Here is a 72089-nt window from a genome sequence, read left to right as displayed (position 1 = left end):
GTATGAGCACTCAGACTCCCCTTTTCTTGAGAAAATGGGAAGGGTTGTACAAACTCCCTGAGTTCTTTGAAATAAGGGCCTGCCCAGAATCATAGTCACCTAAAATCCCATTGTGTTGTAATAAGTGGTAAAAAAAATGGATGATAAACCAAGGTCCAGTTTGGTTGCAAGGATAAATTGAAACTAGGAAAAGAGGGAAGGGCTACTGGTATTGCAAAAATTGTCTGAAGGAGAGAAGGGTGATGGATGAGTTCAACTCTCTCAGTGCCTTAAGTCAGGACCCTTTGGAAGTCTCCCTAATTGCATCTTCTTATTTTTTTTTTTTTTTTTTTTTTTTTTGCAGTACGCGGGCATCTCACTGTTGTGGCCTCTCCCATCACGGAGCACAGGCTCCGGGCGCGCAGGCTCAATGGCCACGGCTCACGGGCCCAGCCGCTCCACAGCATGTGGGATCCTCCCGGACCAGAGCACGAACCCGTGTCCCCTGCATCGGCAGGCGGACTCTCAACCACTGCGCCATCAGGGAAGCCCGCTAATCGCACCTTCTAAGGAAGGGAGCATTGAAGATACAAAAAGAGCAATTTACTTGCAAATATGCCTTATTTTAACCGTGGGAATAGCTACACAGAAACTGGCCCAACATTTGTGGGTGTTTACCTGTTATGAAAGATGTTGAGATGCAGAAATTCTAATTTCAGAAGATCTGGCATCCTGTCAGGGTTAGAGCAAATAAGGATGGGACACCCAATATCCACAGGTGAGAGGAAAACACTGCTTATCTATTAAGACTGGCTTTAACTGCTTACAGCAAACAAATAACATTGGCTTAAGTAAGACAGAAATCTCTTTCTTTCTCATCCTGTAAAAGAACCACTCTAGGGCTGGTATAGCAATTGCATGGTTTTAGGGACTCAGGCTCTGCCATCCTTGGCACATGGTTTCCACTTCATGGCTCAGGATGGCTGCTTGAGATCCACCCAAAAAGGAGGAAGGGAAGGGGAAGGAGGTAAAGAAGCTGCTCTACCTCAGCTGGGTACACATCAGCTGTTTTTTTGGCAAGTTTGCCAGAAACTGCCTTCCGTTCATATTACATGGACACAATTAGTCCAACTGACCATCTATCACTGCAAAGGAGCTTGGGAAATATGCTATTTACAGCACTCATGGCCCCGGGAAAAACTGGAGTTCTGTTACAAGCAAAAAGGGAACAGATACTGAGGTAAGAACCCAACAGGGTCTGCCACAACCTGAACGATGTCAGTGCTGAGATTCAGATTTGAGAGGCTGCCATAATTAAGTGGAAAGCCTAGAATTCAGGAGACCTGGATCCTGTTCTCACACCTACCCAAGTGCCCAGTAGTGACTTAGTAATCTCGTCTGTAAAATAGATATTTCATGGCTAAAAAGTAAATATTGTGACACATGATATTATAAGCATATAAGAGAACCCCTTGTTTAAAGTATCTCCTCTCCAATAGAGATATTAAAAAATAATAAATAAATAAATAATATGTTGAAAAAAATAAAAAGATTTAAAAAATAAAAATAAATAAAGTATCTCCTGAATTAATTACCTGATCTAAAGCACATAGAATGGTCAAAGAGAATAGAATGGTCAAAACTTTGAGTTGAAAGGGACATTCAAGGATATCTAATTCAACCTCCCTCCCAATACAGGAATCTCTGCCACAGCAACCCTGACAGATGGTCCCCTGTCTTGTGCTTGAGCACCCCTAGAGCGTGTTATTCTGCAGTAGCATTGATAGACAGCTCTGGTTGTCAGATAGTTTATCTGGATGGTGATCCAAAAACTGCCTCCCTCGAACCCCCATCTCCTGAAACAACAGAGAAAAAATCCATTGTCTCCTCTTCATGGCAGTGCTTCAGCTATTGGAAAACAGCTCTTCTGTCATCGCTTAGTCTTCTACCCTTCAAGCCAAACATTTCTGATTGTTGCAACTGTTTCTTAAGTAACTGGGTGCCCATCCCTCTCACCATCTGAATATCTTTCTCTACGTTAGTGTTTCTCGAACTCTGTTGACTATGACCCACAGAAAGAAGTCTATTTTACATATCATCAGTACACATATACCTGCATGTAAATGAAACAGAAGTTTCATAAAACAATACGTAGCCTTATTAACAGATGCGAACTTGTATATTTTCCAGTTCAACTCTATTCTATTCAATATATTTGTGTTCTATTTTATTTTGTAAAGGCAGGTTGCTCTCCACTCAATGGATTTCATACTCACTCATAAGTGACAACCCATAGTTTGAAAATCACTACTTCAGATGCACTCTGGCTTATAAATATTCTTGGAGGGTAGTGCCTTGATGCTGCAGGCTGATTGGAGCAAGCAAAAGGGGCATTTACTTCCTGAGTCCAGAACTTAGTGTCTTTATTTTAAGGAAACCTAAATGCATTGAATTTGAAAATAACACCATCACACCATTGGCTGAACATTTGAGTCAGTTATAACTGACCTTCTCCATGTGAACAGCTATCTGAACCTGCTTTACCCCACCCTCTCCTTGTGCAACTGACTTTTTTAAACCTAGATACAGAGCTTTAATTTAATCCTGTTAAATTTCTCTTTTTTCAGTTTCAACTTTTTTCAATGTTTCAAAAACTTTGGGGATCATTTTTGTCACCAATCTTTCCAACTTTATAGCATATATGTATTTTATAAGTATATTTTCCATAGAATAATAAAATTTTGTATGGTTTAGTGCTTAAAAGATGACTGTTGACCTAAAGTCTCTGACCCTATTATAGCCATTTATAAACAAATGGTTGAAAAAGAAGCAGGAAAGATAGAGATCTATGGTACTGGATAAGAAAATAAAAGTTCTGAGAGGTAGGATTTGAAATTATTTTTATTATTTTGTATAGGTTTTCTACTTAAACTCAAATTAGATAATGTTTACCCATCGTGTGGCAAGAGAATGCTAGCATGCTTCAACTTCATGGGCACTCAGTTTGTGAAGATCAAACATGTATGGCCTACACTGCTAAGACCTGGGAATTCCACCCAGAAACTCTGGAGAGATGGAGATCCCCTGATGTGATGCATCTCTTCCGGCTAGAAGGTAAAGTAGGGCAAGTGGACATGATTTTCATTTGTTTATTTATTCATCTATTTATTCTAGAGATATCTGTTGTGTCAAACACTGAGAGGCAAAAGCAGGGGGCCCTAAATTAGGCTCTAGGGTTATGGGGATGGAGGAAATGCAAAGCAGGGAGCCCTGAGCATCTCCTCCCCTGAACTACTCAGTCATTAAGTCTCAGTGAGCTCAAGAAATAAGGACTTTCCTAAGAGCTGGTAAGAGTTAGCTAGACAAAGAGACAGCCATGTACCAGAAGGCTCAGAGGTGAAAGAAACATGGATACTTAATGAACAGCAAAGGACAAGGACATTACTAAAGTTCTTCAAGAAGGACGTGGCTTTGAACACACTGATTAAAAGGTATTTACTTGCCACATGTGCAGGCTAAGGCTGTGATGAGGAAACCAGAGGAGGTGGCCTCCATCTACGTACCATGAAGGACACCCGTGTGTCTGCTTAGGGTTCTCAAGAGTTTAGGGGTAGCTCGAGGACACTTAATGTCTTGGCTACCTGTGGGTTCTAAGTCCTTATTGGATCAATAGAAGCTGAAAGTTGTTGGCCAGAGTGGAAGAAGGAATGGAGAAGAGGAGATGAACTTAGCAAGAAAGGGAATCATTTTCATTTGATCTTCACTACAAATTCCAGACTCAGACCAACAGAAAGTATTGTTTCCCCCTTGATTTTTCTCTTTTCTTTTTTTTTTTTTTTTTTTTTTTTGCGGTACGCGGGCCTCTCACTGTTGCGGCCTCTCCCGTTGTGGAGCACAGGCTCCGGACGCGCAGGCCCAGCGGCTGTGGCTCACGGGTCCAGCCGCTCCGCGGCATGCGGGGTCCTCCTGGACTGGGGCACGAACCCGTGTCCCCTGCATCGGCAGGCGGACTCTCAACCACCGCACCACCAGGGAAGCCCCTTCTTTTCTTTTTTTAAACTGTCAGGTTTTTTGTTTTTTGCTTTTTGTCTTTTTGGTTTTTTTCCCTAATGAGTAACTGTATTCTACATGGTCCAAAAACTGAAAAGGTTCAAAAAAGACGGGTGATCAAATTTCCTTCCCTCTTTACACCCTGCCACCCAATTTCTCTTCCCAGAGAAAAACAAGGTCTTTTTCATATTTCCAAAAATAGTCTCTGCACATGCAAGCGATATGTATGCATGTATAACCCCAAAGCTTTAGCCAAATGGCAGCATGATACACACACAGACAATAGATAATATTTTATGTTTTTTTTTTACAGAACTGACCAACCCAGAAGGGGAAAACATTTTTTCAGTGAAAGAGAGGGGACCAGTCTTCAAGAAATAAGAAAACGTGAATATCAAGAAGACAGTAAATAATTTTTTAAATATATGTATCTATTTTCCCCCAGTTTCACCATTTATATATCTCAATTTCTCATGAAGAAACAAGAATTCGTAGGAAAAAAATATAAAGGGAAATATTGTTGGTTCTTCTTCAAGATGTTTACTAAAATCCTTGAGTTATAAAAAAAAAAAGCTTGCAATCTTTTTCTGTCAAATATAAGAAACATGATAAAAGGAACGCTGAGTAAAGTAATACTTTGTACTTAAAATATTATGCAAGCTTGAGAATTCAGAAAGCTACACATGACTCTGTATGCACCTTCAGAAATATTAACAATCTGTACTGACAAACGGGGCCATCTAATTTTCTCTTTTGTACTTCCAGATTGATGCAGAAACTAGGGAAGGAATGTTCAGGCTGAAATGAATAAAAGGAACATTATAAACGAGTAACAGGATAATTAAAGCATGAGGCCTTCCACATCTCGAGATAATGGTAATGTCAAGTGTAGTTTTAGCTAATTAATTGGTTAAGAACAATTTGCCTCAGTGACTATCTTACATTTGAATACGGAACACTTTTTGCTTTGCTAGAAACTGAGAAGAGAATTTTCTTGGAGCTTGTAAAACAAATAGATTTTGGCCACCAAAAGTGTAATTACAAGTCAGAAAACACAATTTGAATTAGTGAAGGGGAAAATTACAGAGACAATTTTCCCCTTCACACTAACTTGAGGGATCACACACCTTATTCATCAGATCTGATAACTTTTGGAAGCTTCTAAATATCAAACCCACACTCAAAGTGGGAGAACTTGTCAATCGGATAACATTCCAAAGAAAGTGTCTGCAGACTCAGAAGGTAATTCCATAGGAGGAATTCCAGAAACATTGTGAGCTAAGTCAGCAGCATCTAAAGAAATGTGTGGTGATATTATGTCATTGTCTCCCAAGTTACCTTGAGGGAGACTTGCTAATTTTAGATGCTTAAGTTCTGAGAGATTTGCTAAATCAGCATCCTTACTTCATAGTTAAAACGGTACAGACTTTCTGCAGAGGAAATCCAATCTTCCAGGCTTAGAGAATGAGGCCAAGAAGCAAATTCAAGAACTATCTTGCAACTTGAAATTGAATTTCAAATTAGTTAATTTTCTAATCGAATCATATTTATGTATAAAAATCGCACATAAGAAACAGGACAGGAAGAAATTTACCAGAACCTTAAGACAGATCAGCTTCAAGGGGATTTTATCCTCTATTCCTTTAAAATTTACTTCTTGCATTTTACACAATGATTATGTAATACTTTAGTAATCAAGATCAAAGGGGAAAGTTTGCAACTGAAAAAAAATATCTTTCTATCTGCACCCGTACTCCTTTTCCCCTGTGTGGTGGGATAGCCTTCTAAACATTTTTGAGCTTGTCCAAGTTCCACTTTATTGTTCTCTGTGGCGATTTCCTCGGTAGACTAGAGAAGAAATTGAGGAATAAAAAAATACAAATCACTTTTTGTAACAGATTTCCCTCCACCTCTACTACAAAGCAATCTAAATACTACATCTTTACTCTCAACCTTTTTATGGTCACAGAGAACCCAGATGTTCTCTTTCGTTTCCCCTAAAGGGGAAATGGTAAATCACCTCCCCTCCCCCTTTCCCTCTCCCACAGATAATTTGGCCTCCTTCTTTCATATGCTGTGTATTTAAAGCTCTAAATGGTCCCCTGCCTTTTACCCGGGGAAATAATTTCTGCATTTTTAAACCAATCCTGCCAGTCAGTCAGGATAAACAGTCTTTTTAGAAGCTGGCCCCAGATTCTTCCCTCTGTCTCCCTTGGGGCATCTTCAAGACAGTGGCAGGGAGGGAAGTGGGGGCCACGGTAACTCGGAGGAGCTGCAGCTCTCTGGCATCAGAGCCCTCTGGCTTCCGGACACTTGAAGAGGAGGAAGATGACTTCTTGGCCAGGTAAAAGGGCATCTGTGTTTAATCAGGAGACATCCCAACCTTCTCCAGAGGTCCGCTGTGGAAGAGAAGAGGTTGCCTGGATTGCCTCCTCCTTCTCCAAATCCAGGAGACTCAGTGCCAGGATGTGACCTTGAGAAGTCTCTGTTCCAGTTCCTGGGGAGGGAGTTAAACTGGATGGTCCCCAACGCCTCAAAAAGCCTGGGATTCCAATTCCAGTTTATCCTAGTAGACTTCAGGGTATATGAGGACACATGGGAGAACCTTCTCTCTGGCCTCATTAATGAAGAACGTTGTGCTTTTCCAGGGCTGGTTTGTTTTTTTATCTGGGAATTCTGACTCTTGTAATAGTTCCTGCTTCTTGCTAGGAGGCTTAGCAGTGAATCTGTAGCCTCCCTGAAGCAAATATCTAGGGCTTTAAGGCTCGTATTTTGTGCACTAATTTCACTCTAGTTCCCAACTTCCTTTACTGCCTTTATTTTCCTTTTTGGGGACTTCCCTGGTGGCGCAGTTGTTAAGAATCCTCCTGACAATGCAGGGGACACGGGTTCAATCCCTGCTCCAGGAAGATCCCACATGCCGTGGAGCAACTAAGCCCATGCGCCACAGCTACTGAGCCTGCAGCCACAACTACTGAGCCCATGCGCTGCAACTACTGAAGCCCGCATGCCTAGAGCCCGTGCTCTGCAACAAGAGAAGCCACCACAATGAGAAGCCCACACACCGCAAAGAAGAGTAGCCCCCGCTCGCCGCAACTGGAGAAAGCCCACATGAAACAACGAAGACCCAATGCAGTCAAAAATAAATTTTTTAAAAATTTAAAAATATATTTATTTTCCTTTTTGTCATTTTTCTTACTCGTTTTTATACTACTGTTCTTACCTGTTTTATCGTGTTATAGTATGTGTCCCTTTCAAAGCTTCTTAACATCTTTTTTGGAACAAAGTAGAATATAAATAAAGTTAAATCAATTTTGAAAATATAGATGTTAGGGGGTATTCACTTTTCTCCTTATCTCTGTCTTCTCATCAATTTCTCCCTAAATCCAAAAGTAGATCTCAACTCCATCATTCTGATTATGCAAATATCTTAAGCTACAAAAAGTTGGTATTATTAAATTATAAATTTCTAGCCAGCAGGGATCAGGTCTGATGAGGGATAATGCAGCTGTGCTAGGAGGAAAGAGTTTGAGCTGGTGTTTTGTTTCCAGCTCTGCCATGTACCAGGTGTCTGACCTTGGGCAGGGCCTTTCTCTCTGGATCTCAATTTCCTTGTTTATAAAATGAAGGGGTTGGATCAGGTCACCTTTAAAATCCCTTCCAGCTCTGAAATTCATTGACTCTCTGACCCATTGTGGGTGCTTAATAAATAACAAGCATACTTCCAGAGAAGAATGACTTGCATTTGGACACATCAGTCAACACATATTTACTTAGCATTCACCCGGAATGTGGCTGCCTTGAGGGGCAAATCAGAGACAGCCCCCTGGGGGTCCCACGGAAGCCCAGAACTAAAGGAGAGACCTAGGCACTCGTTTTTCCCCACTGCTTAAGGGTTCCAAGTTTTTACCAGATCACTAAAAGCTGAAACTCCTTGCCAACATAAAGAACCAAAGGCACAGGGGTCAAGCAGCGTTCGTGAGAGGAGAGTTCATCTGCTTTCAGAGAGAGAAAATTTTGTGGTCCTTTAGCGTAGAGGGCTATAGAGAAAAATTTTTAAATTAAGTAAGGTCTATGTTTCATTTTAATACTCTATAAGTCAAAAGTAACCTGTTTGAAAATAGGAAAGATATTATGTGTAATTTAGTTTTGCCACAAAATTATTGTGCTTGATATATTTTCTCTTTAAAATAAATGCTTGTTAATTATAAATATGCTGATTGACTTTTGTTCTGAACTGTTTGCACTTGTTAACACACACGGAACTCTAAGCTGCTGATAGCATCTTTTAGGGTTTGCCAGTTTGTGAGGGATGGAGTCAAGTTAAGGATAAGCTGGGCTTTCCTGGTGGCACAGTGGTTAAAAATCCGCCTGCCAATGCAGAGGACGCGGGTTCGATCCCTGCTCCAGGAAGATCCCACATGCCACGGAGCAACAAAGCCCATGCGCCACAACTACTGAGCCTGCGCTCTAAAGCCCACGAGCCATAATTACTGAGCCCGCACGCCTAGAGCCCGTGCTCCACAACAAGAGAAGCCACTGCAATGAGAAGCCCACACACCACAAGGAAGAGTAGCCCCTGCTCGCCGCAACTAGAGAAAGCCTGCGCTCAGCAAGAAGACCCAACACAGCCAAAAAATAAATAAAACATAAATAAATTTATTTTAAAAAAAGGATATACTATCAACACTATAAAACACACTTGTGAGTGCATTAAGTGTCCCGTAATTATAAGAAGTACCCACCCATTTTCAGAAAAAGGCAGAGAAAGAAAGGAGGAAAAAACCTTGCCGAACACATTTTTGCCCCACACAAGTAACTATCTCATATTCCTTATTTCTCTAAACTGTTCCAGGAAGAGTCCTAACACCTACTGCTTCATTTTAATCATCTCAGAGGATTTCTCTTGGGACATACGTCTTTACTTTTCTAATGGCCAAGTTGTCGCATTCTTCCTCCTAATTATCTACCGAGGCAGATTCCTGTTTTACAGGGTAGTAGACTTGAGTGGTGTCCCGCATCCCAAGGAAGGAAGGATGTGGTTTGCAGAATCCCAGACCAAACATCTGGACAAAACACCTAAAAACCTTTTCCTGTCCTGCTCCACTGAAAACTATATCCGCAACATCAGTGGACAAGCGTGCTTTGTAATTCCAACAAACTCGGGAGCATGATAATGGATGCTCAGGCCTTCTGATCCAAGAGCTTTGCAACGTTCTGACTACTTCCTGCCTCTCACTAAGCATTTCGATTTGTTTCCTCCCATCCTCCCAGGTGGAAATGAACTTGAAGTCTTTTTTTTAAAAAATTGTATTTGTCAAGGTGATTGCCGGAGGGGTAGCTCGTAAAGGGGCCTTTGGCTTGAGACAAGGCCTCTGACACAGTAAAAAAGGCTGGAGGCACTTCCATGCTTTGACGCTCCAGGTCTACTTCTCTTTTAATGGAGACAATTGAAAATAGGGGGAAATTGGGGGTATTTTTTTAAATGCTTAGTTTTAACGAGGTAAAACTTGCACACACACACAAATGCAATGCAATAATAATATAATGAATAATAATAAGTAATAATAAAAAACAGTGAAGTTAAATAAGCCTAGTTAATTGTGGAATTTACTAAATATTAACTCATACTGGTCTAGCGTGTTGTCTGCCTCAAGTCAAAGTTGTATAAAGATCCTTATGTTTCAATCCCCTTAGGCATTTCTGTGACTACGTTTAACTTCATCTGAAGATAAAAGGGAAGCTCTTAAACATACCCTTGAGGCTCCAGCCCCAGGCTCCCCTCCTCCCGTCTTTGGGTTGTGGCCTGAAACTGGCTTTAAAGTCTTCAAGGCCACCTGCAGACAACATCCTCATCAGGTACGGTGATCCCTAGAGCTAAGGAACTGAAAAGCGGTCGCTCATCCCTGTTTTCTTAAATAGCCTCTTTATTTTTTAGAAAACCCGAAGGACAGAACCACACCTTTTCTATCAGTTTCCTAGGGTTTTCAATGACATTGTTTTATGTTATGCATGCTTTTCTTTTGAACACAGCAACTTTCCTATGAATAGCTTTTTATATTGCTTATTCCTTTCTTGGATCTCCTGGAGCTCTGGAGAGCGCCCAACTCGATGATGTCACGAGGAGGCAAGTTTGGGCCACGAAAAGAGCATCTTGTTGTAGTCTGCAACTCACTCTCTTTCCCGCTCTCCCCTACAGCGCCCCTGTTTCCTGCAGAGTCAGCCAACCAGAGTCACCTGTCCCTGCCTTTTGTGGGGCCTCCCACATTGATAACTGATATCTGTGAACTTTACCTTTGCTCTTCTCTTCTCCATGAAACAAGCTAACCCAAACCTCGTTGGAGTGTTGGTCTCATAAAAGCCGTGACCCCTCTATCCATTCATATGTAAGTATTTTGAAAGACAACACTCCACTAATTGCTACTTAAGCGGATTCCCTTCCCCATCATACTCTGACTCTAAGAGACCTTTCTCAGAGCCTGCCTACAGGACAAACCACCACCCTGATCTTAATAATTAAAGCACTTCCTGCCAGGATGAATTTTCTGTTGTAGACTGTGTTCCAGAAAATATAGATTGGTCTAGTCATTACCCCTCCCCCACTCCCTGGATCAGCAATGATGCCTGGAATGTTTTTTATTTGATAACTTCTAATGTTTGATTTCTTGAGGCTAATGATTAGTTGCTCCTTGCAATGGTGCTTTACAAACAAAAACAAACCAGCAGCAGTGGAAGATCTTGATCAAGTACACACGGAAGAGATAAAACAAGATGTAGGGTATCACTCATTGTAAGTCTCTTTTGATCACATTTTTAAATTTTATTTTGTTGAAGATACAGCTAAAAAGCTTTACGAGAATACCTCATCTTTTTTTTTTTTTCTTTGCGGCACGCGGGCCTCTCACCGTTGTGGCCTTTCCCGCTGCGGAGCGCAGGCTTCGGTAGCGCAGGCTCAGCGGCCATGGCTCATGGTCCCAGTCGCTCCGCGGCACGTGGGATCCTCTCGGACCGGGGCACGAACCCGTGTCTCCTGCATCGGCAGGCGGACTCTCAACCACTGCGCCACCAGGGAAGCCTGACTTAATACAATTTCACGTTTGCTAACTGCTGGTTTTCCACTGTTAACTTTCATGAGAGAGGACTTGCTTTGACCCTACCCAGAACCCTGTACAAGCCCACATTCACTGTGCTTCCTGATCTCTCTGTCACGTTAAAGGCTTGTCCATGAGCTGCTCCTTTTCAAACTTCACCCTTCCGATATTAAGGATGGTGAAGACGAGTTAGGATAGTTATACTAGCGGGTGGAGATATAAACTCTTACCAGACTCTCAGGGAGAGCTCCAATTGGTCAAAAATAGAAATAAATTAGCATACCCTGCCTTGGGTTTGCTTCTGGACACTTCCCTGCTTCCCTGCTCCCTACTCCTGCCAGTTCTCTGAGCCTCATCAGAGTTAGTTTCTCCCACCATGGCTTTCGATTTGTCTACCAATTCATTCTCTTTTACCTTTCTCTCTTGTTTCTTCCTTGTTTCCTTTCATTGCCTTTTCTTGTCTCCTTTTCTGACACTGGCATTCTTTCTTGACTTCTAATTTCTCATGTCTTCCATGAAAGGAATAACCTTCATCGTTGCTGACCAAGTCTGTCTATTTTTTGTTCTCTGTGGGCTTATGCTGAAGCTCTGTTCAAAACTGCCAATGTACACTGGGCCCTGATAAAACCATAGAAAGTGGAGAACCCACCCCAAAGATAAATAGTCACTTCCTTCTTGGAAGGGCCATTCGTAGTCCAACCAATACTTCTTTCATCAAAAGCTGCGAAAGGCAAACTATTTCCATACCAAATGAGCTCCATGAAACTGGCCCCTCCCGTATTCAATCAACAAATATTCCTTGAGCCTCACAGGGTCAGGCTGTGTGAAAGGTAAGGACTCAAGACTCCAAGACTGGCTTGATTTCTGCCTTTGAGAAGTCACTGGAGTAAACAAATAATAAAAGACCCACCAATGCCATCCCTTCTACCATCACCCCGCCCTCTTCCCTGCGTTGTTATTTTTCTCCATATCACTTATCGCCATCTGACATGCCCTATATTTTACCATTTTTTACCATCAGTTTCCCCCTGACTAGAATGTAAGCTCCGTGAGGGAGGGATGTTGTGTCGGGATGCGTGGCTGAATCCCTAGTACCCGAACATTGCCCAGCATGTGAAGGACTCAAACATATAAGCTGAATGAATGAAACACAACATTATGTGTGCAATATCAGAAATGTGGACGAAGAGCTGCGGAATTACAGGGATCCCCATGGAACTAAGGGTCTGTGTGTGTGTGTGTGTGTGTGTGTGTCTGTGTGTGTGTGTGCATAAAAGTCAGATTCAAAGAGAAATTTGATGCTTTTGGAATGATGTAGGTAAAATACCAAAGCCTTCAGAAGAGGCTTGGTCATCTGGTGCTGGGTTGGAGAGCTACAAAGGAGGGGGAAATGTGACATATTCCACCCTTAAAACTTATTGAAGTGTTTGTTGCTTTGTCGAGTTGTATTGGAAATGCTTATATTTCATTTGGAAGGAGAGGGAACGGGGAGCATTCTCAGTGCCTCCTTAGAACACAAAAAGGAACGCTAGGTCACAGCGGTCAGGCAGGCAGCAGGGGCTTAAGAGCTCAGGTGTGGGAAGTCCTCATTTCTTTCCTGTCTCTGCTGTGTGCCCTTGAGCATGTTACCTGACCTCTCTGAGCCCCACTTCCTCAAAATATGTAATAACACCTTATACATGTTACCTTGTAGAGGTGTCCCAAGGATTAAGTGAGAAAATGGATATAGGGTGTTTAACATGGCACCTGCCTGTTAAGCCCACAATAAAAAGGTAGCTCTTCTTGTAGTAAGGTCACAGCAGAAAAAAACAGAGCTCTACCCTCGCGCATCCATACTGCTGAGGAGAAGGGACGCCGCATCGCTAAGTGTGTATACGTAGTTTCAAGTAAGGCCTAACCAATTTTCCCCAGCTCTTTATTTTTACATAAAGTGACACCAAACGCAACATAAATTAGGTGCCAATAAAAACTGACACCCCCTCCTATTCCCAACCTTTCCCAAACCTGGTAGAAAAGAGGTTTCTCTCCCGCTACTGAGGAGCAGTGGTGACGTTCTTCCACTCAGACTATGGTTTCCTGGGTGACTAAGTCATTATCCTTCTCCTGCCTCCTCCCCACACTCACCCCTTTCTCACCCCCATTACTTCTGCTGAAAAAAGCTTTTAGAAGACAATTTTACAAGCTGCTCTAGCCATCGATTTAAAACAGTTTTTTCTTTCCTGAATGCAATATATTTTCTAAAATATTGAAGAAAACACCTTTTTTCTAAGGCAGAGGAAGGCAATAAAAAGGTACACAATGAAAGAGAAAAAAGGAAAGCCTAGGAAACAGGAAACCCAGTGGGATCCACTGGGCCTGGCTGGACTTCCTGGGGGGTGAGTTTCTGGGAGTTGAGTGGCTTTGTCTGTGTGGGGATTAACTTCTGAAAAAAATGGGATCTGCTTGGCCAACTATGGCACTGGATAAAATTTTGGACCCATAAGGTAAACCTGAAGACTCTAGATTCTTTGTGACTGTTTCATCTGAGTCAATGTTATCACATATAAAACTGAACTCCTTATTGCCGTTTTTAATAAGAATTATGTATGTGCCTTGCTACTTGGGTTTGGGAATTTTTACACATGGTGGACACAGCCATAATCAACCCAGATCGAGGTATAGGACATTTCCAATTTTCCAGAAAGTCTCCTCTTGCCCCTCCCAAGTCAAAACACCCCACCCCACAGCAGGAAGCCCTTGTTCTGACCTCTGTCACCATCAATTAGTTTGCCTATCCTTGAACTTCATATAAATGGAATCATATAGTAGATACTCATCTGTCTGTCTGCTTTCACTCAACATCATGTCTGTGAGATTCATGCAAGTTGGTGCATATAGCAGTAGTTTGTTCCTTTTCATTGCTGTGTAGGACTCCATTGTGTGACTACATCACAATTTATCTCTTCTCAGTTGTTGGCATTTGGGTTGTTTCCAGTTTGGGACTACTACGGATAAAGATGCTGTCAACATTTGTCTACATGTCTTGGGCGGACTTAAGCACTCATTTCTCTTGGGTGTTAGGAGTGGGATTTCTGGCTGATAAACGAGTCAAACATTCAGCTTTCAGTAGATCCTGCTGAACAAGTTTTCAAAGTGTCTGTCCTATTTTATACTCACATCACGACTCTACACTACTTCCTGCCTTAATGGAATAAGGAGTAACTGTTATGAAACAAAATATTCTTTGGTTGCTCTACATTCTCAGCCTCATGTGCAAATCAAGGTTCCACCAGTTACTATTAATAACAGTTTTTACCTGTTATTCCCTCTGCCTGGAACACTCTGCCACTGGGTATTCCCTGGCAGCTCCTCCTTATATTCAGGTCCTAGCCCAGAGGATGCCTCCCCAGCAAGGTCTTCCCTGACTGCCCCATCCAACTGAGTGCCTCTGCCTCCCTAGCTAGTCATCGTCATTTCACCCCCTGCTTCATGTCCTTTCCGGCACTTATCCTGTTTGTTCATCAGTTTAATTATTGTCTATCTATCTCCTCTCACTGGGAACAAAAGCTCGGTGAGGGCTGGGTGTTGTCTGTCACAGAGTTCAGTACAACCAACACAACCTGTACAACCAATGAAATATTGCAGAAGTGACCATGTGTGACACCCAAGATTAGGGAATAAATCATATGGCATCTGCCGTGCTTTCTCTTGGATCACCTGCTGTGAGGGAAGCCATATTGTGAGGACATTCAAGCAGCCTGGAAAGGCCTGTGTCTTCTGCCAACAGTCTGCATCATGTGAGAGAAGAACCTTGGAGTCAGTGCTTCCAGCCCCAGTCAGGCCTTCAGATGACTACGTCTTGGTTGATCCCATCATGAGTGACCTTGAGCCAGAGCCACCCAGATAAACCACTTCCAAATTCCTGACCCACAGAAACTGTGAACGTGGCATGGACTTATATATACTACCAAATGTAAAATAGATACATTTTACATTTGGGGAGCAGTAAATGGGAAGTGGGAAGCAGCCGCATAGCACTGGGAGATCAGCTCGGTGCTTTGTGACCACCTAGAGGGGTGAGATAGGGAGGGTGGGAGGGAGACGCAAGAAGGCGGGGATATGGGTATATATGTGTACATACAGCTGATTCACTTCGTTATAAAGCAGAAACTAACACACCATTGTAAGGCAATTCTACTCCAATAAAGATGTTAAAAAAATAATAAAATACAATAAAAAGTCACAGAACGGTTGTAAAAAAAAAAAAGAAACTGTGACCACATTCACCTCATTGTGGTTTTAAGCTACTAAGTTTTGAAGTAATTTGAACACAGTAATATTTAACAAATACCAGCACTCAGCAAGTATTTGTTGAACAAATGAGTGAATTAGAGTAAAAGCAACAGAAAACATGGCCTCACACCATCTACTTTGACCTGGTCAGAATGCATGTGCCACAGGCCTCTCCACTCTCCTTAAGTTTTAGCTTAAGCTTATGATCCTAGAGCAGGGTTTCTCAACCTTGGCACTCTTGTTATTTGGAGCTAGAAAAGTTTTTGTTTGAGGGGCAATCCTGTTCATTGCTGTAGGATGTTTAGCAGAATCCCTAGTCTCTACCCACTAGATGCCAGTGGAAACTCCTCCCTCCAACGCAACTGTCACAACTAAAAATGTCTCCAGACATGGCCAAATGTGCCCTAGGGTGCAAAATCATCCCTACTTAAGAACCGTTGCTCTGAAATAGTCATTGAAGAGAGGTTAGAAGTACAATACTGGTTGGGTTCAGGGCAGGTACAAAATTTTACAGTGTTTTTTTAAGATATGTGACTTACAAGAATCCAATCAACACATAACATATTTTTTCCAAAAAAAATAAATAAATAAATAAGAGCTTAGTTAAGCCAAGTACATCTATACATAAAACAATTCTTTCTTATAAGTAAATGGCCCAATTAATACATATTGTGGCTAGGTGTGAAAAAAAAGACAACACCATGACCAAGTCAAGTTCAACCTCTGGCTTTAAATAAAATATTGGAAAGATGATTTGTCCCATAAATCTCCCTTTGGAAGAGGAACAGAAGTTACTCTTTTTTCTTTCTTTCTTTCTTTCTTTTTTTTTTAAGTATAGTAGATTTTCAATGTTGTATTTATTAGTTTCAGGTGTACAGTAAAGTGATTCAGTTATATATATACATTTTTTCAGATCCTTTTCCCTTATAGGTTATTACAAAATATTGAGTGTAGTTCCTAAAAGTTACTCTTAAAGTAGAGCAGTACAGGAAACCAGCCTTCCTCAAATCCACCTGTTTACTTCCTGTTCCCTCTAGCCTGGAAGCCTTCTCAAGAGAGCCATGCAGCTTGCCCCTTACTCCCTCCAGGTATCTGCTTAAATATCTCCTTATCAAGAAGGCCTTCCAAGACCAATCTTTACCGATAGCACCCCCGGCATCCCCGCAATCTTCTACTCATCCTGTATAGCAATTATCACCATCAGATAGACTGTATATTCTGTTTGTCTTCAGCGTTGGTCTCTGCATTGCTAAAATGTCATTTCCAGAAGGGCAGGGACGTTGTTGATACTCTGCTGTATCCTTACACCTGCAAGTAGTGCCTCACACCAGGTAGGTGCTCAATAAATGTTTGTGGAATGAGTGAATGACTGATGTGGTGGCTCAAAGGCCAAGGAGGGCTCAAAGTGCTCCCCTGGGATGGGACGGGGTGGACAGGGGAATGCTCACGCATATCGTACTTTTTGCATCTTGAGTCGTGTGAAAATAATAGCTACTTAAAACAATTAAAAAGTGAAAGAAAAACGTGGTCAGTTCCCCTCTTTCACCAAATGGGGCAAATCAAGTCTGCTCCACCATCTCAATATTACTTTACATGTGTGTCATATGCAAAAGGTTTGTTCACCATGTCTCATTCACCCTCAGCGCAAAACTGGCTGTGTTTTTGTTGTTATTTTCACAACATAAAATGATGGATTGTTTTGGATCCTCATTCCTCATTTGAGAGCCTCTTGGCCTCTTTTAAGTCAAGTTTCAGTGTTTCTTCAGTTCTTTCAAGTATTTTCAGCCATAGAAAAGAAAAGAAAAGAAAAAGCCAATCTATCACCATGTGTCCCCTACAATATTGAAGAACAATTATTTCAAGCATATTATAGCTACTTAACTTGATAGCTACTTTCTGAGAAAAGAGAAGTGTAAATTCAAGTTTTGTAAATCAATGAGTTTAAATGCATCGTGGAGACATTCTAAGATGATCCTGTGGTGAATAGTTTTATTGAAAAAAATGAAAAAGAACCTGCAAAACATGAAGAACAGAAGAAAGAAAAAAATTCTGATATTGAACCCAAACCGGGTGATTTGTACCCATTTTTCATTTTGGTCCCATGTTGGTTATTCAAGTGTTGAGTACGTCTTTTGTGTTTTCCTTTACACTGTCTCCTCTCTAGGTAAAAAGTCAACAGTACTTTCCACCGTTCCCAGGGGGAAATATCGGCATCACTGGGATGGGTGCGGGATCTTGAGAGACTTTTGCAAACTCCACAGCACGTCTAGCAGTGGAATCTGACATACCTCAGGTTAGGGGAAGGGAGCCGCCATTGCAGGTTAGGTTCTTCGGGAGGTAGATGCTGAGAAAGAGTGAGGGGCACAGAGGTCTACTGGGAGGTAAGACCTATAAAAGGAGATGGGGAGCAAGCAGAACTGGGCAGGCAGAGTGGTCCGAAGGCCATCAGACTGGACAAAGTCTGCCAGCCCCACAAGGAGCTCAGTCACAGGGACTGCCTGGTAGAGAAGTCTTGTGTTGAGGGGACGTGGCTAGGCTAGCACCGCCCTTTTACTCAGCCCTTGGCTGGGGATCCCCCCAGAAGACTGTGACCTTGACTTGAAGAGCTGAAGCAGATCCTGAGGGAGCTGACGGCTGTAGGCTGTTGGACAATCACACACCCTGTGGCTGGGCAGCCAGTCATTTCTTGAAGGGGGCTCTGAGCAACACATGTCTGTCCGCCCCAGGAGGGAAGGAATGGGAGAATCTGACAGACATTTTGCAGAAGTCTTGGCAACTCTTGGTGCTTGGTCATATCTATAGGAAGAGGTTAAAGAGAACCCTGACAGGGCTTCCCTGGTGGCGTAGTGGTTGGGAGTCCGCCTGCCGATGCTAAGGACACGGGGTCGTGCCCAGGTCCAGGAAGATCCCACATGCCGCGGAGTGGCTGGGCCCGTGGGCCATGGCCGCGGAGCCTGCGCGTCTGGAGCCTGTGCTCCGCAATGGGAGAGGTCACAGCAGTGAGAGGCCTGCGTACCGCAAAAAAAAAAAAAAGAGAGAACCCTGACAATTAGGATAGCACTGCCATCAGTAGACATAGTTTGGACGGGATGTAACCTCTTCCCACGAGACCCACAGCTGCCTTTTATTGAAAGTAGCCCAATTATTTTCTGCCTAAGTTGCCATGGCCTGTGCCCCCTGTGTTGAGTGACCAGCCATGCTCCTTAGCTGCAACTTATAGGGCTCACCAGGGGATTGATCCGAGGCCCAAGAAGGCCACATGCAGGATGGGGGTGGCTTGATGTGAAACGGTCCCATTTTGAATGAGGACAAACTAACTCAACACTCTTGTTAGTTTCGAGGAGCAGTTGAAGCAGGTGCTCAGGCTGCATCCTAAGGGACACTGAGTGTTGTTCCCACTCTCACCTGCTGCACTGAGCTGACCAGAGAGCCGTGGACATCCACCCTGCTGTTGCCTGAAGAGGCAATATGTCCTTTGCTACCCAGTATCCTTGCAGGAAACTCCTGTCATCACAGGTGATCTGGGGATGCCATTTCCTTAGAGACTGTCCTTTGAATTTCAAAATGACAATGCTGACGGGTATTTTTTCTTCGTAAAAAGTGGGTGAAAATATGAGATTTGACCCTGAGACTCTAAGAACTGTCCTTTAGTTTTTGGTTTCGGCAACCTTCATAAACATTGAGCACATCCAACTTACCTCCTCACCTCCCATGGTGGTGTTTCCCAGAGCAGGAGCTGTCATGTCTCTAAATTTTGAATGTCAGGCTAATCTGCCTGCCGCATTCTTTACTTGCTGCAGGTGATACAAAGAACTAACTCTCAACAGTTCACAATCTAATTAGCAGGACCCTATCTCAAGCAGACCTTATTTAAAGTTGTTCTGTATAAATAAAATGGTTTACAGTACTATCTGTGGACTTCCCTGGTGGCTCAGTGGTTAAGAATCTGCCTGCCAATGCAGGGGACACGGGTTCGATCCCTGCTCCAGGAAGATCCCACACACCATGGAGCAACTAAGCCCATGCATCACAACTACTGAGCCTGTGCTCTAGAGCCCGCGAGCCACGACTACTGACCCCACACGCCACAACTACTGAAGCCCGTGCTCCTAGAGCCCGTGCTCCAGAACAAGAGAAGCCACCGCAATGAGAAGCCCAGGCACCACAACGAAGAGTAGTGCCCGCTCCCCGCAACTAGAGAAAGCCTGCACTCAGCAACGAAGACCCAATGCAGCCAAAAAAAAATTTTTTTAATTAAAAATGAATACTACCTGTTAATACCAAATCTCTGTAACCTCCCAGTATGAAAAGCCTTAAAAGCTTTCAAACCAGAATTGAGCTACACACACACACACCTGCGCACACACACACACACCTGCGCGCGCACACACACACGTACAATTTAGAAGCAGGGGAGGGTTCTGTTTCTATAATTCTCTGCCTCTACTACAGGTTTGGAATTCTTCGACCTTCAGGTCATAGAATAAGGATCATCTCTTCCCAGGCAGAAGCCAGATTAAATGGAAAAGGGGAACTACTAAGAGGTATTGCAGGGAATTTTGTTTTTAAAACAGTGATCAAAATTGTAGTTTGAAAATTAAAATTTTAAAGCGCTTAAAGGTGAAAGAGAAAATAAGAAAAAGTTACAAGGGTACTACTCAAATTCATACATTTCCTTTCAATATGGTAATTACAAATCAGAGTTATACCAACAAATACAATATTCATTCTCTACACTAGTCCTTGGGAATTTTTGGATATTTTTAACTGAATGGAATAATGTGTTGGAAGAAGTCAGCTTCTAGATCTCAGAGCCTGTCAGGGAGAAAACTCAGAAATGCTAAACAGATAACATATTTTTCAAGTTTATATGTGCTACAATTCCAATAACTTAGATGAATAATATCTGCAGTGATATCTGCAAACATAGCTGAGGGGCTTAAGGTAAGGTGAGGTACAGATTAGGTAAAGCTTAGAATGCAAATAAAAATAAAGATGGGAGGCAAGAGATCGCAGTGGCTAAAATACCAGCGTCAGAATCTGGCTTTGGTTTGAATTCAAGCTCTGCCCCTCGACTAACTGAAGAATCCTGAGCAAGTTACTTCCCCTTTGTGGGTCTCTATTTGCTGTAAAATAAGAATAAGGAGATGATCCAAGATGTCAGTCCCCAGGGCTGTTCACGTGGATGAATGTTCTCCGGTATGCCTGAACCGGTGTCTATGTCCCTGGGGTGAGTCGCAAGCCCATCACCAACACCGCCCCTCAGCAGAGATTTTGCAGTTGCGCCTGTCATCTTTCACATCAGACAACAAGTGGATTACCTGACAGCAAATGGAAAACCAGACTATTAAAATTTTCCTGGTATCAAAGCATCCTGCTCTGGTCATTTCTTCAGGTCACCATTCTCTTGTGAGGGCTCCCGTGTCCATGTAAATATTCAATAAAATTTGTATGATTTTCTCCTGTTAAAAAAAAAAAAAGAATAAGGAAATCTACCTCATGTTAGTTTTGTGAGAATTCATGTATAAAGTACTGAGCACACAATTTGGCACGTAGTAGGTGTCCAATTAATGAAAATGATCTATAATAAAAAGTAACCTAAAGTGAAAACCTTATCACAATGATCACTTCTAATTTTTAAGTGATTAACCTGAGTTGTAGACTAGGAAGACTGAAATATGAGAATAAGAGCTATTATTTATTGAACCTCTACTATTCGCCCTGCATCGTGGCGGACACTATTTACATATCACTAATTTTCACATTATATGTGATATTTTTTTCTCTATTTATAGCTGAAGAAACTGAGGATCAGAAAGTCAGAGAGGTTGCAAGTGACTCTATAACCTAATCTCTATTCACGCTGCCATATTGCCTCTAAGAGTTGTGATGCCATCAAATTAATCTGTAAATAAAATTAATTTATTTTAAACAATGTAACCAATTGCTGACTTCCATATCATTCCTGTCAGATGTGCTTAATGGACTCTGGCCTTGAATCTACTACGGGTCTTCAATCTACTGGATTGAAACGAAAAGCAAAATGGAAGATTTTACTACCCTCCATCCATCTCTAGTGCCACTATCCTACTGGATCGTGGCACTTACTGTCATTCCTAGGAGAGGCATGCCACGAGACACATCTTCTACAACACAGAGAGACTTCTCAAAGTCAGAGAAAGGAATGATTACCTTTGAGAAGGGTCAGAAAAATCGCTAAGAAGTTATTTGCTAAAATGCTAACATGCTGGCTTGAAGAAGTTAAGTTCTTCACATTTGGTTAGCAATATGACCACCAAAGTATCCTGTTCACTTTAATTCAATGAAGGATGAGCAGTAATCACTATGTTTTTTTAGTTATTCTGCTGTATATCTTTCTTTAAACAACTTAGTACTATACATGGAAATCCAAATACACACACTAAATAAATTAGGAAAGTTGTCCTCTTTCTCTCTCTCTCTCTTTTTTTCTAATGAAGAGCGACTTTTGTTTTCCTAAAAACCTAATACCCTTTGAAGCTGGGAAGAAGCACTTCAGAATTCCTTTAAAGGTAAGCTCCCTCAAATACTTATTTGGTGTTTTTTAAACATGTACCTAATAAGTCAAAAAAATTAAAAATATAGAAAATATGCTATACAAATGGCAAGTAAGCACATGAAAAAATGCTCAGCATCATTAGTCATTAGGGAAATGCATTTTAAAACCACAATGAGATAGCCCTACACACTCACTAGAGTGGCTGTAATTAAAGAGACTGACAACACTAAGTGTTTCCAAGGATATAGAACAACTGAAACTTTCATACATTTCTTGTGAAAATAGTACAGCCACTTTAGAAAGCAGTTTGGCGGTGTTTTATAAAATTACACATACACCTACCATATGACCCTTCAATTCCACTCCTAGATATTTACCCAAGAGAAATGAAAGCAGATGTCCACACAAAAATGGGTATGTCAGTGTTCACAGCAGCTTTCTTCATAATAGCCAAAAACAAAAAAACCACCAGATGTCCAGCAATGGGTGAACAGATGAGGAGACCATGGTCTATTCCTACAATGGAATACTATTCAGTAATAACAAGGAACGAACTAAATAGATCCACAAAAATTTGCCCAGCTGATTTTCGGCAAAGTTGCAAAAGCAATTCAATGGAGGGAGGATACCTTTCTTAAAAAAAAAAAAAAAAAAATGGTGCTAGAGCAATTGGACATCTATAGGCAAAAAAGAAAATTGAATCTCAAACTAGAGTCATAGAATCCACAACAAGTATACGAAATAGGTAACAATTTTAGGACTATTTATGCCACTATTAGCTAGGATTACTTTTTTTTAAAATATAAATAAATTTATTTATTTAGGCTGTGTTAGTTTTGTGAGAATTCATATATAAAGCACTGAGCACACAATTTGGCACCTATTAGGTATCCAATTAATTTGTTGCTGTGCATCGGCTTTCTCTAGTTGTGGCGAGCAGGGGCTACTCTTTGTTGTGGTGCACGGGCTTCTCATTGCGGTGGCTTCTCTTGTTGTGGAGCATGGGCTCTAGGCGTGCGGGCTTCAGTACTTGTGGCACGCGGGCTCAGTAGTTGTGGCTCGTGGGCTCTAGAGCACAAGCTCAGTAGTTGTGACTCACAGGCTTAGTTGCTCCACGGCATGTGGGATCTTCCCAGACCAGAGCTCAAACCCGTGACCCCTGCATTGGCAGGCGGATTCTTAACCACTGCACCACCAGGGAAGTCCCTAGGATTACTTTTTTTTTTTTTTTAATTTATTTTTTTGTACAGCAGATTCTTATTAGTTACCCATTTTATACATATTAGTGTATATATGTCAATCCCAATCTTTTGACTACAAATGATAGACACTCTGAACTAGCAGGGGCTTAATCTCATTAACAAAAACAACAAAAATGCAGGTTAGGGGTAGTACAGCAGTTCCGAGAAGTTCTGAGAGCCCCACGCTCCTTCTGCTTGTCTGCTCCACTTTTCTTGGTATTCTGCCTCAGTCCAGGTTGGCTTACCTAGCGCTCACTATGTCCACACTCTGGCCAGCAGGAAGGGGAAGGGACAAAGCAGTGAGCATCCTTTCCCTTTCTGGATACTTCCCAGAAGTCTCACATCAAACATCTCTTTACATGTCTTGGCCATTACAAGGCCCACCTAGTTGGGTGGGTGGTAAGAAATGTGGTCTTTTTTCCAGGGAACATTGTGCCCAGCAGAATATCAGAAATTCTACTACTGTTTCTAGAAGAAAGCAAGAAGATGTATTGGAGAAAACTTGCAGACTCTTCCACAGGCCACATTTACATTTGTTTCTTCAATGGTTCTCAAGCCTCTCTCTTCTTGAAAAGTATGAACAAAAAATATGACTTTTCTATAAACATATAAAATACCCAACACTCTAGGGAGGGTGGGAGGGAGGGAGACGCAAGAGGGAGGAGATATGGGAACATATATATATATGTATGACTGATTTACTTTGTTATAAAGGAGAAACTAACACACCATTGTAAAGCAATTATACTCCAATAAAAATGTTAAAAAAAAAATAACCAAACACTGGAAATGGCCCAGATGTCCTTCAACAGATGAGCGGTCAAACAAACTCTGGTACACCCATACCATGGAATACTACTCAGCAATGAAAAGGAATGAACTATTGATACTTGTAACAGCTTGGATGCATCTCAAGGGGATTATCTCAAGATTATGCTAGGTGAAAAAAAAGCTAATTCCCAACAACTTCATACTATATGATTCCATTTATGTAACACTTTGAAATGACAAAATTTTAGTAATGGAGAACAGATTAGCGGTTGTCAGGGGTGAAAAAGGAGGTGGGGATACAGGAGAGAAATGGTTGTAGTTATAAAAGGGCAACAGGATCCCTCCTGTGATGGAACTGTTCTGTAACTTAACTTTAGGGGTAGACAGAGGAAACCATGTATGTGGTAAATGGTATAGAATTAACACACACACACACAAATGAGTACAAGTAAAGCTGGAAAACCTGAATAAGATCTGCAGATTGTATCAGTGTCAATATGGTAGTCAATATATTATACTATAGTTTTATAAGATGTTATCATTGGGGGAACTGGATAAAGGGTGCAAGGGATCTCTCTGTATTATTTCTTAAAACTGTATGTGAATCTAATATTATCTCAATAAAAATTTCAATTAAAAAAACACCCAACACTCATTAATTGGCTCATCATCCATTCAATAAACATGCTTTCTTTTTTCAAGAAACTGTGCTAGATGCTAAATCATTAAGATAAAAACACACTCAAGGGGAAAAATATCCCTCATTATTAGTAGCAAAAAAACAAAACAAAGCGAAACAAAAAAACCAAAACCCTTACTATTGATCTGTAGTTTCTTTAAGAATACCTGGTTGTTGTTGTTGTTGTTGTTGTTTTAATGTTTATTTATTTATTTTCTTATTAGTCATCCATTTTATACACATCAGTGTATACATGTCAAACCCAATCTCCCAATTCATCTCACCACCACCCCCACCCACCACCACTTTCCCCCTGTAGTGTCCATACGTTTGTTCTCTACATCTGTGTCTCAATTTCTGTCCTGCAAACCGGTTCATCTGTACCATTTTTCTAGGTTCCACATATATGCGTTAATATACGATATTTGTTTTTCTCTTTCTGACTTACTTCACTCAGTCTCTAGATGCATCCACATCTCTACAAATGATCCAATTTCGTTCCTTTTTATGGCTGAGTAATAGTCCATTGTATATATGTGCCACATCTTCTTTATCCATTCATCTGTCGATGGGCATTTAGGTTGCTTCCATGACCTGGCTATTGTAAATAGCGCTGCAGTGAACATTGAGGTGCATGACTCTTTTTGAATTATGGTTTTCTCAGGGTATATGCCCAGTAGTGGGATTGCTGGGTCATATGGTAGTTCTATTTTTAGTTTTATACGGAACCTCCATATTGTTCTCCAGAGTGGCTGTATCAATTACATTCCCACCAACAGTGCAAGAGAGTTCCCTTTTCTCCACACCCTTTCCAGCATTTGTTGTTTGTAGATTTTCTGATGATGCCTATTCCAACTGGTGTGAGGTGATACCTCACTGTAGTTTTGATTTGTATTTCTCTAATAATTAGTGATGTTGAGCAGGTTTTCATGTGCTTCTTGACCATCTGTATGTCTTCTATGGAGAAATGTCTATTTAGGTCTTCTGCCCATTTGTGGATTGGGTTGTTTGTTTTTTTAATATTGAGCTGCATGAGCTATCTATATATCTTGGAGATTAATCCTTTGTCTGATGATTCATTTGCAAATATTTTCTCCCATTCTGAGGGCTGTCTTTTCGTCTTGTTTATGGTTTCCTTTGCTGTACAAAAGCTTTTAAGTTTCATTCGGTCCCATTTGTTTATTTTTGTTTTTATTTCCATTACTCTAGGAGGTGGATCAAAAAATATCTTGCTGTGATTTATGTCAAAGAGTGTTCTTCCTATGTTTTCCTCTAAGAGTTTTATAGTGCCCAGTCTTACATTTAGGTCTCTAATCCATTTTGAGTTTATTTTTGTGTATGGTGTTAGGGAGTGTTCTAATTTCCTTCTTTTACATGTAGCTATCCAGTTTTCCCAGCACCACTTATTGAAGAGACTGTCTTTTCTCCATTGCATATCCTTGCCTCCTTTGTCATAGATTAATTGACCATAGGTGTGTGGGTTTATATCTGGGCTTTCTATCCTGTTCCATTGATCTATGTTTCTGCTTTTGTGCCAGTACCATATTGTTTTGATTACTGTAGCTTTGTAGAATAGTCTGAAGTTAAAAAAAAAGTTCTATAAAATTGATCTAACCAAAAAGGGATTAAATTTTGGCTTTTAAAGAATATTAGGTTTTTTTGTTATAATACAATCCTTTGTTTATTTGTATATTTTTCAAAAATAGACTTGAAGGTGATATTTTAATTCTAATAGCCATTTTTAAGTTTATGTTTTGAGTCTTTCCCCTGAATAAAGTAAATATTTTTAAAATGACAGGGTCCTTTTTATGTTCAGTATTTATATGTAACTGGATTATCCAGGACTTGTTTCTCTTCTCCTTTGATTCCCCTACCTCATTTCATCACTAACCAAATCTCTCCTGGGGTCCTCTGCAGAGAAATGGACATAAAGTAAATTTACTCAGTTTTTCTTAATAAAGAAATACTTCCTAGTATTTCTGCGTTTAAATAAATACTGAGAATGTTTTTATCAGTGAATTTCATTTATTCATGTTATTATTCATATGTAGCAATATCAGTAGTCTCCAAAATGCTATTCTCTTTTAAAAATCCATTTATTTATTCATTATTCCTCCATTCAACCAGTCTTTATCAATTGCCTACAAAGAGGTGGCTAATATATTTGTCTTTCCCACCAAAATATGACTCTATTGTGGTCCAGAAGTTTCCATCTTTCCACTCTCAGCACCTGTTACATGTGGTATTTAAGTAGCTATTCAATAAACATCTGTTCAGAATGAAAGAATAAATGTGGTCTTTCCAGAACCCAGATCCGTTGATGTTGTTCTGTTTTCCTAAAGACAATGAAGACAATCCATGATGATGTTGAATGTTTCACTGACATTCCAGAATCCCCTGGTTCTGATATTATTTACTTGCCCTTCCAAAAAGGCCCTTGAGATGTTTGAGCAAAGGAGAACATTAGGGTACCATAAGGAAGGCCTGTCCTAGAATGCACTCTCCATTCTCCGTCTCTCTGCAGCAGATGTCGGCGCTTTTCCTGCATTTATATTTCCCTCTATTCTCAGTCAAGTACAACTCTCGCTTCTCCCTGACCTCTGACTCTCAACTTACTCTAATAAAACAATCAAGTCTTCTTTGTCGGCAGCTCAGGTTTGATTGTTCTTTCTAAAGCTTGACCTTTGTACTGTTTCTAATCCCTACCTTCTCATATATGTAGCCGTTGCCTAGCAGATACGCTTTGATTTATTTATGCCACTTGCATGCATAAGCTATTGCTAGCTGCAAAGCTGTGATAGGAAAGTCACAAAAGGAAGGTGACCTCATCTTATAAATTGCTTAGATAGATCTTTTGGCCAATGGTGGTTTAGAGAAAGAGTTCAACACATGTGCCCTTTCCTTCTACTGGTCCCTTACCAATTTAAATGTTCCTGCAGTTGTTACTTATTCAGTTTTTAATTGACCAAGCCTGAAGCCTGCTGAGTATACTAACCTGCTGAAAAATCAATGTTTAACAAATAAATGAGGCGTTAACTGTATGAAAGTTAGTCATGTCAAAAACACACATCTTGACTGCCCAAAATAACCATCTCATGTCCTATAGAGTGGGTTTGGTTTAAATTTCCTATCTAGTCGCTGAAATATTGAAATATTTCAGGGATTCCTGAGGATTTCATGGTTAAGAAAGTGTGTGAACTCCTCCTAAACATAATTTCAAGTTGAAAGCAATTGCCCCGGAGGAAAGAGCAGGGAAACTAGAATACAGAAATTCTGCTCTTAGGTCCAGAAAAATTTTATATCAGGTCCTGGGAAAACTGCCAGAAATTCACCTCGCCCTTGATGCCTTTTCCAGATGCCTAAAGGGGGGAATTTTTATTTTAAGTCTTCTGATATATATGCATTCTTATTGTATTTTCAACCCTTAATGAATTCCACATGTTCCCTTTGCTTATTCTTGGGTACTCAGGACTGAAATATAGGCCAGAAGGGGACAAATTTTTCCTCTGACCTTTCCACTCCATGATTGCTTTTGAATTGTAAATGATGCACTTTTGAAACTGTGAGTTCCCAGCTGCTTTCATCTTGCTCAAACCATTATCAAATGGTGGCAATCTCCAAAAGATGATCAGACATGGTGGTACCTGCACCTTTTTTCATTTTGCTTTGTACATATGAGTACCTCTCATATGAAATGATTCCTGAATTCAGAAGACATTTCTGGTAAATATCATAAGCCAGCACCTTCATTTCTGCACCACTAATCTCAATGGTAAGTTCCAAAAGTTATTTTAATGTTTAACACCAAATTAACGTTTTTACCTTTGCTTACAAAATACAAAAATATAATATATTAAAAAATATAATTGTTCAAGAGGATGAGAAGACAAACCACAGACTGGGAGAAAATATTTGCAAATGACTGATAAAGGACTGTTATCCAAAATATACAAAGAACTCTTAAAACTCAACAATGAGAAGACAACTGGATTAAAAAATTGACCAAAGACCTTAACAGGCACCTCATCAGAGAAGATATACAGGTGGCAAATAAGCATATGGAAAGATGCTCCACATCATATGTCATTGGGGAAATGCAAATTCAAAGAACAATGAGATAACACTACCCACCTACTAAAATGGCCAAAATCTAGAACACTGACAGCATCAAATGCTGATAAGGATGTAGAGCAACAGGAACTATCATTCATTGCTGGCAGGAATGCAAAATGGTATAGTCGCTTGGAAGACAGTTTAGTGGTTTCTTACAAAACTTAACATACTTTGACCATAAAATCCAGCAATGGCACTCCTTGGTGTTTACTCAAAGGAGGTGAAAACTAATGTCTGCACAAAAACCTGCACATGAATGTTTATAGCAGCTTTATTCATAATTATCCAAACCTGGAAGCAACAAAGATGTCCTTTGGTAGGTGAATGGGTGTATCAGAGTTTTGTGGTATATCCAGACAATTAAATATTATTCAGCCCTGAAAAAGAAAAGAAAAGAAAATCCAGGGAACTTCCCTGGTGGGCCAGTGGTTAAGACTCCATGCTTCCATTGCAGTGGGCGAGGGTTCAATCCCTGGTCAGGGAACTAAGATCCCACATGCCGTGGGGCATGGCCAAAAAAAAAAAAGAAAAGAAAATCCATGGAGGAAAGCCATGAAAAGACATGGAGGAATCTTAAATGTATATCGCTAAGTGAAAGAAGCCAATGTGAAAAGGTGCTACTGTATAATTCCAACTATATGACATTCTGGGAAAGGGAAAACTATGGAGACAGTAAAATGATCAGTGGTTACTGCGGGTTGCGGGGAGAGATGAATAGATGGAGCAGAGAATTTTTAGGTGAAACTACAGTTTTTAGTGAAACTACCCCATATGACACTTTAATGATGGATATATATCATCACACATTTGCCCAAACCCATCGAATGGACAACACCCAGAGTGAACCCAAAGGTAAACCTGAAACTTTGGGTGATAATGATTTGTAAATGTATTTTAACAAAATACCACTCAATTTTAACAAATCAATTTTATCAGTTTTAACAAATATCCCACTCTGGTGGGAGATGTCAAAAATAGGGGAAGCTATGCATAAGGGGGTGCTGGGGCTATATGAAAATGTCTGTACCTTCCTCTCAATTTTGCTGTGAACCTAATATAAAGTCTACTGGATGGCTTCCCTGGCGGCGCAGTGGTTGAGAGTCCGCCTGCCGATGCAGGGGACACGGGTTCGTGCCCCGGTCTGGGAAGATCCCACATGCCACGAAGCGGCTGGGCCCGTGAGCCATGGCCGCTGAGCCTGTGCGTCCGGAGCCTGTGCTCGGCAACGGGAGAGGCCACAACAGTGAGAGGCCCGCGTACCGCAAAAAAAAAAAAAAAAAAAAAATTCTACTGGAGACTGCAACAGGAGACTTAAATGTTAAGATGTTAAAATGGTGCCAAGCTACAATCTTTGCTACAATGGTTCCCATTTTGCCATTAAAATATCATGAAAAAGTTTTTGAAAAATAAGAGTCAGCCATTTGCAAAGGGCATTTCCACTGACTACAGTGCAGAGGAAACTAAACCAAGAAACTTTGTCATGAATACTTTATCCTCTGAGAAAGAAGAGCAAAATGGGTACAAAGAAGTTAAGCCTTCACACTGTTATTCAGTCAGAATCTCCAAATCCCAGGAGAAGGCACAGTAGAATTACAGAGGACGAGGGAGGCAGGGGTGGCTGGTTACAGAATGTGATGGATAGACCCCTGGCATAAGGGGCTGCAGATAAAGCATCGTGCGGAAGCATGCTGACAGCCTTCAGCATTTATGATTGTAGTTTTTCCATTTATCACAGCTGATTAAAGAAGAACCCCAGATAGCCTCTGATTCTTGTCAACATAAATTCTCCTCCTTGCAGACAACTGAACAATGGGTCAGGGGAAGATCCTGCCGTGGCAGTTGCTCAACAGGTGATAAATGTAAATGTGTGCAGGATTCCAGCATTTGGGTAGGTGAGTGTGTTCCTGCACTCTCCCTACCACTTTAGATCTGTTTTCAAGACTACGGTCAAGAGAAGCAGAGGAAATTTCATCTGCCAGTTGGCCAACTCCGAGACTGGAAGGAACTTCCCTTATTGACATGCAATAGGAAAACAATCACCACTCCATCATAGGATCGAAAAAAACTCTGTAGCACAAGGAAACAGAGTGCTATCTGAAGACTCCAAAGAAGAGTATACAACTGAAGATGATTTACTATAGGAAAAGAAAACTTTAGAAAATGTCTCTTTGTGTACTCAATAGGATGTGGGGAGATATGGTATCTATCAGTCACTGGTAAGGTAAAAAATGTAAGGAAGCTAAAAATTTCACTGTGGAATTAAAAATGCCATTGGAGGCAAAAAAGCAAAATTGACTCTGCTGATGGGCAAATCAGTCATGTATAGGATGAATATGAGTTTTTCGGGGAAACTTCCTCACTTCTCCATGGACAGTGCTCACAGCTCTGATTTCTCAAAACACACAATCTGCTTACCTTTACAGGCCCTTACTTCACTGTGCTTCACTGTAATTGCATTTGGTGTTTGGCTCTGTCCCTAGACTGTGTGCTCCTTCAGAGAGGGAGCACGATCCATGCATTTTTACCCCTCCAGTGCAGCAGCATCTCTGACCAGTGGGCCCTAGTTAAGAGCCTGATGAAGGGATGAAATGAGAGTTCACAGTTGACTTGGCTTTCTTATTGGTTTACATTTTTGTTTTTTTAATCAGCATGCAAAAAACCCAGTCTGTGACCAAAGTATCATAGAACACAGGGCTAGAGTCTGGGATGTGGGGATACAGTTAAAAGGTATGGACTGAAAGTTTTTTCTGGAAAAATAAGGCTAAAGTAGTAGACAACAGAATGAGGATGGCATCAAGTAAATAGTAAATTAAAAAGTAAAGTAGTGAGACTCAGATTAATTTACTTTTATTTATTATCTTTGGCTGTGTTGGGTCTTCGTTGCTGCACGCGGGCTTTCTTCTAGTTGCGGCAAGTGGGAGCTACTCTTCGTTGTGGTGTGCATGTGGGATCTATATCTTATATATATTATAGATATATATTATACTTATACTTAATATCCTTATTATAATATATACAATATTATGTATTTTATATACATAGTGTCTAGCAGCATTCCCTGCTAACTTAGCTGTTATTATTCATTTGTAGATGGATATATCTGATGTCTCTGCTCTTCAAAGGGTTGTGAATATAAAATGAAACCATATATTTAAAATGTCTTTGAAAAGTATGTGGGATCTTCCCAGACCAGGGCTCGAACCTATGTCCCCTGCATTGGCAGGTGGATTCTTAACCACTGTGCCACCAGGGAAGTCCCTTAGATTGATTTAGAATTGAGTAAATGCTACTTTCTTAAGGTCATGCTAAAAGTCAATAGATTAGTCGCAAATACATAAAATACCTTTTATCACAAGATCAGGTTCCCTTTTCTTACTCTCTCACTTCTTTTCCCTCCCAACCCCCTTTTTTCTTTCCCATTTTCTCTTTTAAAAAAATTTTTACCATGCTTTGGATTTGCCAATGACATCTACAGACATTACAGTGCTAGCCCTTATAACAGATAAATCCTAAATCTCAGTGGCTTAAAAAAGAGAAGATATCCCTCAATAAAGTCCAAAATGTTCAAGGCCGACTCTCATAGACTTTCAGGGACTCAGGCTCCTTTCATTTTACAGTCCCTCTCCCCTAAAGCCTTGAAATCCTCTCCATTTCAGGTGGCAAAGAGAGGTGCATTAAGGGACCTAATAAAGGTTCAAACAGGGAAGTTTTTATGGACCAAGGCCACAAGTGAAGCACATCTCTTTGGTCACATCCTATTAGTTACTGATCAGGCTCGTGGCCACACCCAATTGCAAGGGAGACTGGGCAATGGAGTCCAGCTGAGGCTCTGAGAGAGAAAAATAGGTTTGGTGAATAACTAGTCTGCCTCTACCACAAACTCTAGGCTGTTATTCCAACAATAGATAATTGTGATATAGAGCACTATGTGTAGCTCTCTCCTTACTCTATCTCTTACTTATTCTTGCAATAATCTGATGGAATTGGATATTAGTATGTCCAATTTAGTAGTCTAAGGTCATGTAGCTCTGAATGACAAACAAAAATTTGTATCCCATTCTGACTCCAAAGCCCACTGCACTATGTTGCATTTCTACAATCAAAGCGTAATGTTGAAGTGAGATTATAACCTGACTGAATCGTGATTAAGCTTAAAAGATCATGTAACTGCCACATCATCAATAGAGTCCATCCTGTGAGATGTTTTTGCAATTAAAACGATGGACTTACACTAATTCACCTGAACGCCTTCCCATTTTAATGTATAACATAGATCTGAGGAGATCTTTGCAGTCTCTTGTACAGGAATGGAGCAATAATCACTGTCCTACCACTTACGGCTCCTTTGCGCTAACAGACTAACAAAGTTGCATTTCCAGAGTGAACACCTTTATACCTCATACTTTTCAAAGACGTTTTAAATATATGGTTTCATTTTATATTCACAACCCTTTGAAGAGCAGATACATCAGATGTATCCATCTACAAATGAATAATAATAGCTAAGTTAGCAGGGAATGCTGCTAGACACTATGTATATAAAATACATAATATTGTATATATTATAATGATAATTAAGTATAATATATATCTATAATATAGATCACTTATACATTATTATATTATACATATGTATATCTTTCACATTTTAAGATACTCATATAATTGCTTATATGATACCTTTATTATACATTTATATATGTATATATAAATATATGTATGTATATACATATATCTTCATTTATTTATTTTTAAAAATATTTATTTATGCATTGGGCTGCACCGGGTCTTAGTTGCGGCATGCGGTATCTTTAGTTGCAGCATGTGGGATCTAGTTCCCTGACCAGGGATCAAACCCCGGCCCCCAGCACTGGGAGCACAGAGTCTTAGCCAGTAGACCATCAGGCAAGTCCCCTATATATGTCTTCATTTAATCCTCAACACCATTTAATGAGTTAAGTGTTTTTATTACCAGTATTTTATTGATGGGGATATCAAGGCACAGAAGGTTAAGCAACTTGACGGAGGCAACAGAGTTGAGCAGTGAAGAAAATAAAAACAGGTTAGGCTACTACTCAAAGTCTCTAGTAATTGTCCTAGAGTTCAAGTTCATAGGTTCTATTTCTTCGTTTTCAATGATGCTTGCCATATATTATTCCTGTTCCTCAAAATACTTATCAATTGGGGCTTTCATGACATTCCCTATCCTTGCTCCCCTGCAACCTCATTACACTTTATTCCATGAGCGTGTTGATCTGAGTACGTAAAACCTAATAGCTCCTGTCGTTTCACCAAAATAGCCTTGCTATTTTTTAAAAATTTTTTTTTTAGCCTTGCTATTTAAAGCAGGAGGCAAAAACCTAACTTAGCTGTTTCCTAAGGTAAATCCACAACTTATTTATGTAGAGAAATCCCTAAACTTCCTCTAAAACAAATGGCATATATTCTATCTGGACATGTATTTGAGATATTAAAGAAACATCAGTTTTTTTGGGGGGTGGGGAGCCCGTGGTTTACAGGATCTCAGCTCCCTGACCAGGGATTGAACCCAGGTCACAGCAGTGAAAGCCTGGAATCCTAACCACTAGGGCACCAGGAACTCCCATCAATTTCCTTTTAAGAAAGATGTTTTAAACTTAGTATCATCTGTCAAATTTCTGGTGCCTAGCACAAAACTGGAGACAAAAAAAAAATTTTTTTAAGAAATCTTCTGAAATATTAGTCATTTTAAGTGAGTCACTCCCTAAAAGAATTTGCTTGGGAGTCAAAGAAAGGTGACTTTAATATCCCAGAAACAAAACCCTGATCAATTTGTTCATCCATTCAGCCTACTATGACTCTGTTCCGATGGGGAAAATAAAAAACACTGAAATTGAACCGGTCACTGGAAAACTCTCTTCCTGGTTTATCTTTTACTATATAAATGCCAGTTGGAACTTCAGGCAAAACGTCATTTGTAGAACAGTCTTGTGGCACAGACACTGTATCCATCATGCAGAACGAGACAAGGTGCTCGTTAGAACCAGGTGCCGGACGAAGGAGGAAACATTTTGTGTCTGTTACCGGTAAGTTCAATCCTCTGCGGAACTTGAGGCTGAACTCCTGTGAGGCTCCACCCCTGTGAGGCTCCTTTGTCAGCTGTGCCTAAAGCAGGGCCCTAGTAAGTGCTCAGTAAAGAGATGTTGGAAAAGTCAATGAGGCCAAGATGGAGTTTACACATGGGTAGTAGGAAGAGCTCTGAGTTCTATAAACTCCAGACGACTTTTGCAACTGGTTTTGCAGGTCAACCAGGCACTACTCTCTTCTAAGCTCTAATACATTTAAAGGAAGACGGATCAGGGACATTTCACACTGTGAATTCATCTCTTAGAACTTCCTTAAATTGACTGGGTGGAGGCCCTACCGTTTTAGGTTGGCACGTTAATGCGGCACCTGCAATTTCCGCCCTTCTCTTTCCTCTCTTCCTGGCTCCCGGTCCCTGCTCCTCGCCCTGCCTGCGGCCCACCGCCAGCTGGGTCAATCCGGGCCCCGGGCAACCCCGAGTCCCTAAAACCTTGCTTCAGGAGAAAATACGTAATCATCATTACGTTTTAAACCACTGCAGCATGAGGTCTTTAAGTGAAAGCTTTATTTGGACACAAAAATGTAACCTACGAGAAACGAGGCAATACGGTCAAACCTCTTTCTTTGCCTCCCTTCTTGTTAAGGCCTCCCCGGCCACCTCAAACCCTCCATCTAAGGAAGCTGTCTTTTCCCCTCGGAGATTGTAGGCTTTCTGAGAGCCTCCTTCCAGGCCTCAGCTCCGCCCGCCCGCCCCACCTCAGCCCCACTTCGCGCCCACCCATTGTCCCCTCGCAGCTGTCACTGCGCGCTGATCCCCAAATCCCGATTGGAAAACCATCCCGTCGCTCAGCCCACCCTCTGGGACCGGACGCCTCACTCTCTGCCGAGCCTTAAAAGGCCTCCGGCCGCTTTCCCCGAGCCAGCAGGTAAAGCCGCGGCGGCGGAAGGGAGAAAGGGAGGGGCCGCGCACCCCGGTCACCCCGCCCGAAGTGGGGGAGCGGCGGGCTAGCGGGCTAGCGCGCCACCACGCCCCTCCCCGACCCTCTGACCGCGCCCTCCCACTACCCCAAGTCCAGATCAGGATGCTAGCGCCGCGGAGCCGCTCTCGTAATCCCGCCCCTCGGATGGCCCCGGGGTCAGCTACCACCGCGAAACACGGAGGGCGGGGCGGGCCAGGCGGCTGGGAGGTGGTGGTGGGGGAGGATGTGAAAGGTCCCGGATGTTGCTGAACGGGAGCCCCCTGCTAGAGGGAGTAACTGGCGCAGGCGCAGAAGGATCGCACGAAAAGCTACGGTGGGGGTGGGGAGAAATTTCCTCCTGGCTGGTTTAGAAGAGTGAGCCGGCGGAGGTAGCGGGGGGATCCGAAAGGAAGGCGAGTAAGGGTGGGGGTATTGGTGGCCAGGAGAAAAAAAAAAAAAAAAGAGCTTCCCGTTCAGGCGCACTCAGGACAGGAGTAGAAAAGCTGGAAGCCGAGCGGGCTGGGGAGGGGTGCTGGGAGCGGAGAGGACGCGCGCTCCTCCGCTCGCCCTCTAGTGCGGGCAGGCAGGACGGCCCCGCGCTGGGGAGCGGCGGTTGCTCTGGGCCCCCTGAGCTGTGGGCACCAATCAACGGTTGCCATAGCAGCGTTTGACGTCATCGTGCGTGTGGCGCCCCTGCTGCCGGGGCTGGTGATTGGAGGAAACCCCGTGTCTGCGGAGCGGCTGTAGCCTGTGAGCAGCGAGATCCAGGGACAGAGTCTCAGCCTCGCCGCTGCCGCCCAGAGACCGCTGAGCCCCGTCTGTCCGTCGCCACCCACTCCGGACACAGGTAAGGGACCCGGCCGCCGCCGCCTCGCCCGGCTCCTTCCTGTCCCAGGCCAGCCTTCCGAAAGCGCGGGGGCCCTCCCCGCTCCGCATCCCTTCAGCCCCACTCGCCCGGCGGGAGCGGCGCTGGGCTGAGGCGGAGTCTCCTCAGGCGGAGACGGGCGGCGGCTTCTCTTCCGCTGGGTTCGGGCGGGCGGCTCGCGGCTGCTTCGGGCTACTTGCTTCCGCATCGGCCGCGATGAGCGCCCGGCCCCGGTCCCGGCCCCCTCGGTGGGAAGGGCGCCCACACGCCAGATCCCCGGGACCCGCCCGGTCGCCGGCTCCCGGCCGGCCGAGGCACCGCCGGCTGCGATCCGTTCCCACCCGCGCCCCCGAAGGTCCCTCTTCAGCACCTCCCCGCTGCCCGCTTCCGCCCGAGATAATGACTCGGCGGCTGCGGGCATTGCAGTGGCGCAGGTGAGGCCGCCCCCTCCCCGCCGCCTCCCCCCTCCCCTGCCTCTCCCGCCCGCTCCTCGGCGCAGCCTCCGCGCCCCGCGCTGCGGTGGCGGCACCCAGCCCTCCCCCACCCGGGTGGCGGGGCGGCGGGAGGCCCGGGCACCGGGCTGCGAGCCGAGGCGGCCCGGAAGCGCCCGCCAGGTAGACCTGGGCGAGGCCGCACTTCGGGCCAGCCGGCTCCGGGGTGGGGCTCGCCCGCGACCCAGAGCCGAATTTCCTGGGTTCCGCGGCGGGGGGACTTGAATATTCCTGGCGGGGTGGGGGATGGGCTGGCTTTCTATGTCCGGGTGGAGGGGGGCTGGAAGCCCAGGTAGGGATGAGGATGGGGAAGACGGTGGGCCGCGCGTCTCGCTCGTTCCCGTGGGGGCTGGAACTGAAGGGTCCTGGTCTGGGTGTGTAGACGGGGACCCCGCTCTGCGGGGCGGGTGAGCCAGAGCATAACAGCCGGCGGTGGCCCTGCTCGCCTGGGTGTGGCTCGCCCCTCCCCCACCTGCCGCAGCTGTCGGGTCCCCGTAGACTAAGTGAGCACCCGCGGTGGCCGGTGGCGGACGGACGCCGGTGGGAGAGTGGGGTGTGTCCGCGGCCGGCCCGTCTGGTTCCGCTTCTGCGGGCGGCGCTGGCGTCGGTGCCCTCGGCGCGGGCGGCTCCCCCTCCCCGGCTCGGGCGGGGGCGTGCGGCTCCTCCCACCGGCCCCGGTGGGGGAATTAACACTCGGCAGTAGGTTGGACTCCTTGACACAGATCCGCCATGACAAAGAGGGAGACTCGGGGACCGAGCGGAGGCACCAGCTTGGGCGGAGCCAAGGAGGGGGGTTGCGGATGGCGCGGACGGAAGGGTTTGCACTTTAAAGTCGCAGTCGGCCCGTTTTCGTTTCACCCACCTCGACGTCTTAGGCCGGCTAAGGGTTAAATGGGTGCGGCCAGTCCTTGGAGCGCTGGTTATTCTGAGAAACCTAATCCATTTCCCGCTTGTACCCGAGGGGTTGGGGAGAGAAACCTTTGTACTGGTCTTAGATAATTTTCATTAGAAGCAGCGTTAGTCCGAGAGCATTTTTGAGTTCCTAGGGGAGAAATTAGTAATTTCAAGAAGAGGAGAGAAATTGGTAATTTCAAGAAGAGGGGGGTGGGGAGGTTATGCGATCACGAATTTTAGTTTTCGCATTGAAACAGTCTAGTTCCCATTCAAGCTCGCTAATTGCTTGTTCAAACACAGAGGACCTGTGACGATTTGGTTTTTTGAAACAAAAAGTATTGTGGGATTTCCCTGGGAAGGTAAAGAAAGGGAGTCATTTCCCGTAGTGAATGACAGTGACTCTTCTGTTCATCATAAATCCTGTACCCTGTGGGACCACTGTATGGGTTAGTATCTTTCTGTGCTGCTTTAGGACCTTTCAAAAGGATATATTAAGGAATAGTAAAACGGGGGAAATTGAAAAGTCGAAGGAGCTTTAAAATGAGAAAGAATTAGGAAGTTACGATATAAGGGCAGCTCGGGTGATAATGTATTCAATTAAATTTTGACTACTAGGAACAATGCAGTAATGCTGCATTTAAACTGAACAGTGACATCAGAAACACTGGTGACACCGGGAAGCACTTAATAGATACATTTTAGTGCTCGCAGATAGTAAGAATCGAAGTTCCAGGATTCATGGGTGTTATTTTTTAAGCCTGTGTGCATATAACAAGGTACAGATAAATGAAGCCTTAGGGTCAGTTATGTATTGATCCTTGGTGGTGGTTTTACATGCACAATATATTAAAACAAGCAGTTTGGTCGTTTCTCCCAGAAAATTGGCATGCTACGATCAGCTGTTGCAAAGATCAGTGGACTTGGGGTGGGGGGGGATACCAACTAAAATTTAAACACTCCTGACAAGAGTAGCTATTACCAAAGTAAAAGGACATGAATTGCATTCAACTGACAGGTATCGTGATTCTGGGAGTGTGATAGTGTAATGTTCTTCATAGGTGGTGTTTTCACTAAAAGCTGCTTAATTTTGGATTATTTAGTGATATTTGAAACTGGAGTTGAGATTTTGACCAAGTAAGATAACGGTTGGTTTTTAAGGCCGCCTCTTGGTGAATGTGCTTTAACCTTATGTGAAATAAGGATCCTGAACAAAGATGAGGTAATGCAATTTTAGTTTTGCTAAACCAGTGTTAATGGCTTTAAATGTGCCCTCTGCATGCTGAGCATGCCAGTATTTTTTTTCTTAGCATTCTTTTGTGAGGCTGCATTAAATTTCTCATGTAAAGAATCTTCCATAGGTAATTAGGTTTAAGGTGTTAACATAGCTTGTTTACAAAAGGTATAATTTTCAGTCTGTTTGTTTTAATGGAAAAAAATATCTAAATGCTACTTTTCTTTTTTTTTCCCCGGCAGAACATCCAGTCATGGATAAAAATGAGCTGGTGCAGAAGGCCAAACTGGCCGAGCAGGCTGAGCGGTATGACGACATGGCGGCCTGCATGAAGTCTGTAACTGAGCAAGGAGCTGAATTATCCAATGAGGAGAGGAATCTTCTCTCAGTTGCTTATAAAAATGTTGTAGGAGCCCGTAGGTCATCTTGGAGGGTCGTCTCAAGTATTGAGCAAAAGACGGAAGGTGCTGAGAAAAAACAGCAGATGGCTCGAGAATACAGAGAGAAAATTGAGACCGAGCTAAGAGATATCTGCAATGATGTACTGGTGAGAATCAAACCATTCAGTTTAGCGTCGCTATGATATAGAGTTCCTGTAATGCATATCAGTTAGGTTACTCTCAACTTTTTCTTTCTTTGGTTTTTCCTTTCCTTTTGCAAATGGGGTGTTCTAGATTTCCAAGTCTTTCAGGGTGTCATTACTAAAAGATGTTAAAACAGTTGTATAAGGTAAATGCAAAGATGATTATCAATCAGTTCAAATAGATTAGTAGTGTTTTTTGTTCTAATTGAAAAGGTAAAGTAATTGTATATCGTTTCAGTTATGGTTAGAATATTTGTAGTAGTTCTAGAGCTGATTTTCTTTAAAGTACGTATATGGATGCAGGAATTTTACATACCCTGTTTTAGGTGCGATGTAATAGAGGAGACTCACTGTAGACTTAGTAGCCTTTCCTGGATTAGCCACTATAATGTTAATGTAATGAGTCAGCCATGCGGAAAACTGGCTTCACAGTTGCTTTTGCCTCTTCCTGCGTTTAAGTGTTGGAGGTCTCAACTTTGAACACTGACAACCACAATAAAAGATTATGAAAAACTCAAGCTTGATTTTTCCAGGTTCATTCAAGAAGTATTTTAAGTATTCAGTATCTACTTGTTGAAGCACTGCTTCTCTAAATAGCTTAAAAGAATTGAACATTACATTTTGGTTAATTTTAAAATTTTCTTACAAATGATGATTTTCTGTGGCAGAAAAGTTAAAATCTGAGGATAAATTGGTAGAAGATCCAACCATTTAGCATATAACAACTTATATACACTAATACTTTCCCCTTTTAATGAACCATGAGTTTTTGGAATAATATTTGAGGTGGGTTTTACTAAATGATTTCTCTTGTATTTCAGGACTTCAGGTTACACATTGGGTCTCAGTATGGCAGGGCTCTGGTATATAGAGGGATGCAGTATCCCAATTCCTCTGAAAATCCAGCTGCACTACTTAATTATTTGAACCTTGTTTATGGAAGAACTACTATAACGAGCGATATAGGATTATTTCTCACGTTGTGGGGTTTGGAGTTTTTGTTAAAGTTATAATGGTATTATGATTCCTTTATACTAGTCTGAGACTAATGGAATAGCTTCAGTTCCTAAATTATGAGTATTTTTCTTAAATGATGATTTTCTTTAGGCTGTCTTTTTAAAGAACAATAATATTTTTTATCTTAACGTGGGCGCCAGCCTTCTTGTGTGCTATCTGTCTTGTGTGTGGTTTGTTTTTGATTGCTTACTTGAAATCTTTACATTGATAGCTATCATTCATTTCTAAGATGAGAAGGGAGTTCTGGCTTTTATTGATACTAAATGACAAATGCTCATCTTGCGGTTTGCTAAGGTAATAAGAATATTTAAAATTTGAAAATACGATGTTTTCCTATAAATAAAAAACATGTCGGGCTTTTCCCACCTTGCTCTGTTTACCGATTAGTACCTGTGTACGTTACTGAGTTTTGTTCGCTCTGATGTTTTTCCTCCAATTATTACACCTAATAGATCAAATAATTTTTATTTTGGTTTCAAAGAGTTTTATACAAGTTATAATTTCCCTTAAGACAAAAGTCAATTTTAGGAATAAATGGGGGACGCAGTAACATTTACCCTCTACTTACAGCTTATTTGAGATTCCAGGTAGGTATTTGCATGTTTTCCACACAAGAAGTATAAAAGGTCCTGTCATTGTGAGGATTTTCCTAGGAAAAGACTATAGCAGTTTTAACTTTACTTCCCTTTGGTTTCCTTATCAAGGAAAAAGAATAGGATCCGTGGGTGAGAATAACTGGATTAATCTCTAAATAGCTTCTCCTTGTTATGATTATTAAGGGGGTTTCATACTGGTCACTACCCATGTTCTCCTTCAGAATAGCACTGGCTTCTTACCGAGTCTAAACGAAATTTCCACTTCGTAAGTATAGATAAATGAAAGTTTAATTCCTTTATTATACAGAAGACTCAGAATCCTAAACAAGCTTTTGCTTCCAGCCTTAGTCTTTTCTAAAGTAAATCTCCAGTAGTGATCTTTGCATGGCTCATGCCTCTTAACATATAGTAGATACTCAAGTATTTGTTAAGTAAATGAGCGAAAAGGCTTCTTTTGGAAGAGAGGATAATAGAACTAGGTCAGCAGCACTGCTAATTTTCCAAGGCCTTTTCTGTTTCAACTTGGGAAAATACGATATTTACAGATACTGTGATTCGTTACAGGCAGGCTTCTTTCTTTCCCTGTCATCTTTTTTTCAGGCAGGTCATGTTGACTCTGGAAACATCTTGCATAAAATTCCTTTTCCCCTTTTTAGTAAAATGGAAGAGTAAAATATAGCAGAACTGTTATTTCTCCTAGAGAAAATAATTGTTTGAACTGATTTACTTGATGATTAATAAAAGTGTGCTTAATTATATCTCAGTGTCTTACTTATAAAAATATAACCAGTTATAATTTTTATTACTCTAGTTTTTTTTCTGAACTTTGACTTTTAATTTGAGGAAAACAAGCAGGTAATTCCTTTTCAGAATTAACATTATTGGCTGGTGGCATCAGTGATGAACCAGACTTCATTGTTCTGTTGAGTACCTGTATCATACTGGCTAAGAAAATATTCTCTTTCTTCCTACTAGGGGGAACTAACCTCCACGGTTCAAAGTCCTTCTGAAGAGCTCTTTAGTCCATTATTAGGTTACCGCCATTCTGGTTAATGGGCACTTTATCAAGTGTTTGCTTAATTTATACCATTTACTTAAGCAGAGAAAGAGCAGGGAACATGTTACTTTGGACAAAAGTTTTAGAGCATTACTGTGGAAAATGGTCACTGGCTTTATTCTTCACAACATGGACTTCTCTTTATGCCAAAAAATTTGCAGTTTTCTTCCTTGTGACGTTAAATTGTGAACTAATGTAGTCTGCCTTTTCTACCAGATCTTAGACCAAAAGCTCTCGCGTTCGTGGGGGAGGGGATCAACACCTCTTCTGTCTAAACTCACAAGAAGCCAAAAAATTGGGTACTTTATCTTGAACATGATGAAGTGGAAAATGAAATGAGGATATGCATACTAGATTGAACCTAATTCAAACTCAAAGAAGAATGTAGTGTTGTAAAAAGAGCTCCAGGTTTTGAGTCAAACCAACTTTTTACCATTGAATAGCCGAGTGGCCTAAAGAAATCTTCCACCCCTCAGAGAAAACTGAGCTCAATTAAATAGGAATAATATCTACCCCATAGGGTTGTTGTGGAGAAAGAAAATCAGGTACTCTTAGTGCCCCAATTTATCTCAGTTTTGGGCTTCTGTTTAAAGCAGTGACAATAGTACAAACCTGCCTCTAATAATATAGAGGTCTCTTAACTCAGGAGTCCAAGAATGGGAATTAAAAGATCCAAGAAGCCTTAAAAATTGTGTATTTTTCTAGGGCAGAGGGCCTGTACTGGCTAGCAAATTTTCAAAGGTTTCATTTAAAAATTGAAAGCCACTGGTACAAGGTAAAGAATGGCTTCCTTTCACAAATCAGTAAAATCATGAGTCTGCCATTTGTAACAGCTGGCAACAGTAGTTGTGTGATTCAGTTAACTTGACTGCGTTCCATTTTATTATGCTTCTCTACATTTTTAAGGTGTGGTTTTCAAGGTGTGGTTGCTGGGCGCTGGGTTTTATCTCCAGCTCATAGAACTGCCATTAAGCAGGAGCAAGCTAGGAAACCAGGCAGCTTTGGGTCCTTCCTAGTCTGAATATGTTAACACATTTTTTTTTTTTTTTTTTTTTTGCGGTACACAGGCCTCTCACTGTTGTGGCCTCTCCCGTCGCGGAGCACAGGCTCCGGACGCGCAGGCTCAGCGGCCATGGCTCACGGGCCTAGCTGCTCCGCGGCATGTGGGATCTTCCCGGACCGGGGCACGAACCCGTGTCCCCTGCATCGGCAGGCGGACTCTCAACCACTGCGCCACCAGGGAAGCCCCTGAATATGTTAACACATTTTTGACCAGAGACAGATTTTGGCCACAGGCGTTAGTTTCTGCAGAAATCCCCCGGTCAATAATGTGTTAATATGTGTCTTAGGCTTTAAAAACTGCTATATAGAGTTTTAAGTTGAAAATTACTAGGCAGTTCACTTATTGGAATAAGGGCTTCTCAGAAGACTTCTGCAGTGTTATATTCATTTTCACTGCTGTATATATTTACATGTTTTTGTCAATAACTGCTTTTGGTATGTTTCAGAGTACAAAGACCTTATGTGACATAGCAGATAGCAGCAGTCCCTTCCAGGAAGGAGTACATTTGATAGTCTTTTGGGGAATAAAATTCAGTGGTCTTTTTAAAAGAGTTTTCATGATAACCATTAAACATTGACCCTGGTGAGGTATTGTATATTTGGGAAGTCTGAGGTGTGTGAAGTGTAAATGAAAGAAAATAAAGGAACAAAGAAAGGAGAGGTAGATGTTTGCCATTTGGTGGGAAGGGGAAGAATAACAGCTTGATCAAGAGCAACAGGTTACCTGTCCTTTTTTGGCATAGCAATACTTAGATAAGAATGAAGTCTTTCCTGCCTGTTCTAAGAGGAGATATAGATGACCTGGAGATGTTTAGTGATTAGATGAGCTGTGAAGATAGTTAAAAGTGAACTAAGAGGAAAAGATGAAAGGATTCAAAATTGGACTTAAAGCAAAAAACCTGAGTAATGGGCTTCCCTGGTGGCGCAGTGGTTGGGAGTCCACCTGCCTATGCAGGGGACACGGGTCCGTGCCCCGGTCCGGGAGGATCCCACATGCCGTGGAGCGGCTGGGCCCGTGAGCTATGGCCGCTGAGCCTGCGCGTCCGGAGCCTGTGCTCCGCAGCGGGAGAGGCCACAACAGTGAGAGGCCCGTGTACCGCAAAAAAAAAAAAAAAAACCTGAGTAAAATCTTAAAGTAGAGGAGGAACATGCACACTTATGCATCTGATCTGCCCAAGAAAGAGGAAGAAATTGTATTCAGCCCTAGCAGAGGCTTTTGAATTAGAAAGGAGGGAAAATAAAGCTACCTTAGAGTTGTAATAGCATATGGAGAATAATTTTGCTTTTCATTTTTTCTTTTAAAAACCCAACTTTATCAGTAAAGAAATCTTACTGGTAACACCTCAATAGTGGTACAGTAGGAAGACCCAAGTTAGTTGTTTAATTGGAAAGTGGTTCAAGTATGTGTTCATACTTGGTCTAAACATTTATTTTCAATTAAAACAGATGTTTATGTTCATTTGCCCATTGCTAATGTGGAGCTAAGACCTTTGAATATGCATAGATCCACAGTTTGGAAATAATTTACTAGACACCCCTAAAATAGATGCATCCTTTACAAAATGCTGTTTGAGTTTGCATAGCAGAGTTAGAACTTGAAAGCTAGAAGAATAATCAGTTCATAATCCTAGAAATATGCAATTTTTCTAATCTTTTAGTTTGAATAACCCAAGTGGTGTGCGTGTGTGTGTGTGTGTGTGTGTGTGTGTGTGATTGAGTGTGTGACTCTCCTTTAAAAACTAGTCGTTTGGCGCATTCAGCTTAGTTTTCATAGGAACACTTCTTTTCATACTTATATTTCATAACACTTAAGTAACATACCATTTTAAGTAATTATAGCCAAGTATAATGGCATAGTTCAGGAAACAAATATGGGACTCTTAATAAGGATATAACTGCTGATAGAAGCTGAAGGGAGTTCCAGAGAGTAGCCGAAAAACTTATCTGAAGTATTTAGCCCAAAGTCATGGGCATGATTGATGTTTACTTAGGAATGAAAGGCCTAATGTAAAGCCAGTCTATTAGGTAAGTAGGATTTGGTTAATCCAGCAAATTAAGTGATGGTTCATTCTATCAGAACAGTAGGTGGGAACATTGCTTTATCTAAAAGCCTTTTCCAATAATTCTGCAAGAGATTAGGAGAGAGAGGGGGTACTGGTTAGATCATGAAGGGTCTACTATGTTATAAATTAAGGAATGTGGGACTTAATGGCTGTATGAAACAGGCAAAGGAAGTGACACCAGATTTTGCCAACAACAAGGTGTGTTGATAGACATGCAAAAATAATTCTGCTCTTATAAAGAAAATCAGAGCCTTTGATTTGACCATTTTTTTGGATTTCTGATCATCCAGTTCTGTTCTTTGGACTAACTTTCTCCTTTTACTAATGTCAGAAATAGATTCTCAGTGCCCTCCATCATAGTTTATCACATTCATATATTAACCTTGGGTTTTTTTTTTTTGGAATTGGGGCTTTAACCTGTGAAAGACATAGGGTTTTTTTTTCCCCCATGAATATATTACCTATTTTCATATCTGATGACTGGTTCTACCACATAGAGGGAGCCCAGTATGTGAAATAGTTCTTCATTTATAATATTAAATGTTATTGGACCATTTAGATTAATTTGACCACAAGTTTTTTATTCCAAAATAGGTGATCTTTGACACATTTATATTGAAGAACATTTGTGTGTATGAGAAATTTTTTAAAAGTCAGAATTATGGGTGTTCTGATGTCAGCTAAGTTAAAAACTTAATGTAGTCCATTGCAATTCTAATAGCATTAGAATTTTTTTTTCTAGAATTCCTGAGATATTCCTCTTGTGATTTCATCCTGGTTTCCATAGCTCTTTTCTTTATTATGGTTTTACATTGAGAATAAACACTGCTCTTTAGAGGATTTAGAATTGCTGTCAATTTCAGCGTGCTACAAGCAAGAGTTCATCTTCCTTTTGAAACTACCTGTCCTTTCTGACCTCTTAATTTTTAGCACATTTTCTAGACTTAATCAAAATGACATCTTGGACTCAACTTTGACTTCATTTTCTGATTGCAAGTTATTGCTGTGTTGCCTACATCATAGGTTCTCAACCCTTTACATTGTTGATACTCATTTGTATGATGCACTCCTGTGGGTAGTACCCAGGATTATTTGCCATTGCCATTGTACTAGCTAGTAGTAGTTCTACCCCTTAGTCTCCCACTCAGAAGCATATTGGCAAGAAAGTGATGGTGTGAGGAAGGGTAAACTTGACCTAATTTTAATGGACAGAAGCTAAATTGTAAACCTTTTACAGCTAGTGGTGGTCATTCACTTGGACTTGCTATCTTTACTGTTCTTTTCCCGGTTCTATGCTATATACAGACAGCTCTTAACTCTTCTTACCTTTTTATAAAACAATGCTTTCCTTCTGTTCATTTGCTCCATCTTTGCCAGAATACCCTCTATAACGCCTTCAGCTCTAGTTTGGTCTTTTTACTTTCCCTGACACAAGCCATTGCTAATTTCCATCTTTATGGCCCGAGGGTTTCCTGAGGGTTTCATTAATCTGATTTGTAACTTATTTATTTATTTATTTTGAGGTACGCGAGCCTCTCACTGTTGTGGCCTCTCCCATTGCGGAGCACAGGCTCCGGACACACAGGCTTAGCGGCCATGGCTTACGGGCCCAGCTGCTCCGCAGCATGTGGGATCTTCCCGGACCCGGGCACAAACCCGCGTCCCCTGCATCGGCAGGCGGACTCTCAACCACTGTGCCGCCAGGGAAGCCCTGTAACTTATTTTAATTTTGATATCCATGTTGTTTTTGAACTTAAGAAGATTGGCTCTATTTCTTTATTCCCCTTTACAGGACCATTGACATGTGTGGTATTTAATATGTAAAGTATGCTGAAGGAATGATACGCTTAATATTTAGGTGGCACAAATTTGAATTTGGCTTGGGAGAAATGGCATGCTTAGCGCCACATTCTTATCAGTTCCCATTGTACTAAGTACATTTCTTTGCAACAGGTCATTCTCCTTTATTCTCTAGTGAGCGTTTCCCTATAATGATGAAAAACTTGTATCTGTAAAAATTGCTATGCAGTAGCAGTTGTCGTTTGTCACTGATATAATTTTGCATTTTCTGGTAAGGTATAATGTGACATAAGTAGTGATGAAGTATAAAATAGTCTTATATCTTGGCAGATTTCACTAATGTTTTTCTGTTGACATTAGCTTGCTATAGTGTGGATCTTGGGGGCAACAAAGCATGGTTGAATATATCTGACTTCTACCAGTATGGTCCTGTTGTATGGCACATTCATGTTTGTTTGTATTGGAATAGATAACTAAAAGGTTTCAGCATATAAGCTTTTTCTTTCTTTTGACAGAATTTGTGAGTTTTCTTCCCTTCTCCCCCAAATAAAAATACGGTTACGATGGTATTAACTACAGGTAGGATGGCAAAGTAAGAATGTAATGACAGTCGGTCAAATGTTTATCTATAGAGTTAAGTAAGTCAAACTAAGACTTTGTCCAATTGGTTGACTTGTATGCATGTTCATTCTTTTAAAACTTAGAAAAGGTGCAGTTTTTGTAGTATTGGAATTTCATTTATTTGAATTGCTTAATGAGTTGGACATCATTAGAGAAGTTAGAAATGTTTTAGTGGAGGCTAACTTCCATTTTGCAAACAAGTTCCAGGATCTACAAGTTTTTTAAAATTAGCGGTATTACCAGGGAACCCAGTGGTGAGTTGAATGTTTCTCATCTAAGTGATTAAATACAAATGCTTTTCTGAGAAAGACCTACTTCTCTTGTTGATCCAAGACTCATGAATTTTTAACTCATAATTATTTTTGCCCCTTAAAACAACATACATTAAACACCATTGCCCAGAATTTCAAAGGAATACTTGGACCACATTCAACCAAGGGAAACGTGATGAAAATCCTACTCAAAACACGTTACCTTTAAAATGTGATTCTGGGAAATTGACAGTTGAGGACAGTGTATAGGTAGGCAGTAGTATTATTAGAACAGGCAAATTCTCAAGTCAGTAATTTGATGAGTATTTTACTATGGTGTTTAGAAGATGTTTGGAAATGACATCAAACGGATCATAAGACTTTGTTAACAGTAATGACTTTTCCCTTCAGTTTCCCATTTGATAGTTTCCATCTGATAAGACAGGATTATCATCAGACTTAAATTTAATTGGATCATAGGGATAAGACTTGAAGAATAATCTTATGAATATTTCTAAAAAATAAACTATAAAAAAAAATAAAAATAAACTATAATGTGTGCTGCTTTACTTTAAAGGGGTGATACAACCTAGCACAGACTATGCAGACTTTTGGTGTTTGAATTTTTAAAATTCATTTTATGACTCTGGGCAGGTATTACATCTCTGTGACTCTTATTTCCACATCTGCAAAATGGAAATAATAATAGCATCTACCTCTAGGATATTTTATATAGAGTTAATACATCCCCGTGGTAATAGTAGATAGCAAATATACTGCTTACCTTCTTTTGTGCTTCTTTTTTTTTTTTTTTTTTTTTTTTTTAAATTTATTTATTTATTTTTGGCTGTGTTGGGTCTTCGTTTCTGTGAGAGGGCTTTCTCTAGTTGTGGCAAGCAGGGGCCACTCTTCATCGCAGTGCGGGGGCCTCTCACTGTTGTGGCCTCTCGTTGCGGAGCACAGGCTCCAGACGCACAGGCTCAGTAGTTGTGGCTCACGGGCCCAGCTGCTCCGCGGCATGTGGGATCTTTCCAGACCAGGGCTTGAACCCGTGTCCCCTACATTGGCAGGCAGATTCTCAACCACTGCGCCACCAGGGAAGCCCCCTTTTGTGCTTCTTTGATATCACTTCATTGTGGCTTGATTTATTAATTTTGGATTAAATTTAAGAGAATTTTAATAAACTGCTTAAACTTTAAATTTAATATTTATTGATTACTTGCTACTTTATAAGCCCTGTGCATAAAGAAAAACATAATAAATATAAAAAGCCTCTGCTCATAAAAAGAATCTCAACAACCTAGAGGGGAAAGTACTGTGTGTTGGTCAAATTCAGAAGAGCTGGTCTTCAACCTTCTTTTTTAAAAGTGGCTGATAATCTGGTCCCACGAAGGAATTATACACAACACACAATGTGCATGTGCAAGTTTAAAAAAACACTATAAAAAATGAGGTTTTTAAAACAAAAAGTACTTTGTGATGGAAATATTGGGAAATGGGGCCTTGATTGGTGAGAAGCTTCAACCCAAGTAGGTCAGCATTAATGCTAGCTCTGAGAAAGGCTCTGGGGAAGGGGAGAAGGAAAGCCCCCTAGTGTCAGACAGTTTTAGCAGTTATCACTCAATGCTCAATAATTTCTTTTTGGTACTTTTCACCATCTTTTAATCTTTAGGAGGTACATTTCGAATATGACTAAAACACTAATTTTCAAAAAAAAAAACATTTTAGAACACTCCAGGCTTTCTATCAGCATTGAGTTTTTATGTGGTTGTCTTTTGTTTCATTTTTGGTAAGAATCAGGGAGCCAAACTACTCTGGCTTTTTAACAGGAATTAAAATGAAATTTTAGGCTGGTTTCAACATTCCTTAAACACCAGAGAATAATATATCTTGGCTTTATCAAATTCCTTGTTGCTATTTTAAAAGTTAGATGGTGCAGATTTGCCATCTATTTCTTATTAGTGGAAAATGCATTCAGTTAAGTGACTGGTCAGAGTCCTCTGATTCCATCCTTGAAGTTAAGAAGCTCTGTCCCTTCATATCTATATGACTTTATCATTTATAGAACACCTAAAATTTTACTGTGTGCCAACATTACACAGAAAGTCTTCAAATACGTACCAAATTAGTTCTTGACACCATCTAATTCATTAGCAGTTTCGGTGGAGCACTTTCAGGAGCAGCTGGTGGAGTTGCAATTGAAAGAAAGGAAAGCAGTGCAGCCACAAGAGGGAGTAAGAGAATAATTTCTAAATTGATGGGCCTTCGTTGCAATGAAAATAGCTGCTTACCTTTTAGAATTTTGAGACTTTAGGAATGATAAAAGTCTCAGGGGCTCTACAGAATAAAGTGAAAGTTCTGGGAAAATTCTCTGTGCACAAGGGAATTGTGCAGGACCAGAATTGTGAACTTCTAGGTTGTGCTATAGAATTTGAATTAAACTTCATATTGAGGATATTATTTAAAATGACATTTGTGGGGCTTTTGAGTTTTTTAATTGAATAATAAATTGGGAGGTGAATTTTATAGAATCATTGGATTTGGGGCTTGAAGGAGCATCTACCCTAGCTTTTTCATTTTCACAGATCAAGAAGCTGAAGCAAAATAAGACTGTCCAGTTGCATGACCTGTATGCATGTTTGTTAATCTAGGAGAGATCCTGTTGCATTTAATTTACGAGGAGTGCCCAATTTTTGTTGCATTGGAATTTCATGTATTTGAGTTGTTTAATGAGTTGGACATTAGAGAAGTTAGAAGTGTTTTTTAGAGAAGGTTAAATCCCATCTTGTAACTGGAAAAATTACCACTTTGTTTAATTTCATTAAAAGTGATGGCTTTAGTTTTAGACTATATTTTAGGGTTCTGTACTTAAAATGAAAATAGCAAGAATCATACTTAAGGGCCTTGTGCCTCAAGTTCTTGGCACCTTTTCCCTTTTAGCCATTGGCAGTTTTTGTGCCTGATTGGTATGAAAGCATACTATCTATATCGTGGCCTCTTTTCCTTTGTGTTCAGGGAAGAGGGCCATGATAGTACAGTCTAAAACAGAGCAGTGGGTTGTAGAGGCTTGGTCTTCCCCATGCACACATCTGGTGAAATCAAGTCAAAGGAGACACTTGCCCTATGTTTTCAAATTGCAGTCCGTAAATGTCTCATTAGAGGTTGATTCTTTTGCTTTATTATTCTGGGACTATTTGCTGTTTGTGTAGTGACTTTTTAATGTATATTAATTAATGGAAATTAAATTTAACAGTATAACCAATTGTTGGAATACTCTCCAAGACAAAGTGGGAACCTCCTCTCCACCCCTCATTTTAATTTGCAAACGCATCACTTATTTTTGTGACTTTTTTTCTCCTAAATACAAGTTTTACCAGCCTAATAAGGAAATTTGAAAAACACAGATGAGCACATAAAGGGTATAAGAGTGGAGAGCAGAACTCACTGATAATGCTGTCTTCCAGAAATAGTCACTTTTTTTTAAAATCACTTTAAAAAAATTATTTATTTTTGGCTGCACTGCATCTTCGTTGATGTGCACAGGCTTTGTCTAGTAACGGCAAGCGGGGGCTACTCTTCGTTGTGGTGCACGGGCTTATTGCGGTGGCTTCTCTTGTTGTGGAGGACAGACTCTAGGCGTGCAGGCTCAGTAGTTGTGGCTCAGTGGGCTCTAGAGCGCAGGCTCAGTAGTTACGGCACACGGGCTTAGTTGCTCTGCCACATGTGGGGATCTTCCCGGATCAGGGCTTGAACCCATGTCCCCTGCACTGGCAGGCGGATTCTTAACCACTGCCCCACCAGGGAAGTCCCCTAGAAATAGTCACTATTTAGAAGGTTTTTCTTTAAAACTTACTTTTATATAAGTGTAATATTAAGTAACCAAAAGTGAAAATAGCTGCTTCTACATATGGTAATTAAACTGCCTTTCTAACCATTTATTTTTTAACTTTTTATTTTGAAATAAGTTCAAATTTTCCCATATATCCTTTACCTGATTCCCCAAATGTTAACATGTGTAACTACAATATAATGATCAAAATCAATAAATTAATAAAATAATGGATAAAATAAACTATTATATAGCCTATAGCAGTTACAAATTATACCACTATAATTGTCTAATTCTGGTCCAGAATTCAATCCAGGATCACAGTTTGCATTTCATTGTCACGTCTCCTTACTCTTCTTTAATCTGGATCAGTTTTTCAGTCCTTGCCTTTTGCCACTTTTTTCAAAAGTACTGGCCAGTTGTTTTGTAGAATGTCCCTCAATTTGGATTTGTCTGGTGATCCCTCATGAGTAAACTCAGATTGTGCATTTTGGGGAAGAATTCCTGGAAATGATATTGTGCCCTCCTTGGTGCATATTAGGAGACACATGTTGTTCTGTTACTGAACCATTATATTTAGGTAGGACATTATATTTTCTAATTTAAACAGCAGGGAGGACTTCTAAAAACACCCTGTGGTGCAAAAGTATCAATTTTTTTTTTAAGATAGATGCCCCATAAGTATGGTTACTTTATCAAAGGTTAGAACTAAATATAGTTTGCCAAAGTCCTTTTTAAATGGGTTATGCAATTTTATAATGAATGGATTACTCTTTTGAAAGGGGGAAAAATCCCAGCTCTATAACTTGTGATTTTCCTTTGAAATACATTTTCATTAATTGGCTTCATGTATTCTAATTGACAAGCTAAATCACAGCCACTAGCCCAGTGACTTAATTTGCATAGTGGCAGGTGGTCATTCTTTAGGGCTGAAATAAATATATAAATGGTTTACAATGAGTTCTTGTTAATTTTTTAAAGTTTAGTCTAAGGACCCTTACTCTCTACATTGTCTGATTCCCATTTAAGAAAAAAAGGAAAGGACAAGTGAGGAATAGTGGTGGTGGGCGGGACGTGTTCAGTGCGTTAGAGAAGCTTTCCTGGGGTGAAATTCAGAAGGAAGGTTTTGAAATGAATGCTACTGTGAAACACAAGAAAATCGAATGAGGAGGTGTCATGATTTTGTGTTTGAAACTCCCATCACTCCTCTTGGTGGCAGAGTTGTAGTACCAAAATCTAGGTATCCTGACTTGCAAAAAAATTTACTCTACCTTGCTGCTTCGAACTGTCCTCCCACCCTATCTCTGGTGAAGCTTTGTAGTTGTCTCCCTTGGTTGCCCCCTCCAGAGGCATTACATAGTACCTGGCGCTTATCCAAGGGTCCTGAAAGCATATTAGGATATGCTTTTGCTGCCCTTTGGCTGCTGTTTCTGAATATATGTGCTTAGTACAGCATCCAAACACCTGTCATTTTTGAGCAATTTCTAGGTCTTTAAAGAAGCAGAACATTGTTCCTTTTTGAGCAAAATATTCATTATCTAACCTACAATATCAACCTCAATTTTTACTACATTTTATCTTAACTATATATTTAGAAGTTTGGTAAGATGATGAACTTTTGATAGTCTTGATGTTAGGCTTTTTTCCTTTAAGATTGTTCTAAGTTTCCTCTGCTATATTTAAATGAAGCAGTTCAAATTAGTCTACAAATTCGGCCTGGGGATTTGATGTTTGAGTGCCTAATATGTGCAAAACATTTGTCTTTAAGGAGCCTATAAGTAGATTAAGAATACGTATGTGGGGCTTCCCTGGTGGCGCAGTGGTTGAGAGTCCGCCTGCCGATGCAGGGGACGCGGGTTTGTGCCCCGGTCCGGGAAGATCCCACATGCCGCGGAGCGGCTGCGCCCGTGAGCCATGGCCGCTGAGCCTGCGCGTCCGGAGCCTGTGCTCCGCAATGGGAGAGGCCACAACAGTGAGAGGCCCCCGTACTGCAAAAAAAAAAAAAAAAAAAAAAGAATACGTATGTGAAAAGTCAAAGGTGCAAAATCATAATTATTTTAAATTACACTTGCTCTGGATAACATGTTGCGGAGCATAGGACATAAAGTTCAAAAAACAAAACTCTTCTGATGTCATCCCACTTCCTCAGAGGTAATGTCTAATCTTTTTTGTATCCTCCTGGGAACTTGCAGTGCCCACGCAAACAGTTCTGTCCTTGAAGAATATACACAGGTAGGATCATAGTTGAACCCACACACTTTGATGTGTATCTTATGCTTCATTCCATACTGGCATGTACCGCATTCTTTTTAACATCGGTATAGTGTTTGATGAGTGTAACAGTTTATTTAGCTAGTCCATTGTTGATATTGACAGAAAATGGGATATTTCCTTTTGTTTTTCCTTCAGTTGAAAGCTCTTCAGACCTGGGAGGTACAGAAAATGTAGACTAAACTGAATATTTTTGAGAATTGGCTTGAGGGAGAACATAGTGTTAGAGCTGGGTATATTGAAAGGTGAATGGTACAGATTACTTTAAGTCAGTCAGCAGTTCTTAGAGTGATCTGTGGACCCCTGGGAGTCCTGCTGGGGGGAGATTCATGAGGTCACACCTATTTTCTGTCTCTTTTACAGATGAGAAACCTGAGGCCCAGAGAAATTTCAGAACTTCGTCAAGTTGACATAGCTAGTAAGCAGTGAACTGGGATTTGAACATAGGTAGTAAGCAGTGTAAGCTTGTGCCTTTTACAAGTCTGCTGTAAAAAGAACAAGTACTAACAGAAAATGTTTCCTTTATCTTATGTACTTTGATATAATTTAATCCTGTAGGTTTGTTTTTGGTTTTGTTTTGCTGTAATTACTTCAGTTTATTCCTTCATCAGAACCTTCAGGAGGCACCACAAAACCAGGTGGGAAAGCCCAGAGCAAAGCCTGTCCCCACCCTCTTTAATCTTGTGTTTTTAAATGAAAGTTTTTTTGTGCATTATTTCACCACTCTTATTAGATACACAAATTTTTGATTATGGAAGCTGAACTGAAGTACTAAAGTTGAGAGTACAAGTGCACTAAAGCAGATTTTTTGGTTGTCAAGATCCCCATGTCTTACATTTACATCTAACTGAGTAGAGCACCTACTCTTTTAGGAGCTGTGATTGGTGCTTTCCTGTTTATATAAACTACACTCTCATTTAGACCTCATAGTGGCCTTTTGAAGTAGATTTTCATTTTAATCATTTGTAAATATGTTTTTTATTAAAAAAATCATTTTATAAAATTAAATTTCATTTAATTCTTTAATAGATGAGAAAACTAAGACTCTGAGAGATTAACTTGCCTGAGATCTCAAAATTGATGAGAGTGGGATTTAAGGTCTTTCTGATTTTAGTTTATACTGTTTCTATTACACCAATCTGTTGCTCCAAGAAATGCTTGGATGCCCAGAGATTAGGGCCTTGCCACCAGCTCAGGCTGCAGTTTTGGTGTTTTAGATAGTTTATAGTCTTGATTGTTCCTACAGATTTGATATTTTACTCTTCTTAATTTCCAGCTGTAATCATATTAAAGGACAGTGAGAGAGGTATATCACTAGAATAGAGATGGATTTTCAGTTTACAAACTTTTTATTAGAAATATTTGACCACAGTTAGAATTGAATGTTTACTGAAATTCCTAGTGGGGGCAGGTTGAACCTAGCTCAAGAAGGGCAGTCAGAACTAGATAACCTGTCAGTTTGTGTGGTTCCTTAATGTTAATCCACTCCAGAGTCAAAGCATTGATGTTATGTAGACCATCTTTGGATCAAGCACGTGCTAGAAACTATTGTTAATATATTCTGCCCTGGGTAAATTGACTGGCTTGGGGGAAAAATCATTACTTGACCCCATATCTTAAGTGTTCTTACAACCTAAGAGGTTAATTGTACATGGTGCTGTAGAGGAAAAAAAAAATCTTTTAACTCTAAAATCTCAAGCTCCACATAATTTATCCATTGATTAGATTAAGGTTCAGCGCCCTCTCCAGAGCTATAGCATGTATTTAGCTCTGGATTATAAACCATTTACAGAGACATTTCAGATGTGGGCTTCATGCTTTCAATCCCACATAATGTTAAATGGGGATGGCTACTGTATAAAGTCAGAATATGCATTAACTCTAATTCAGCAGATTAATTTTAGGTATTTTTAAATGGCCATGGTTATCTTTAAAAGACAGTAGCTGTCATCAAAAACATTTTTTTAAACTGCTTGAGGGGAACTATTGTGAATCTCTAAAACATTCTATTTCGGCAAGATCCGTATTGACACTATATATAGTACAACTGCTCTTCAGGCAAGTAACTACTCCCTCCCTGTTGTGTGATAACATTTTAATGTTCATATTTAGCATATAATGCTGATGTGAAAATTTTAAAAAAATCATATAGGTAGTGATTATAAAAAGATTTAGCTTTTTAATTTTTTCTACAAAAACTTCATACCATTTTTCCATTTTCACTAGTTCTTTTCAATTTCATATTAATAATTCATAATCAATACCAGTAACTAAGAAAAAATGCTTCCATCAGTTGTGTGACAGAAACTGCTATCTGTTTAACAAAACTGAGGCTCCCCTCTAATTCCTGTGCACACAGCTAGACCAAATTTCCCAGTGTCCCTCTTAAATGCAGGCAAGTGACTGTTTTTACCAATGGAATGTACATGCGGGCTGTGGGTACTGACTCCAGGCTACATGCTCCTTCATGTTATTTTTTTCTCTGACTGGCTAAAATGGAGATCAGCTCAATATTAACATTGTAGTCTCAGTTAAGTGCTTGAGTGTAAGATGTTATTAAAGTTTGTGTTTGACCTGAAAATCCTTTTCTGTTATAAATTACATTTAGATTAGAAAGTCAGTGTTATATGGAGAATTTTACAAGTGGAAGGTTCATCAGTAGTCAGCCTAACCATTATTTTATAAGTAGAAATTGTGACACCTCATTTGCTTCTTTCCTTATATTAATGCTATGTCTCCTTTTAAATTTAGATTCTCACAATGTCCCACAGTTGTCATCACCTCCACTTTACTACTACAACATGAATGAAATACAGGAAGTTGTATACTTAGCGCAGGGTATTTTCTGAAGTTTTTGTATGTTGAAAATAGCTATTAGTTCTTTCCTCTCTTCATTTTCTCTTCTCCAGTTTTTCTTGTCACTGCTGCTTTCTGATAAGTGCTGCTTCCTTTTTTTCCCCTGTTTTTATTTCCATCATGGTCTTCTCCCTACATTTGCCTTTCTCCTCTGGCTTTTAAATCCGGAAAATTGAACTTTTATTTCTCTTTGGTTAGTTTGATAAATTAACATACTTAATCACCTCTGTAGTGTTACAATTAACTTAATTCAGTGAACTCTATATCTTCCATATCTTAGAGTTGAATGAGACCACATCTTATTTGTGAATCTCGTCTAAAAAATAGTGATTTTTCTCATTTCCTCTGAAAATCTCTGTAAGAAGAGTAGAACTTGCTATCTGACGAGATGGCCTATTCCAAATTTGTTTCGTAAGCTTTCTCATACTGAGCAGAAATCTGCCTCTGCCCAAATTTAACTAGTCTTGTCTTCTGGAGCCATTCATGTCATATTCTTTCAGTTTTCATGACTGTTTCCAGTTTTCATCAACACTCTTGCTTGCTTTCCTGGATACTCTCCAGTTTGTCAAAGCCTGACTTGATACTTTTGGCGGACACTGCGGGGGTGGTGAGCCACGCAGCATGTGGGGTCTTAGTTCCCTGGCCAAGGAATCGAACCCATGCCCCCCCTGCAGTAGAAGCCCGGAGTCTTAACCACTGGACTGCCAGGGAAGTCCCTATTTTTAAAGGAACAATATACTCCAGGTTTGGTTTCCTCAGCACAGCGTAGAACTGAATCATCATCCTTCATTTTGATTTCTAATTAATATCTTGGAATCATATTCTCCTTCTTAGTAGGCATATCGTCCTGCTGGGGCAGAGAAAACGTAGAATAATGTTGTAGAACAGGTCAGATTGCCTAGTTGGAGTTGTACCGTCACAACTTAGCTGTGGTTTTCGAGCTTGGCGCCATTTGTTGTCTTCTATGAGATGGCGATAATTGTAGTTTGTACCTCATAGGTAAGGTTGTGGAAGGATCAAATTAATCCATGTAAAGTGATTAAGTATCAAGAATGGCATGTTTATTATTGAAAATGATGTTTTTATTATTTTTCTCAGTTGTCTATTGCTGCCTAACCGATCAAAACTAAAACAGTGATTTATTCTGTTTTGTAACTCTTTGGCTTGTCTGGATTCTTTTGGACAGTTTTTCACATGGTGTTGGCTGTGGTCACTCATTACTGTTTTCAGCTGGGGCTTAAATATCCAAATGGCTTCACTAAACATGTTTCATGACTGGGGCTGACTTGACCTTTCTCTCCAGCAAGATAGATTTTTTTTTTTTTTTTGGCTTCTGTGGTGGCGCAGCGGTTGAGAATCTGCCTGCTAATGCAGGGGACATGGGTTTGAGCCCTGATCTGGGAGGATCCCACATGCCGCGGAGCAACTAGGCCCATGAGCCACAACTTCTGAGCCTGCGCGTCTGGAACCTGTGCTCCGCAACAAGAGAGGACCGCGCACCGCGATGAAGAGTGGCCCCCGCTTGCCACAGCTAGAGAAAGCCCTCGCACAGAAACGAAGACCCAACACAGCAAAAATAAAATAAAATAAATTAATTTAAGAAAAAAAGAAAGAAAAAAAAAACCTGAAAAAAAATTTTTAAAAGATAGTTTTTTTTTTTTTTTTTTTTTTAAATGCTGGCTTAGGGCTCCAAGAGGGCAAAAGGGGAAGTTGCTAGTCCTCTTAAGGGTTAGGCCTAGAACTGGAACAGGAGTCATTTTCACCACATTCTGTTGGTTAAAGCAAGAGAACAAAGTTAACTGGGACTCAGGAGAAAGGAAATGAATTCCACCTCTTGACAGGAGGAGTGGCATACATGAACAGGGATGGTAGGGGAATTGGTGGAGGATATTCTGTTCTTTCATAGTTAGCTTTTTGAACCAAATTTAATCTTTAATCCAGTCTATCTTGCTTTTTAAATTTTAATGGTTCTTACCTTTATGTCATCAGAAGATTTTAAAAGTTTGTCATTTATCCCTTTCTCAACTCTTTTATTTTAAAAATTCCTCATCCCTTTCTCAACTTCTTTTATTTTTAACAGCTTTATTGAAGTATAATTGACATACAAAGAACTGCACATATTCATTTAATGGGTACAATGTGATGAGTTTGCTTTTTCAACTTCTTGTAGTCAGCATTTTACCAGAAACATTCGCCACTGTTGATCCTTCGTCCTTTTAGTCTTATCATTAGGCCAATAAACAGCCTGACTACTGGTATCTTGCCTTCTTGTTACTTGTAGGTTCTGGTTAATAGCTTTAAAGTAGTTTTTGCCATTGTTACTGTGTAAATCAGATGTTATGGCTAAATTCAGCTTGAGGGAAGAGGTGCTTAATTGCTAATTTAAAAATTCTCAGTGTGGGTTACCCAAATGTAAAACAACAGTTTTTAGAGATATAGAAGTTATTACTCATAAAAGATGAGTTTCAATTTCTTATGACATTTATTGACACCTTGCCTAAATAACTTCTGCAAGTTTTTGGACGTATACTTTAAAGTTTTACATTTTAAGTGATTCACCCTTAACTAACTGCACATGTTTGTGGCCCTCATCTTTACATATATACAGTGGGTTAGATAAAAGTCATTGAAAAGTGAGGGACATGACGAGGCGTGTTATTCTGTTTCGGTTGTCTTCCCTGCTAGACATTTTATCCTCAGACTTAGAGACTGTCTTGCTCACTATTCTCAGTGCCTAGCCCAGTCCATTTAAGTATTGAAGAATAAATGAATGTAAAAAATATGTTGAAGCAGTAAAATACGAAATAGAAATGCCTAGGTAGAGAATTGATTTCATGGTTAGGCTTTTACTTGTTGTCAGTTCTTTCATTTGAAAATATTCTTTGTCAATCTTAAATATATATAAATGAGCCAGAGAGCAGTTCACAATCGAATTGTACATGGAACCTTCTTAAGATTTATATATATATTTCCCGCTATTTAATTTGAAGTGATTTGTGAATTCTGGTTAATCTCAATACACTTTTTCCTTAGTTGGACTTCATAGTCTAACTTTTAGCCTAGCCAGTCAAAAGTGGAATTTGTCCCTCCAAGTGTGGAGTGCCACAGGTTAAACCTAGACTTCTGAATCCAAAGCCATTATGCTATACCGTCTCCCATAGTGGAATGAATAATGCATTTTGTATTAAGATATAAAACTTGAAAAAGCCTGGTCATTTGTTTCTTAAGTTAAAAAAAAAACCACTTACTATACTAAATGGAGCTATCTTTTGCTGTTTAGGCAGATCCGCAGATCCCCACAGAGCAGCTGTAGTGTTCACAGAGTGTTCATGCCTCAAAGAGGTTGATGGTGTTTAAAGGACAAAATGACGGGAGTTTGAATTTTGCCAAGTCTTAGGTTATAGGCATTCCTTCTTCGGAGGAAGCAGTGGTCTTCCAAGCCCAGAGGGTTCCTTTATTTCTAGTTTGGTTGAGATTTCACACTAGAAGCTGCCTGCCTCACAGTTTAAATGAATCAATGAATGAATGAATTCCAAAACACTTTTGCAGCTGAGAGATCTTTGAATATGGAAGTCTGGGTGTGGTGTAGTAAGAATTTTGTTATCCTAACCAAAGGGATCTTCTAATTTCAGGCCAACGGTTTCAAATATCAGTTAATAATCACAGGAAACATTATTTCAGGTTGAATTCTCTCATCTCCAACCCTTTCCTGTAATGCATTGCAACCTGCTCCTACTGCCAACTTGGAACTACCCATTTCATCTGAGTATCTGTTGCTTAAGTTGCAGAAAGGGGGAGAAGCCGGGTTAAAGCTTACTCTCCCACTCACCATTTGGAACATAATGAGGTAGACATACAAAGTTAGAGTTATTATTTAAAAGCATTTTTCAGCCTGTTTGGCATATAAGTAGGTGCTATATAAACTACTGGGTTACTACCAGAAGAATAGAAACCAAGAATTAGATACCCTTTTTCCTTGTAAAAATTGAGACTTGTTTGGGGCTAAGCCCAGTTGAAAATTGACTTTCACCTTGATTCCTAGAGTGTATTTAGTAGGAAGAAGTGGAGTGTTTAAAAAAATTTTTTTTGCCTAATTCTACTACTGGAATATTATCTTTCTCCCCCTTAAAAAAAAAAAGAACAACTACTAGTTTATTGTGTCTTATCTCCCTAATACAGTGAAATCAAGTTTTTCTTTAAATCCATTGTAGAATATAATTATTAGCATGTTAGGATTTACTTAGCTTAGATTGTTATAGTTTTGAACAGAATTACGTAGAATGAAGTTTAACCCGTTTGGGGTGATCGGTAAATATGTATCTTATTAGCTGAAAATCACTTTAATGAAACTAAAGGTTTACTCTTCAGATCTTTAATTCTCATACTCCTACCAGTGTCTTAATTTAGTTAGGAAAAATAAAACTTTGAACAGCTTTTTACCTGTTGTGAGTTATTACTTTAATTGTAGTCTTATAAATGACGTTTTGTTCTTTTGTTCTGTTTCCTCTGTCATGGACTCTGGTAGTGTCTATTATACTATCGGTTTCTGCTTAAGTCATATATTCCTCCAGAGTACCAAAAAGTTAATCTCTTACGTTCTTTGCATTCTAGTGTCATGACTACCTTGAAAATGAAAAGTTTGCCATTTTGTTAAATAATATAGTAATAAAACATAATAACAGATATAATATTATGAGCTATCATGCTTTCACATTCATTGAAACATGCAGTCTTTATCAGCATGTAAATTGATAGCACTGTGGGGGAGATGCCAATATTCAAATTATCATCCTTAAATAATAAGCTGAACACTAATTTCAAATTTTAAGTATTGCTGTCCAAAGCATTCTGCTCTTAAACCACAAATTTACGAGCCTACAGCATTCAAAAATTGTATTATTGGCAATGACTGGGTATTAAAGTTTTATAACTTAGGCTATAGTATGCTCTTAAAAAATGCAGATTCTTTCAGTTTTGTAAGTATTTTAGTCTTATTATGACTGTTTCTTTTCTTCCCAAGTCTCTTTTGGAAAAGTTCTTGATCCCCAATGCTTCACAAGCAGAGAGCAAAGTCTTCTATTTGAAAATGAAAGGAGACTACTACCGCTATTTGGCTGAGGTTGCTGCTGGTGATGACAAGAAAGGTATGCTGCCTCAGCCTGTGCTGGACACTTAGAAAATGACACAGTACGGAAGGAGTCCCTTCTGGAGTGTAGAGAATTGTTTTGTTGTTTCTTAATTGCTCAGAGCACTAAATGAAAAGTAATAATGGACTTTGCGCTCTCTCGCTCTCTTTTCTTCCTTCCCTCCCCTCCCTTCTTCCCTCCCCCCGTCCTTCCTTCAACTAAACAGTTGACCCTTGAGGAACACAGATTTAAGCTGCACAGGTCCATTTACACAGAGGTTTTTTCTGTAAATACTACAGTACTGCATGATCCAAGGTTGGACATGAAGGGCCGCCTACAAAATTATACTCAGATTTTCGACTGCATGAAGAGTTGGCATCCCTAAACCCCTTGTTGTTCAAGGGTCAACTATATATCTCCTGCTGAATAATTGGTATTCTGAAATGTATGCTTGCTAACAAGCCAATTTTATGTATAGGAATGTTTCCTCACAATTTTAATAGTGGTTATAGTATAACTGTAGAGCAGTACAAACTAATTATTAAAAATAATACTGAGATGGTTAGAGTTATTTTGTCTTGACATTGATCAATGGCTAGTGTAATTTTCCAAGAGAAGCTTTTCTTTTTTTGTCTTTTCATTTCAATTGAGGAGCCTTAATCAGTTAAGGTTGCTATAGCTTAATATTTCAGAGTTTATAATTGGATAGTAAAGGTTTGGTTTGAGGGGTGAAGGTGAAGTGCAAACTTTTATCGATACATTTTGGTGCATTTTATTATCCAGGGATTGTGGATCAATCACAGCAAGCATACCAAGAAGCTTTTGAAATCAGCAAAAAGGAAATGCAGCCAACACATCCTATCAGATTGGGTCTGGCCCTTAACTTCTCCGTGTTCTATTATGAGATTCTGAACTCCCCTGAGAAAGCCTGCTCTCTTGCAAAAACGGTATGTATTTTTTACCTGTTATGTGGAAATTTAGTAATCATTATTATTGGAGCATTGAAATGTATTTTTTTTTATCACAGGCATTTGATGAAGCCATTGCTGAACTTGATACATTAAGTGAAGAGTCATACAAAGACAGCACACTAATAATGCAGTTACTGAGAGACAACTTGACAGTAAGTACATACCAGCATCATGGGCGGTTAACATGGTGAAGAGATTATAGTCATACCTCTGTTTTATTATGCTCCGCAGATACTTCGAGTTTTACACATTGAAGGTTTGTTACAACCCTGTGTTGAGCAAGTCTGTGGGTGCTGTTTTTCTCAAAAGCATTTGCTCATTTCATGTCTCTTGAGTTCCCATTTTGGTAATTTGCAGTGTTTTGAACCCTACACCAGCAAAAATTTCAACTGCTGAAGGCTCAGTTGATGATTAGCATTTTTTAGCAATAAAGTATTTTTTAACAAGGTATGTACATTGGTTTTTTTAAAGACATAATGCTGTTGCATACTTAATAGACTCCAGTATGGTGCAAACATAACTTTGTATGCACTGGAAACAAAAAGTTCGTGTGACTCAGTTTATTTTTATATTCGCTTTTTTTGGTCTTTTTTTTAATGTAAGATCCTATCTGCTTTTAAAACTCTGAAGAAAACCATCTTACAGAAACTGAAATATTAGACTAAGGACTAAAAATATATCTTTTCATTAGTTACATATACCCATTGTTAAAATTCTGGTTTTTAAAATGACTTTGTAATTCATGGTTTTGAACTTTCAATTACATAAGCCGTTTTATTTTTCATTTCAATATAGTTGATTCTTTTCTTTCCATTTTAGTCACAGAAGAGTTTTGCCTTTAGTATCAAAAGCATACTTAAGTTCTCTCTTTTTTTAAAATAATTTTTATTTATTTATTTGGTTGTTCTGGGTCTTAGTTGCAGCAGGCGGGCTCCTTAGTTGTGGCTCTCAAACTCTTAGTTGTGGCATGCATGTGGGATCTAGTTCCTTGACTAGGGATCGAACCTGGGTGCCCTGCATTGGGAGCACGGAGTCTTAACCACTGCGTCACCAGGGAAGTCCCTTAAGTTCTCTTATTTATTTATTTATTTTTGGCTGCGTTGGGTCTTCGTTGCTGTGCGCGAGCTTTCTCTAGTTGCAGCAAGTGGGGCTGCTCTTAGTTGCGGTGCGCAGGCTTCTCATTGCGGTGGCTTCTCTTGTTGCGGAGCATGGGCTCTAGGTACTCGGGCTTCAGTAGTTGCAACACGTGGGCTCAGTAGTTGTGGCTCGCGGGCTCTAGAGCGCAGGCTCAGTAGTTGCGGTGCATGGGCTTAGTTGCTCCGAGGCATATGGGATGTTCCCGGACCAGGGATTGAACCCGTGTCCCCTCCATTGGCAGGAGGATTCTCAACCACTGCGCCACCAGGGAAGCCCTTTCTTCATATTTAAATTCCATTAAAAACGGTGACCATAAAGTTGCTTCTATATTTATGTAGCTATGGTAGGGCATTAATAACTTTAGTTACAAAATTTCAGATACTCTACAGAGTCCAAGTGGACATCTATTTTGCCTAGTCTCTTAGTAAAAAAAAAAAAAAAAATGACTTACTGTGGCAGGTCATGATCGTCCTTGGTATACTGCAGACTAAAAAAAAAACCACAATGCCAGTACCACACTGAAAAAATATATAGTTAATTCCTTAATAATATTAAATTTCTAGCATTCAATTTCCAGTTGTCTTTTTGTGTTTCTTTGTATTGTCTTTTTTTTTTTTCTTCCAACAGTTTTTTATTTACATTGGGATCCAAATAGTCAATATATTGCAGTTGGTTGATATGTCTCTTTGGTCCCATAGGTTTTCACATTCTTCTCCTTCACATGAATATTAAATTTGAAGTTTTGAGGCTTGGGTGAAAAAAGTATCAAGTATCTTCTGTGTGCCAGATAAAGAGCTAGGAATGACGATTATAGTTTAGTGCTACTGGTTTTTATTAGCTTTCGGGCATTTGTTTTGGGGACTGTACATCATCATTGTATACATTTAACTTTTCTCAGCTTTATTTTATCTAGCCCATTGCCAATTTTCTGAACCAGTTATATTCTCAGCAGTTTTTTGAACGTCATTATGTACTTGTTTATTATTAAACACTGAAAATTATTTTAGAAAGTATAATTGGAGGCTACCTATACACTCTGGAGATTATTTTAGTCAAGAGGATAAGGTATAGAGTTCCTTAAAGAATGAATCTTTTTATGTATATCAAATGAAAGAAGCACTTCAGTTTGTTAGCTAATTTTAATATTAAGAATTTTTCAAATTTTTCTGGTTTGAAATGATGAGATAGTTCTAAAAGGTAGAACTTGAGACCTAGTCACTACTGAGTTGTGTTATCACTTTTTGAGAAGGCCTGATCTGAAATATATACTTGCAGCTGAATCTTGGTATCAGTATAGCATGAAGAGCGTATTACAACAGCTGAGTAAGAAGAAAACCAAGGTTCTGATTCTGATTCTGTCACTATTTACTATGTGCCTTCTCTGAGCTCTTGTCATATTGCCTGTTATCATTATAGGTTGATTGGATCGCTTATCTGTCAAGTAAAGAAATTTTGTCAAAACTATCTAGTATCTGAGTCTGGATCTGGTTGACCAGTATTGTCAACACATAACCCTAGGAAGAGAAATATAAATATCCTTCATCAAAGTTTTAATGTTTATATGGAAAAAGCAGGATCCATGAAAGAACTGGAAAGAGATGATAAAAAAATAATTCCATCTTGTCTTACAAGACCACCAGTTTAATAGAAGCTTACAGACTTCTAGAGGTCATTCAGATAACTGTATGATGTTCAAAGAAGTCTCCTTTCCAGGCCAGTAACATATTTGGTTAATAAATAAATAAAACTAATGGGTGATTTGGGGGATAGAAAAATATTGAGCTTTTCCCCCCTTCATTCTGCAGTGTATAAGCAATATAAAAGTTAAGGTATCTTGAAACAATCCTTTTATAATTTCCTCTAAAAATCATTATAGGGTGCTAAGACTTGTAAAAAAAATATTTGAAACAGCTGAGATAATTTTGAAATCATCTTTTTAAACTGCTGAAAAACTGTAACATTAATCTAAAAATTAATAGACACCATAGGCCTACTGCTATGGGACAGTTCAGGTTTCACCTCTTCGAAGATTTGGTTCTGACCACACTGTTTTGTGTCCATCTATTTATTTTGAATCAGACAAATTCACAAAGGTAGTTTTTGTGTTTTTTTTGTATACTAAAAATGTTAGTTAAATTTGTATTTTAGTTCTGACTTGGTCCTGACTCTTGAATTTCATAGAGTGTGGTATTCTCTTTAGAGTGGCAGTCTAAAGTCTACCAGGGGAAAGTAGTCAGCCTGAGCTCCTTGAGCATGGGGACTGAATTTGATGATTCTGGTTTAGTTGCACTAAACTTATACATCCGTCTCTCACTGGGGCTATTTGGGACAATCTACTATTCTGATAGCTATTGATATTTAGAACTGTAGCGTTTCTATGATTTCTTCTACTTTTTCTTCACCTATGAATAACCAAGAATTTCCTGTATCTGACTTTGTTATTTGAAGACAACTCTGCTGTGTACTTACTATGCTTACAGAATGATTAGGGAGGAAATAAATGTATTATATTGATGTCTTTTATATCTTTTTAAAAAATTTATTGTATTGAAGTATAGTTGATTTCCAATGTTGTGTTAATTTCTGCTATAGAGCAAAGGGATTCAGTTATACACATATACATTCTTCTTCATATTATTTTCCATTGTGGTTTATCACAGGATATTGAATATAATTCCCTGAAGGCATTTTACATCTTGAAGCTATCTTAAATGCTGCAATTTTTTAAAGAAAGCCTTCCAACAAAAACTGCTTAGATTTTGGTACTTTGGCATATATATTAAGGTTTTTTTAAAACTGAAATATACTAAAATTTCTCTCTCTCCCTCCCTCCCTCCCTGCCCCCCCCCCCCCTTTTAACTAGTTGTGGACATCGGATACCCAAGGAGACGAAGCTGAAGCAGGAGAAGGAGGGGAAAATTAAAAGGCCTTCCAACTTTTGTCTGCCTCATTCTAAAATTTACACAGTAGACCATTTGTCATCCATGCTGTCCCACAAATAGTTTTTTGTTTACGATTTATGACAGGTTTATGTTACTTCTATTTGAATTTCTATATTTCCCATGTGGTTTTTATGTTTAATATTAGGGGAGTAGAGCCAGTTAACATTTAGGGAGTTATCTGTTTTCATCTTGAGGTGGCCAATATGGGAATGTGGAATTTTTATACAAGTTATAAATGTTTGGCATAGTACTTTTGGTACATTGTGGCTTCACAAGGGCCAGTGTTAAAACTGCTTCCATGTCTAAGCAAAGAAAACTGCCTCGTATTGGTTTGTCCTGGTGGGGAATAAAAGGGATAATTGGTTCCAGTCACAGGTGTAGCTGTGGGTACTTTAAGGTTTGGAGCACTTATCAGGCTATAGTAGAAATAGATATCCCATGGATATTACATGTTAAACCATGTGTTATCTGTGGAATACTCAAGTCTCAATGTGCACACCATTGACTACAGCTACAGAAGCGTTCCTTTAGTTGTGACTCAATTTACTCTGGATAAGGGCAGAAACGGTTCACATTCCATTATTTGTAAAGTTAACTGCTGTTTGCTTTCATTATTTTTGCTACACTCATTTTATTTGTATTTAAGTGTTTTAGGCAACCTAAGAACAAATGTACAAGTAAAGATGCAGTAAAATGAATTGCTTGATATCCATTACTTCATGTATATCAAGCGCAGCAGTAAAACAAAAAACCCATGTATTTAACATTTTTTAGGTTTTTTTTGCTTTTGTGGGTTTTTTTTGTTTTGTTTTGTTTTTGTTTTGTTTTTTGGGTTTTTTTTTTTTTTTTTGATACTTGCCTAACATGCATGTGCTGTAAAAATAGTTAACAGGGAAATAACTTGAGATGATGGCTAGCTTTGTTTAATGTCTTATGAGATTTTCATGAACAATCCAAGCATAATTGTTAAGAACATGTGTATTAAGTTCATGTAAGTGGAATAAAAGTTTTATGAATGGACTTTTCAACTACTTTCTCTACAGCTTTTCATGTAAATTAGTCTTTTGGTTCTGAAACTTCTCTAAAGAAAATTGTACATTTTTGGAAATTTATTCCTTATTCCCTCTTGGCAGCTAATGGGCTTTTACTAAGTTTGAATACAAAGTTTATCATAACAACAAAATACTACTAAGATAACTACTACTGTTCCCAACCATGTCCCTACTTCCTCATCCCCCTGAAAAAAAATTTTTTTTTTTTTTTTTCAGAGACAGGGGGATTGAATGAAAAAAAAAGTAATGTGTTCCATTTAAAATTTTGGTATATGGCATTTTCTAACTTAGGAAGCCGCAATGTTCTTGGCCCATCATGACATTGGGTAGCATTAACTGTAAGTTTCGTGCTTCGAAATCACTTTTGTTTTTAAGAATTTCTTGATACTCTTATAGCCTGCCTTCAATTTTGATCTTTTATTCTTTCTATTTGTCAGGTGCACAGGATTACCTTTTTTAAGCCTTGTGTCTTGTCACCAACCGTTCCTACTTGGTGGCCATGTTCTTGGGGAAAAGGCCGCATGATCTTTCTGGCTCCACTCAATGCCTAAGGATACCCTGCTTCCTTTGCTTGCATCCCACAAACTATTTCCCTCATCCTATACACTGCAGCAAATCTCTCCCTAGTTGATGAGATTGTGTTTATCTCCCTGTAAACCCTACCTATCCTGAATGGTCTGTCATTGTCTTTGCCTTTAAAATCCTTCCTCTTCCTCTCTTTGAATAATGATGGGGCTAAGTTATACCCAAAGCTCACCCTACAAGCTATTTCCTCAGTACCTTGCAGAAAACACCAAACAAAAATACCATTTTAAAAGAGGTGTATTTTTTTTTTTTCTTTTAGAATGTAAGCTCCTCGAGAGCAGGGACAATGTTTTCTGTATGTTCTATTGTGCCTAGTACACTGTAAATGCTCAATAAATACTGATGATGGGAGGCAGTGAGTCTTGATGATAAGGGTGAGAACTGAAAATCCCGAATACTGTTTTGTTGCTTGTTTTATTATGACCTCAGATTAAATTGGGAAATATCAGCCCTTTGGGACAATTGTCCCAAATGTTACATTCAAATAAAAGTGCAATGGAGGCCTTGGGGTCTTTCTTTAAAGGAGAAAAAGATCTCTTATGCATTTGGGACAACATCATAATGCATCTTCACACACAGCTCTTTTCTTTTTCTGTTGATTTTTCCTGACCCCCGGGCCAAGGACATGAAATAATCATTTTATAGCTACGGAGAATGAAGTAAGACTGAGGAGATGGGTTTTATTCAAGTAAATTATAAATAAAATCTAAAGCTTGTCTCATTTGCCTATTTATGTGCCTCAGTCTTATCTACTAGTTTGATTCTGAAATAAATTGTGATAATACTTCATTAATATTAGGTGTTAATAGGTTTCTACATAGTAGTGCCCAGTAGATAAAGGAAGATTTCAACCTGAGATTTTTTTGCCTTGAGATTTGAATAATAAATTTTTTATAACATTTCTTAAATTGCCCCAAATTCAGGCTTCATGTCTGTTTCTGTCAACAGTTTCAGGAATTTGGAGACTCCAGCAATGTAATGTATTTGGTGTGTGTGTGTAGTATTGGAGTTGTTAAATGTATTATGTCCACTTCAGAGTTGTGCCTTGAGAGTGGGCAGGAGTGTGATCAGTTAAAAGGATGGATTTTGCTGCCACTTTGGCTTATGGTCTTGGCTTTTCCAGTTAATAGCTGTTAGTTTTTTGTGTGATGAAGATAGAAATTGGTGTGGGGAAGCAAAAGAATTAAAAGAATGTAATGTCAAGTGGCTTAGTAACTATAGGAGCTCAGTTCTTTTCCTGTCTTCCCTAAAAATAGTCACCAATCCTGCCATGGCCCAGTACATATTTTAAAACTAGTTAAAGCCAATTTGTGATCTGCAATCTTAGATTATTTGAGGTCAGGTCTCAACTTGATTGAATAATTTGGGAACTCTAACAATGGTGAGATGTTTAAAAATCTTTAGTAGGCTCTGAATGTAGATCTAAGAATTTGACCCTTTTCAGCGGTGGTGGCATCATTTAAATGGTTTCTCTCTCCATTAGGAAAGAATGGCAGTGTATTTGGATTCAAATACATCATAGTCACTGCATGAGAGCCTGCAGTGTGTGAGGAACTTTAACTGGTGCTAAGAGATACACACCTTCCTATGGGAAAAGGTGAAGGAATCATTAAATTAATTGCTTTATTATACTTTGTTATACACCATATAGGAAATTACAGTGGTGGAATTGAAATATCTACAGTCTTAAGGTGGTGGCTTAGACGGGGCCCTTGGAAAATGGCTGGACTTGGATACTTTTCTGAAAATTGCATCTGTAAATACTTTTCTGTTATTTTTAGTGTGACCTATAGCAGTCACAATCTCGATTAATTCTAGTTCCTTTTAATAGACTGGAGACCTAAACATAAGATACTGCTGGGTCTTTGTAGGATTTTTGTTTTTTTAGAAACTTTACAACAGGCCTCTAAGGAAACTGATACTCTTGGATAACAAAATGGTATTCAAGAACCCAACACAGTGGTAGATCTGCTTTAAAAGTCTGAAAACTAACCTTAAAAATGTTGCTTGTGTACATCCAAGTCTGGTTATGCTACTCACCTGGGTCCTTTGAAGCCTACTTTATGTATGACTGTCAACCCCCAAGTATTTCAAAACTTGATGGTAGACCAACTATTTGGAAGACATATGCTTCTGACCTGTGTACCATAATTACTCAGTTTGTAAGAATATCCAACCATCCTGCTGGTCAAGCAAGCATATGTGTCTTTTGGATGCAGAAGCCAAGAATGTATTGAATGCATATGTTTAGGCACAGCTATTATCAATCCTAGGTGATGCCAGGGACTCGTTGGTGACGAGTACTTTTTTTCTTAAAGTCCATTCCATAAAATTTCTGAAAGACCAAACTTAACTAATGTTAATCGAAGACTTGTCCGTAGTAAATTTATTTCCAATTCAAGAACTTCTAAAACCTATCAGTATTTCAGTAGGGGCTTACTTTTTTTTTTTTTTTTTTTTATCGGAGGTTGGTTAGGGCCAGTCACTGTTCTGAGTGATTAAGAAGGACTTTTCAGAGAAGATTTATGTTTGAGTCAGACTTGCAGAATGGATGGTATCCGATGGAGTATGAACAAAGGCATCAAGATAGAATTTAAAGACGACTTCCGTGCACTCACAGGTGAGGAACTCTGAGAGAGTGTAGGAAGAAGAAATAGGCTCTGCTTTCTAAGGAACAGGCAAGTGGCTTTCACTTTTAATGCTTTTGATCAAATCAGGGTTAAAGTGCTTATTCCCAGCACCCAGTCTCTGGGATTCTAATTTCTAAAGCCCAGGGATATGCATTTACTTCATGAGCTGTAATAGTGTTCACATTGCTGAAATCTATAGCAGGAGAGGGAATGTGTAACGTTTGGGAAAACAAGGGCGTGTAAAACCATGGCGGCCCCCACCCCCCAAAAATAAAAGCTGTTTCTAAACTTGAGAACTTCAGTCTGCAAAACAAAAGTTTGTGGATCTGCTCAGCAGATTATGTTTCCCAAGCAGAGATTAATGATAAAGTTTACCTGTCACAAAAGGTTTTTCACATTAATG

The 72089-nt window shown here is 40.0% G+C and overlaps 1 protein-coding gene across 2 annotated transcripts; it reads left to right on the top strand.

The window, feature by feature from the left end:
- Positions 1 to 36534: 36534 nt before the first annotated feature.
- YWHAZ (tyrosine 3-monooxygenase/tryptophan 5-monooxygenase activation protein zeta) lies at positions 36535 to 67459 on the top strand. Of its 2 annotated transcripts, none has more exons than XM_065895565.1 (6): positions 36535 to 36603; positions 39480 to 39784; positions 62264 to 62387; positions 63153 to 63316; positions 63397 to 63492; positions 67341 to 67459. In XM_065895565.1, exons 2-6 carry the CDS (start codon positions 39491 to 39493, stop codon positions 67398 to 67400), a joined length of 738 nt encoding a protein of 245 aa, XP_065751637.1. In that variant the 5' UTR covers positions 36535 to 36603; positions 39480 to 39490; the 3' UTR covers positions 67401 to 67459. The 2 variants fall into 2 exon arrangements, with proteins under 2 accessions (XP_065751637.1, XP_065751638.1); XM_065895566.1 differs by lacking the exon at positions 36535 to 36603 and adding an exon at positions 37110 to 37235.
- The last annotated feature ends 4630 nt before the right edge of the window (positions 67460 to 72089 follow it).

Source organism: Phocoena phocoena, chromosome 17, assembly GCF_963924675.1.
Source record: "Phocoena phocoena chromosome 17, mPhoPho1.1, whole genome shotgun sequence".
In the NCBI taxonomy this organism is placed as follows: Eukaryota; Metazoa; Chordata; class Mammalia; order Artiodactyla; family Phocoenidae; genus Phocoena; species Phocoena phocoena.
Note: the sequence above shows the minus strand (reverse complement) of the source record. Positions and strands in the feature narration are given on the sequence as shown.

Bases quoted from the DNA above. Each gene is read 5' to 3' on its own strand.
- YWHAZ (XM_065895565.1), top strand. From the start codon at position 39,491: ATGGATAAAAATGAGCTGGTGCAGAAGGCCAAACTGGCCGAGCAGGCT. The intron at 62,388-63,152 runs GTATGCTGCCTC...TTTATTATCCAG, and splicing joins TGCTGGTGATGACAAGAAAG to GGATTGTGGATCAATCACAG. The intron at 63,317-63,396 runs GTATGTATTTTT...TTTTTATCACAG, and splicing joins CCTGCTCTCTTGCAAAAACG to GCATTTGATGAAGCCATTGC.